This window comes from Schistocerca piceifrons, chromosome 10, assembly GCF_021461385.2.
Source record: "Schistocerca piceifrons isolate TAMUIC-IGC-003096 chromosome 10, iqSchPice1.1, whole genome shotgun sequence".
NCBI classification, from domain to species: domain Eukaryota; kingdom Metazoa; phylum Arthropoda; class Insecta; order Orthoptera; family Acrididae; genus Schistocerca; species Schistocerca piceifrons.
In genome coordinates this window covers 429198-501286 of record NC_060147.1, presented here as the reverse complement: position 1 = coordinate 501286, position 72089 = coordinate 429198, and positions in this window count along the sequence as shown.

The window sequence follows — 72089 nt, the reverse complement described above, 5'->3', positions numbered from 1 at the left end:
TTTAAATGAATTCATTTAACTAGACTCCTATGTGATTTTTTTAGGGTATGTTAAAGATCGGTGACAATTGATTACCTGCTTATTTTAAACATTGTCACTCGACTTTACAGCGATTGCAGCAATTGTTCCAGTTTACAGATATTACAATTTTACAACTTATGGCTCAGGTATATTATACACTAATATGCACGCACCTTTCTACGGCCAAGACGGAATTGCGTTGGCCAAATGTATACCACCAAAGTCTCCCAATATTTTACATGGGACATCCAGTATGTGAGGAGGATAACAGTCAAACTGGGGACCAGATACATTAACACAGAAGGTCAAATCTCCGAAATTAAACGAGAACATTCATTTCCTTACACAATCCGAAGCTGGAAATAAAAGAATTAGTACAAATATTCAAATACCTCTCTTCCATGCGTGATCATTGGGACAGACGCACCGAGGGCACGCCTGCTCACTTACCCTTCTTCTGTAACACTCCTCGAAAATGGCGGGCACCCGGAGGTCTAACTGGGCCCCGGTGGAGGGGGTGGTCGAACCACTTGGCCGTGACCAACTTCTCCACCCCAAATCTTGTGACACTGGAACGTCTTTCACTTTTACCTGCCTGTGATGTCTCTCTGATCCCGTACCCAGGAGTGAGGTTGGCACTACTATTGTACAGAACTACTTCCCAACTAAGATTTGGCCACGCTCTACGGAAAGGTGTGAGGAGGATTAGGAAAGTTCACGTGCAGATTCACATTCACGTACGAGAAATGCATAATACACGTCATGTATAAATACGTGTTATGAAGCCTGACACATTTCTTGCCACCCGTCCACACGGGTTCTGTTACACCCGCGGCCGGCCGCGTCGTGCAATATAATTGGCTGCGGAGCCGCAGAGCCGGCTCTGTTTCTATTTCCCGGTACGAGCGAGCAGCGAAACCTGCTGCTTATTGAGCGGAAACTAGTGTACCGTTTCAAGAGGACGTGCGAGGAGGCGTGCAGCTGGTGAGAGCTGTGGCGAGGGGCTGCCCCGACTGGTCGTTCAGTCAACGTCGACGAAGGCTCCAAGTTGCAACCCAGTGGCGACAGGTGGCGTTTCCAGACGAATCGCGTTTAACGCTCCACTGGAGACACGGTCGTTTTCGTCAGCGGCGTGTGAACGCCGTGCAGCGACCGCCTACAGGGAGCGCTGCGGTCTGGGTGGGGAACGCTTTCGTGCCCTTCCCTTGCTGATCCCGTCATTCTTGAGACCACAGTGGATTAACAAAAGACTGCTTTCATCCTTGGGGAAGATATCCGACCCTATCCGGAGCCTCTTCTTTCTCGGAGCGATGTGCTCTACCAGCAGGACGTATCACAGAGCTCTCAGTGCACGTGCGAGCTTTGAGGACCACCACGACCAGTTCACAGTACTACCCCGGACACGAAACTCCCGGATTTACAGGAATACCTCGATCGGACTGTTCCCGCCACGGATGCTCACCCAGGAGAAATAGAACAGCTGACCCCGGTCGGCACTCCACACTCCACACCACCACTCACACTTTTGCTGCGCCTCTCGGAGCTGTATGACTGCAAGAGGAGGTTACCTAGGCTTTTGACAGCTGTGACTGGATATCGTATGTTTTCAAAGACATGACCACTGAAAACAGAGTACAGATATGAAATAAAAAAATTAAAAAAAGGGATAAGAGTAGGACTCCTGTTGTGAGCTACTGTGCAAATTTAATATGTACACAGATACCAACAATAATAACATGAATAATAAACGTCACTTCGACGATATGCGTCTTCCTAACGTGTCCCAGTTATCCAACTGGGGAAAGAGCATCTACACTGCATCAACGCGAAATCCGAACCCCGTGCTGTTTCTGGCGACTCGTCACATCGCTGAGGGTTGAAGGACTGGTTAAAACAAAGACTGAAAAACCCGTGGACCGACCAAGATTCGACGTCGCGACGTCTCGGTTACGAGGCACGCAACTTTACCCCTAAATCAACAAGCCCGCTCTACACGTGTATATAAATACGAGGGTTGGAACTTAAATAGTGGCAACTACTTATTCACAACCGATACAAAAGAGTTACATGTTCGCACCTGTTGTAGTAGTTGTTGTTGTTGTTGTTGTGGTCTTCAGTCCTGAGACTGGTTTGATGCAGCTCTCCATGCTACTCTATCCTGTGCAAGCTTCTTCACCTCCAAGTACCTACTGCAACCTACATCCTTCTGAATCTGCTTAGTGTATTCATCTCTTGGTCTCCCTCTACCATTTTTACTCTCTACACTGCCCTCCAATGCTAAATTTGTGATCCCTTGATGCCTCAGAACATGTCCTACCAACCAGTCCCTTCTTCTTGTCAAGTTCTGCCACAAACTCCTCTGCTCCCCAATTCTATTCAATACCTCCTCATTAGTTATGTGATCTACCCATCTAATCTTCAGCATTTTTCTGTAGCACCACATTTCGAAAGCATCTACTCTATTCTTGTGCAAACTATTTATCGTCCATGTTTCACTTCCATACATGGCTACACTCCATACAAATACTTTCAGAAACGACTTTCTGACACTTAAATCCACACTCGATGTTAACAAATTTCTCTTCTTCAGAAACGCTTTCCTTTCCATTGCCAGTCTACATTTTATATCCTCTCTACTTCGACCATCCTCAGTTATTTTGCTCCCCAAATAGCAAAACTCCTTTACAACTTTAAGTGTCTCATTTCCTAATCTAATTTCTTCAGCATCATCCGATTTAATTCGATTACATTCCATTATCCTCGTTTTGCTTTTGTTGATGTTCATCTTATACCCTTCTTTCAAGACACTGTCCATTCCGTTCACCTGCTCTTCCAAGTCCTTTGGTGTCTCTGACAGAATTATAATGTCATCGGCGAACCTCAAAGTTTCTATTTCTTCTCCATGTATTTTAATAACTACTCCGACGTATAGTGCATCCATATCGGCTGCATATTCGCGAGGCATTCGTCCTCATGGAGGACAATTCGCGCCTCCATCGTGCACATCTTCTGAACGGCTTCTTTCAGGATAACTACATCGCTCGACTAGAGTCTCCAGCATGTTCTCCAGACAAAAACCGTATCGAACATACCTGGGATACATTGAAAAGGACTGTTTATGGGCGACGTGACCCACCAACCACGCCGGCCGGAGTGGCCGAGCGGTTCTAGGCGCTACAGCCTGGAACTGCGCGACCGCTACGGTCGCAGGTTCGAATCCTGCCTCGGGCATGGATGTGTGTGATGTTCTTAGGTTAGTTAGGTTTAAGTAGTTCTAAGTTCTAGGGGACTGATGACCTTAGAAGTTAAGTCCCATAGTGCTCAGAGCCATTTGAACCATTTTGAACCACGAACCACTTTGAGGGATCTACGCCGAAAGGCCGTTGAGGAGTGGGACAATCTGGATCAACAGTGCTTTGCTGAACTTGTGGATAGTATGCCACGACGAATACAGGGTTGCATCAATGCAAAAGGACAGGCAACTGGGTATTAGACGTACCTGTGGGTTCAGCAATCGGGACCACCACCTCTGAAGGTCTCGCTGTATGGTGCTACAACGTGCAATGTGTGGTTTTCATGAGCAATAAAAAGGGCGGAAATGATGTTTATGTTGATCTCTGTTCCAATTTTCTGTACAGGTTCCGGAACTCTCTGAACCGAGGTGGGTCAAAACCTTTTTTTGATGTATGATTCATCTATCGGTTTCGGTGAAAGAGTTTTGCGACTATCGAAATATTTGACTGCAGCTTTTGACAACAATGACTTAGAAGCTATACAGGGGACTATACAGCTCAGTATGTGACATAAATTTCAAAAAACATTCAGCAAGCAAGATCGCATAAAAACATTTATTTTAATTTAAAATAATTGGTGTGAAGAGACTAAGCTGTCATCTTCAGGTCTTAAAATCTTTTGTTGTCAGACATGTTCATTTTACGCTGACCACACTCACAAGATGTCAAATGGATAAAAATAGCACATCTTGCGTGAGATTAGCTAAAATGAACAAGTGTGACAACAAAAGATTTAAGGACCTGAAGATGACAGTACAGCCTGTTGACACCGTTACTCTTAAATAAATAAATAAAAAAGATTTAATGCCATCTTCTCTGTTGAATGTTTTTAACAATCAAACAGATCGCTCTTCAGTTCTCTCAAAATGAGAAACTCAACGTGCATTTCGACTTCATGCCTCCACCCGTTGCTGTGAAAAACGAGTCTTAAGAAACGGACGACAAGATTCTTAGCGACTGAGTTACGGAGCAGCAGACTGCCTTTCAGTCCGCGAGTTCTCCGGCTCCACCTGGACCTCCTCTCCACATCCAGGCCTCGAGGTGCAGCGGCAGCGACTGTCCGCAACTGCCGGAAGCAGCGACAAGGACTGTTGATATTTTGGACTGTTGATATTTTTAAAAATATCGAGAATCGGATATTTAAAAAAGCAACATTGGCATCTCTCAAAATAACGAAGAACAGTATGGGAAACTCGATATATGGACGCAAAGAAAATATCGAGTACCTGCTTATAAAAATTTCGACTGCACATTGTGTATATACTCCTGGTTTGAGAGCTATATACTTAAGTATTGATATACTACAATTATTAGTATTATATTATTATTAGTGTTATACAGGGTGATTCAAAAAGAATACCACAACTTTAGGAATTTAAAACTCTGCAACAACAAAAGGCAGAGCTAAGCACTATCTGTCGGCGAATTAAGGGAGCTATAAAGTTTCATTTAGTTGTACATTTGTTCGCTTGAGGCGCTGTTGACTAGGCGTCAGCGTCAGTTAATGCTAAGATGGCGACCGCTCAACAGAAAGCTTTTTGTGTTATTGAGTGCGGCAGAAGTGAATCGACGACAGTTGTTCAGCGTGCATTTCGAACGAAGTATGGTGTTAAACCTCCTGATAGGTGGTGTATTAAACGTTGGTATAAACAGTTTACAGAGAATGGGTGTTTGTGCAAAGGGAAAAGTTCTGGAGGCCGAGAACGAGTGATGGAAATGTAGCACGCATCCAGCAAGCATTTGTTCGCAGCCCAGGAAAATCGACTCGCAGAGCTAGCAGAGAGCTGCAAATTCCACAATCAACTGTATGGAGAGTCCTACGAAAAAGGTTAGTTATGAAACCTTATCGTCTGAAATTGGTTCAAGCACTGTCTGCAACTGATAAGATTAAAAGAATCGATTTCTGTGATTTTATCCTTGCTCAAATGGAAACAGATGAATCTTTCGTTTCAAAGATTGTGTTTAGTGATGAAGCAACTTTCCACACTAACGGGAAAGTCAACCGTCACAATGTCTGTATATGGGACACTGAGAATCCGCGGGAAACAACTCAGTCTGAACGTGACTCGCCTAAGGTGAACGTTTTCTGTGCCATTTCAGCCAATAACGTTTTTGGTCCCTTTTTCTTCGAAGGTGCTACTGTAACTGGACTACAGTATCTGGAGATGTTAGAGAATTGGCTGTTCCCTCAGCTCGAACAAGAAGCACAACAATTCATATTTCAGCAGGATGGAGCGCCACCACATTGGCACTTATCTGTCCGTAACTACCTGAACGTCAACTACCCGAGGCGATGGATCGGCCGCCAGGCAGCCCGTGACAGAGCACTTCATCACTGGCTTCCAAGAAGCCCTGATCTTACCCCCTGCGATTTTTTCTTATGGGGGTATGTTAAGGATATGGTGTTTCTGCCACCTCTCCCAGCCACCATTGATGATTTGAAACGAGAAATAACAGCAGCTATCCAAACTGTTACGCCTGATATGCTACAGAGAGTGTGGAACGAGTTGGAGTATCGGGTTGATATTGCTCGAGTGTCTGGAGGGGGTCATATTGAACATCTCTGAACTTGTTTTTGAGTGAAAAAAAACCTTTTTAAATGCTCTTTGTAATGATGTATAACAGAAGGTTATATTATGTTTCTTTCATTAAATACACATTTTTAAAGTTGTGGTATTCTTTTTGAATCACCCTGTATATTCTGTACATCAACAAGTTAGCAGCCTGCCTAACCCCCTTAGAGCAAGAATTGAAAGGAAAACAATGCACGTTCACGCTCGGCGGTAACCAGTTATATAACAACGGTAACTGCACGTTAACTGGCACAATAAAAGGTGTCCGATGGGTCCGTCGTTCAGTTTCGTCACATATCGGATTTGTCCGGAACACTTCGTGTCGATAAAAATATGGCATTTCAGTCTTTGATCGCTATTTTTTATTTTCAATGACCGGTTTCGGGCTAGCTGCCCATCTTCAGATCATATATTGCAGTTACAGAGTAACTTGTCATGAGTTATGACAGCGAACCGATAGTTCTGTACTGACAAGTTACTCTGTAACTGCAATATATGATCTGAAGATGGGCAGCTAGCCCGAAACCGGTCATTGAATATAAAAAATAGCGATCAAAGACTGAAATGCCATATTTTTATTTAATGAACGATCGCGGAAATCCCATTAAGACGATCATGTCTAGTTTTGATAAACTTCGTGTCGACATACCTGTTTTTTTCATTCCTGCCAACGCCAGCAACCTAGCACTTCTGGTGTTAAAATGTCGTGGTGAAGTTCAACATTGCAGTTTCTGTTGGTAGCGCCGAGTGCCCATTACGTCAGCATTTCACCTCACACGTTTCGGCCCACTGCAAAGACCGATCTCGTCATTTAGATTTTTGTTCATCAGTTTCAGCAACTGTTTTTGAAAAATACCGAATGTGATGATATGGCACACTATCTGCGTTAAAATTGTTTCTTAACGCAACTGATGTGCAGTTTCTTAACATCACTACCCTCCCCCCCCCCCCTCCCCCCCTCCTGTGCAATTGGTGTCCTTCTTTTGTGCCGTATATAGTTGCTTCACGCAGTCAAAGCGAAATATTTGACGCAATGAAAGTAGCAAGACTCCTTCACACAGTAAAAGTTAATTTATGTCCTAGTACAATTTCAAAAGAACGACTTCAAATATTTTCCTAAAATTGTGAAAAAGTATAATATAAAATATCGGCACTCAATGTATCGTATATCGGGGTGAAAGTATCGCCGTTATATGTCGATGATGTTGGAAACGTGTCGACATATCGATATTTTATGAACAATGCTTTTATACATATACTTAAACGTTTCAGTGAAAGTATCTCTGGAACCAAATTAGATACTGAAGAACGAGTTTCACTGGAATGAACGTAACGCAGAGAATCACGAAACTAACAACTATGAGACATTGAGATATTCTAAATCGTAAGTTTAGTTTCAACACAAAGTTTTTTTTTTGTTTTTTTTTTTTTTTGTTTTTTTTTTTTTTTTGTTGGACACCTCGTATTACGTCTTACGCAACCAGTAACGTGAAAAATCACAAAAAGAAGATGCAACCAACGCCATTATTCTTGTGGTTCTCCGTGTTATTGATTGCGTAAGAAAATACCGGGTGATCAAAATGTCAGTATAAATTTGAAAACCTCATAAATCACGGAATAATGTAGATAGAGAGGTACAAATTGACACACATGCTTGGAATGACATGGGGTTTTATTAGAACCAAAAAAATACAAAAGTTCAACAAATGTCCGACAGATGGCGCTTCATCTGATCAGAATAGCAATAATTAGCATAACAAAGTAAGACAAAGCAAAGATGATGTTCTTTACAGGAAATGCTCAGTATGTCCACCATCATTCCTCAACAATAGCTTTAGTCGAGGAATAATGTTGTGAACAGCACCGTAAAGCATGTCCGGTGCTATGGTGAGGCATTGGCGTCGGATGTTGTCTTTCAGCATCCCTAGAGATGTCGGTCGATCACGATACACTTGCGACTGCAGGTAACCCCAAAGCCAATAATCGCACGGACTGAGGTCTGGGGACCTGGGAGGCCGAGCATGACGAAAGTGGCGGCTGAGCACACGATCACCACCAAACGACGCACGCAAGAGATCTTTTACGCGTCTAGCAATATGGGGTGGTGCACCATCCTGTATAAACATCGTACGTTCTATCAGGTGTTTATCAGCCAGGCTAGGGATGATGCGATTCTGTAACATATCGGCGTACCTCTCACCCGTCACGGTAGCAGTTACAAAACCAGAATTACGCATTTCCTCGAAGAAAAAAGGCCCGATAACGGTAGATGAGGTAAATCCAACCGATACCGTGACTTTCTCGTCGTGTAATGGAGTTTCCACGACAGTTCTAGAATTTTCGGTAGCCGAAATTCGTTTTGCTGTCCAGTGCCATCTGTCGGACATTTTGTGAATTTGTTTTGTTCTAATAAAACCCCATGTCATTCCAAGCATGTGTGTCAATTTTTACATCTTTTCCTACATTATTCTGTGGTTTATAAGTTTTCAAATTTATATTCACTTTTTGATCACCAGGTATATTTGCTCAACTTTTACAATATCTCGTAGTATCCGCTTTTATGAGCCCATGCCTTGCACTCATATCCTTGAAAGTCGTTTTTCAATAGCTATTGTTGTACCAGGGACACTTGCACTGAAACATTTATGTGGATCACCCTGTATATTATAAAAATGTGTGTACTGAAAGAGTACAACCTTCCCCTTTCACTTTTTCCGCTTTGGACAGGCCTGCATGTGATGATTCGTGCAGGTAATTTTACTGGTTTTCCGTACAATGGTACAACTGAGCTATGGAACAGGGATTGCCAAATTGTGCTATTTTATTTTTCAAGGCACACCTTCACTAACTCTCAAGTGTGTTCATTGTCTCATGGTTGTATTGGTGTGATTCATTTTTGTTTTCTTCAGGTGGCTGCTTTGGGTGATGAATGGAATGGAGTGTGTCATCCGCTCGGATGTTGGAGGTGGCTTCACGCTGCCTGTGCAGTCCACTGCTGTTTGCAACCTGAATTTTCCTACGTTTACAGCAAAGCAGGAATCAGGGGTCAAAGATGTGTGCGGTTGTGTAGGTGTGGTTCGTTTCCTCCCCCCAATCCACCGCCGCCACTTACCGGAAATGAACCGCCATGTTAGGCAGTCAGACGCTGATACTGGAGATGTTTTTGCTGTTCGTGAGACATTTAGGTTAAAGCACACACTAATCCTCTCTTCTTTAGGAAATAATGCTAGTAGGACCATCTCCTTATTTCACTTGCTTAGGAAAATTAAGAAGGTGCGATTTAATCAGCCATGGGCCCAGTATACTTTTTCTGTGTGAAATTTATCTCAACTTTACCTCACACTCTATAAAAGTCTGCGTATAATCAAAACTATGTATTCACAAACTGTTATCGAACTCACATTCGTATGATAACCTAACGGAGCCTAATTGGAACTGAACTGTAACTGATCTGAATGCAGCTTGCCTTTGTATTAAATTCCCATCGGAAGTACAACAATTATCTAGCCCTAACCAAAATTTCCACTTACTTCGCGTCTTAACAGCATTGTTGCAGGTTTCTCGAAAGCACAACAGCAAACAGCAAGCAGGCAGCGGCTAAGATAGATCTCTGTTTCTAAATATAGATTGAAGCTGCTGCATGTCGTAATGTGTAATGATAAACAGTGCTGCGGGGACAGTAACTCTTCCTATGAAATGTTATTCCAAGACAACGATTTTTGAATGAAATATTATATTCAGAAAGACGGAGTAAAACTCAGCGCGGTCGTCACACCTAACACTGGTCTGCTTAAGAAAGTGAACAATGATCTAATGGTAGTTAGGTGGGAAGTTCCTATGGGACCAAACCGCTGAGGTCATCGTTCCCTAGTCTTACACACTATGTAAGACAACACACACACCCAAGCCCGAGGGAGGGCTCGAACCACCGACCGGGGCAGCCGCGCAAACCGTTGCAAGGCGCCCTAGACCGCGCAATTAGCCGGTACAATGTTAACAGAGAATTTCTATAAAAAATCAAACAGCTTAATCAGGTAATATGTTAATCTATGATTCAGGAAAGTGGGGTGGTCTTTCTCTAAGCTCTTAGCAAGTTAAGTAGCTGACAATAATCATTATGACAAATTAGTTGCGCGGTGCTGCAAACTTACCTTCTTCTCTTAAAAAAAAAGGAAAACATATTATTCATAGCTTATATTCCTCTTACAATTCAATGTCTACAACATATTTATCCTTGCTGCCCTAAAAAAAAAGAACACTCAGATTATTCAAAATTTATACTCCTTTTACATTTCATTTTCTACATCATATTCGTCCTTGTCATCTTTTCTTCATCTAACAGATACAATCACTAGTCCACACAACGCTAGTAAATACGTCCACCACCTAACACACCTCATCTAAGACTGCACAAAGATTCTGTCACAAGTCTAAAGATTGTTTAAAAGTAACGTAACTTCCGCTCTCTCTGACCTGCATATCGATGTCATACAAAGATCAAAATGAGGAGACCATCTCACACCTTGTTTGATACAAAGGACTTGCTATGCAACCAGGCTTGCTAGTAATTTTTGCGTGTGCTGGTATGGAGCTGAGGCTACATGCGAGTTGTAATGGTTCTTTATTTACGTGACCATTACGGCACTCCAACCCCAGTTCTCGATACCAGTAATATCGTACTACTTTTCTGCGAAGTGACAGACATATTTTTGTGACAATATTCACATTTGGTTTTATTAATGTATAGGTACTCCGATGTATCGATATATTGCAGTGATATGGTTCTTGTGTGTATTCATTTCTGTGAGACTGTCATAATCTTTGACTTACTTGTAACCGTTTTGGCGCGAATTCACGCAGAGCAGTCTTTGTTTCACCTTGCAGAAGTTAAGTTGTTATTTCGCTTTGTAAAAGAACAGTCAAGTCTTGTGTTTGGTTAAAGTGGAAATTAAATATATGAAGATTGATACAACACTGTTTTCTTGATGACGTGACAATTAAAAAGAAGTATATTGGAATTTACAAGAAGTTTAATAAAAATGTGGATCGTGAACACCGAGTGAAAAATTATTTCTACCATACCATTGTTCTGATATGGGATTGTTTGATCATTAAGGATTTCCTGAAAAACGCATTTGTTAGGTCTTCAAATATTGCTAAAATATAGATCTGGACGTTTTAGCAGTCAAAGTGGAATCACCCTAGAATCAACAAGATGAGCCATAACATCTTCGACGAAATCTACGTGGGAAAATTAGTGACTTTTTTTACAGTGACTTCATTATTTCCATTTTGACGATACCATCCACAGTCAATAACTTTGTTGTTGCCTGATAAAGCGAACATATGCTGCGTGAGCAACATTATTAATCTGATTTCTAACCTACTTTGCAAGTGGTGGTATTTTTAGACAGTGAAGTGTCATATTAAGTTGAAATTAGTTGCGTGTGATTGTTTTGAAAGGACAAGCACGTATATGATGTGAATACTTTCAAACTCCGGGAGATCTCGTGGTCGCTGGCTGCACAGACAATGTGGACAGAGCGTGCTTGGTCCGAATTTAGTCGAGGTTGGGGAAGAGTAAATTTGATTTGTAATACGCGGCGTGTGACTTCATTATCTTGTTCATGAATCACTATTTTGTACGGGAAATATTTGACTGTACTAGAACTAAGAATGTGCATGTGAAAACAACTGCCCCGGTAGGGACTTTGTGAGAGTAATGATATTTTCACGGATTGAGTTATGCTTTAACTAAACCGCAAAATTTGGGATTAGCGTGCTTAAGTATTCCGTGTGGGTCTATTCTTTTCTACTTCGAACTGTGGGGGATGTAGAAGACCTTAGGAAGCTGATGTTTCAATACGTGGGAATGTTCTTAGCGCAGAAAAACATCGCGTAAGAAATCAACCGTTTTCTAGGTAAAGTTTCCCGCCAGGAGTAGGATTTGGCAAAATAATTGTCAGTACTTTAAGATATCTGCAGTTTTAGCAGAAGAAAAATGAGACAGTTGTCTGTTTCCCGGCAAGAGAGGGTTTTGTGAGTAAATAAATGTTGAAAGTGCACAAAGAGCATAGAGTGACGCTCATTTTAATTTGCAAACAGTATGAGGCTGCCACTTCCGCCATTTTGTACCACCATGACCGCCATTATCAGCACGGCAACGTTGCAGCACGCCATGAGCGTGGAATAAGAGGGATTTTGACAATCATACAATGAACTGAGTGGCTCACCTTGCGTAACTCTCATGGATATAAATTCATTGAAGCGTTACCCGTTGTGCGACATAGCCTTTGAATACCAATGGCATGTGATAGGGAATTAACTTACGTCCGGTATTCGACGGTATACGGCGTGTAACAGAAATGTAGGGCACAGATTGCTCGGCACATTTCTCACAAGTATACGAAGAAATTATGTTATACGAACAGGGGTCTAGAAACGATTTCTTTCCATGTTGCAACTAATTTTCTCCTATATGTGCGTGTCACCTTGCGACGTACGTCATTGCTCGTTTACAAATGTGTGGAACCTTATGGGACTTAACTGCTAAGGTCGTCAGTCCCTAAGCTTACACACTACTTGACCTAAATTATCCTAAGGACAAACACACACACCCATGCCCGAGGGAGGACTCGAACCTCCGCCGGGACCAGCCGCACAGTTCATGACTGCAGCGCCTTAGAACGCTTGTTTACAGGTAACATCAACTGCTCGGTACGACCGTTGCAAGCACACGAGTTGCTACGTAGAGTTGATCACAGACTTGGTTCGTGCAATGCAAAGAGGGCAGGCGCCCATTACATGTACGAATTAGCTGACATTGTTGGTGGCTGTTTCGCAGAGCCTAACTTTCTTCCACCGAGGCTCAACGGACAAAGTTATCGTAATGTTCTGCCTGATCTGTTAGCAGATCGGTTCCTGCATAATACATTCGGTGATAGACGGATAAGTAGAGACGGACCTGTTCCCTGGCCTTCACGCTCTCCGGACCTAAACCCACTGGACATTTATTTGTGGGGGCATTTGAACGCTCTTGTGTGTAAAACCCCAGTGCAAGACGTTCGGGGTCTCCTTCCCGCATTATGGAAGGCTTCGGAAGCATACGCAGTACTCCGGGGATATATCAGCGCATCCGAAAGTCATTACGACGGCGGGTTGACGCATGTGTCAACGCCCACGGAGGGCATATTGAACACCTCCTGTGAGAAAGAGTTGGATGTGATACGCTCGTGCATACTGTTCGTGTGTGTTTCCCGTGATTGATGAGTCGGAGAAAATGAGCTCTCACATGGGAATAAAGCGTTTCCACACCCATGTGCACGGAACATAATTTCTTCGTCTATGTGTGAGGAATGTGTCCTGCAACTCGTGCCGTACATTTTCGTTACATCCTGTATATTTATTACAAATTGCGAGGATACGCAACAGCGAGCGGATATCGGTATTCGTGACTAGTCTGCAAACCACATCGAACAGATCAGGTCGAACGGTCGCCGTCTGAGGCATGCCTTAGAAGCACAAAGAGGAAAGGGATTGTAGTACAGAGTGCACTATGTGATCAAAAGTATCCGCACACCCCCCAAAACATACGTTTTTCACATTAGGTGCATTTTGCTGCCACCTACTGCCAGGTACTCCATATCAGTAACCTCAGTGGTCATTAGCCATTGTCAGAGAGCAGAATGCGACGCTCCGCGAAACTCACGGGCTACGAACGTGGTCAGGTTATTGGGTGTCACTTGTGACGTTAAATAAATAAATAAACAACGTAGCGGGTACAGGTTACTGTACCCTGCAGAAACAGCAAATGTGACCGCCGATTGTAACTGATACCTCCCCACACTCCGCGAAGCGCGCAGTGTGACCTGTGTGCAGCCTGCAACAGCCAGCTCGCCAGGTCCACGGCGCATGCGGCTGCGTCCATCACTCTCCCACACACAGAGCCTACGCTCATCAGAGAAGACAACATAACGCCATTCCTCTCCCCGTCAACTCTTTCACAACACCGGATTAGCCGTGCCCGGCTGTGTCGTGGTATCACTTGCTAGAAGCAGATGTTTTCGAATCGCCTTGATGACACAGTAACTGTAAAAAGTGCCGATTTTTTCAGCCCTGCATTATTTTGGGCTGACCATGTCGCTCACGCAGTTGATTGATACTGACGTGCACCTTTGTCTGCTGCACAGATGTGCAGAACCCGTACAACCCTACCACTACTATTGTAATTTAGTATGCTGTTACCTAAATATCATAAAAAACCCTCTATCTATGTTGCCCTCTTACTAAAATTTAGTAGTTTCCAAATAAAGTACATTATGGGAGGATAGTCCTGTTGATAGGAAAAGCTAATTAATGGAGTTAACCTTTTTAAAGGATTTGACAGTGCGTTGTGTCTGATTGTAAAGTTAATCAGACTGATCACTTCTTTTCCTAAGATCTTACCAGCGGTTAGATAGAAACGCAGTACGAATAATATTACACTGAAGCTAGGACAACTCAGTTACAAATTCATTTAGTGGTTTACAATATGTACTAACGCTCGCCAGCCTATCCAGGCAATGATACACTGAAGTATTGGAAAGCAGAAGTATGAATTTTGCCTATTTTCTTGCTGTGGTTTAAGTTGCTTCTTCAGATAAATATTACTCCACGTAAACAATGTGGGACTACAGCGGTATACATTATGTTTTTAAAAGAGAAAAAGCCCAGTAGAGAGCTTCAAAGAAGCTAAAAAAAAAATTGGCCAGGGAGGACCTTTAAAAAAGCGCTTTCCATGATCAACAAACGTATACACTAAAATACTTAGATCCTAAAGCACACACTTTTTATACTGAACATTTCACTTGAAGAAAACCTCTTTCTTACTGGAATTTACTTTCAAAAGCTATTATTCTTTGAATTAACTCTGTATAGTCATTTAACAGATTCTAGTAACTAGGGTACACTCTCATTCAATTTTACGTAAACAAACTTTTATTGTAACACTTTGCAATAGTTAAGAAAACACCAAAGCAATTTAAATGGTGCTTCTTTATGTTAACTTGGCACTTCATAAGTCTGTAGAACAGGATAGTCGGAGTAACAGGATAGTAACAGGATTCAAACACCAGGAAGGGACCCTATATGGCTGTACGATTAGGATGAAATAATAGAGTGAACCAGTTTTTTAAAATCGAAGAATTATTATTAAAACACAGTTTAAATTAACGGTTCACGCTGTACAAGATAGAAAAAACATCTTATGTTTTGGCTGCGGACTTGGGTGTGGCGAACAGTTATGACGGCTACGCTACCCGCAGTACAGCCTGCAAGTATCTCGCTGTGTGGACTCAGTTTCTCCTCGTGGCATCTGGTTGTCTGGGGGAGACCAGACAGCGGGGTCGTCGGTCTCATCGGATTAGGGAAGGAACCAACCCGGCATTTGCTTGGAGCGATGTAGGGAAACCACGGAAAACCTAAATCAGGATGGCCGGACGCGAGATTGAACCATCGTCCTCCCGAATGCTTGGTGTCGTTTGCAGTCTCCATCCGAGGGATTTTTGTGCAAATTTGCAGACAGTGTTTCCCCTGCTCGACTAGGGTGTTGCTGAACCTCTGCTGCCTGCAGGCTGTGTTTCTTACTTCCCGCGCTGCCTCTAGGCGTCGCGCCAACTCGCCCTCGCCACCTTTCCGCTCCCCAGAGCCACTTTCGTTTCAAACAAAAGCACACTGGCTTTTACCCATCAACTATTTTTTACCTCGTTCCTAAGCGTGATCCTTTCTTAAATTGTCAAATTTACATCAACATGAACAGTTTGCACACACAAGTATTTTTAAATACAAAATGCCATCAGAAAATTATTTAACGTAATAAACATGTTACAGTAGAGCGTCGATTATCCGAGGTAATTGGGGGACACGGGTGTTCGAAAAACTGGTTTGTTCGGATAATCGAACTGTATATGTTTATTTGCCAAACAGAAGTACTGTACAGTAAACTTATTCATAAAAACAGGCATCTCTTTTAGTTTTACAAAGTAACATAAAAAGTCAGTAGGAATATATAGTATGTGGCACAGTTTATTAAACAAAAATATATACATATTACATACGCATTTTGCGTGAACAATATACACAGTATACAAAATTAACGTTTAAAAAAATTCTTTGTTTTGGTCTGTCTAAGCAAGCCTACACGCTTACGAGCAGCTAAGTCACGTACTTTTTTCATTACAAATATCTGAAACTGGTCACTTTCATCTTGGGCTTCAAAGCATCGCAAGGCTTGTTGATCCATCAGTAGAATCAATCATAGCTATAAAATTTTCTATGCTCGTCTTTTGTTTTTTTATATCCGTAATTGTCGACTTGGCCACCTTGTACTCATTGGATAAAGTGGTTGCAGATTCACCTTCTTCTAACCTTTTAATAATCTTGTACTTGTCCCTCATAGAAAGGGCAACACGTTTACGTTTAAGCATTTTGTATCAAGTTCACTTATCCCGCAGCAGCACACAAGTGGTCGTAACAGAGAACAGAAGGTGACTGCACCGTGAGAAGCTCTTGCTGGGGGCGCGCAATCCTTCAAACTACGCCTCAACTCTAAGCTGGCGCAGCTGTTGCTGTGAACAGCTTTGGTACTGCCGCTACTTCTACTGCCAGTGCCGAGCCGACAGAAGTGTGCTGATTGTTGAAACAAGGCGACTGGCGGCTCGGCCGGTCAGCAGCGCCTTGCGCCTTGTGAAGGCCCCATTAGAAGCAAAGTTGCGCCAGCGGTGGCCCAGTGCGGCGACTACTGTGGGAAACTTGGTTTGGGAGTGAGGGGGATGATGGACGGTAGGGTGCGAGGCGAGCGAGTGCACAGCTCGGTTAAGCGGTCGTTCGGTTGACCGACGCTTGGATAATCGACGCTCTACTGTACATAGTATTTTACGTACATCACTCGCATACGATTCAAAGAACGTCCAACTCCAGTACAGCACACTTTACTTTACATCTACAGAAAATATAGTAACAATATTTGAAAATTTAAAGCAAAAAAATTATAAAAATTTGAATGAACTATGAACAAATACTGTTATACCTGGTCTAGACGTGTGGCAATGTTCCACAACCATTGTAGAAGCAGTGACAATACCGAGGTTCAAATGGTTCAAATGGCTCTGAGCACTACGGGACTTAACATCCGAGGTCATCAGTGCCCGAGAACTCTGAACTACGTAAACCTAACTAACCTAAGGACACGTCACACATCCCCGTGCCCGAGGTAGGACTCGGACCTGCGGCCGTAGCAGCAGCGCGGCTCCGACAATACCGAGGCACTGTGCCCTGAGTGTGCGGCACTCCGACCATTGCTGCACCCAGATTCCCACAGGGCAACGACGTGACGCTATTCAGATGCCTGAAACTGTTCGACAGGAGTAGGTAGACGAGTCTTTACCTACTGTTTATGTTACTGACCCCGATTTTCGGAATACTGTTTTAAAATGGTGTGAGGACAGTTTAGAAAGTGCTGTTGGATTAGATGGTGACAACGTAATTGAAAGTGGTTAATGGAAGAGCTCGACCCCGTAGAACCAGGGTGTTTGATGTCCTGGAGGAGCAATTTGGCGACCGCATTCTGGCTCTGGTCTACCCACAGGCCACTGGCATGAGCCTCGACTGGCCAACATCTCAAAGATGTTCTGTACGATTCAGATCAGGACAGTCCATTGCAGCGATGTTACTGTCGTGTAGCCACATCTGTATCTGAACACATGCGACTCCTTTTTGTACAGCTATATTAAGGACCAGGTGTACAGCAATAATCCTAAAACCATTGCTGAGCTGAAAACAGCCATTCAGGAGGTCATCGATGCTCCGACAGTTCAGCGGGTCATTCAGAATTCCGCTATTCGTCGGTGCCACATCATCGCCAATGATTGGCAGCAAATCGAAAATGTCATAACCTAAATACGAATGTCTGTAGTTTGTAACTAAATTAAAGTAAACAAAACCTGGATCACGACCTCCGAATAATCAGGTTCCTGGTCCTTGTTTCCATTTTACATTCTTTTCATACAGATCAATATTTGTCACCCTGTATTTATGTACTTCCATAGAAACTGTAAATGTTCCTAATCGCAAACCCCCGAAAGTTTTTGACCGAATGTTTTGAAATTTTGACACAACATTGCACCCATATACGCATGTGGCTAGACAGGGTGGTCCATTGATAGTGTCTGGGCCAAATATCTCACGAAATAAGCATCAAACGAACAAACTACAAAGAACGAAACTCGTCTAGCTTGAAGGGGGAAACCAGATGGCGCTATGGTTGGCCCGCTAGATGGCGCTGCCATACGTCAAACGGATATCATCTGCGTTTTTTAAAAAATAGGATCCCCCATTTTTATTACATATTCGTGTAGTACGTAAAGAAATATGAATGTTTTAGTTGGACCACTTTTTTCGCTTTGTGATAGATGGCGCTGTAATACTCACAAACGTGAAAGTACGTGGTATCACGTAACATTCCGCCAGTGTGGACGGTATTTGTTTGCTTCGTGATACATTACCCCTGTTAAAATGGACCGTTTACCAATTGCGGAAAAGGTCGATGTATGGCTATTGTGATCAAAATGCCCAACGGCCGTGTGCTATGTATGCTGCTCGGTATCCTGGACGAGATCATCCAGTGTCCGGACCGTTCGCCGGATAATTACGTTATTTAAGGAAACAGGAAGTGTTCAGTCCAGCCACATGTGAAACGTCAACCACGACCTGCAACAAATGATGATGCCCAAGTAGGTGTTTTAGCTGCTGTCGCGGCTAATCCGCACATCAGTAGCAGACAAATTGCCCGAGAATCGGGAATCTCAAGAACGTCCGTGTTGAGAATGCTACATCAACATCGATTGCACCCGTACCATACTTCTATGCACCAGGGATTGCATACCGACGACTTTGAACGTCGTGTACAGTTCTGCCACTGGGCACAAGAGAAATTACGGGACGATGACAGACTTTTTGCACGCGTTCTATTTAGCGAAGAAGCGTCATTCACCAACAGCGGTAACGTAAACCGGCATAATATGCACTACTGGGCAACGCAAAATCCACGATGGCTCTGACAAGTGGAACATCAAGGACCTCGGCGGGCTAATGTTTGGTGCGGCATTAAGGGAGGAAGGATAATTGGCCCCCTTTTTTTCTCGATGACAATCTAAAAGGTGCAATGTATGCTCATTTCCTACGTAATGTTCTACCGATGTTACTACAAGATGTTTCACTGCATAACATAACGACGATGTACTTCCAACATGATGGATGTCCGGCACATAGATCGCGTGCGGTTGAAGCGGTAGCATATTTCGTGACATGTGGATTGGTCGTCGAAGCACAATATCGTGTCCCGCACGCTCACCGGATCTGACGTCCCCGGATTCCTTTCTGTGGGGAAAGTTGAAGGACTTTTGCTATCGTGATCCACCGACAACGCCTGCCAATATGCGTCAGCGCATTGTCAATGCATGGGCTAATATTACGGAAGGCGAAGTACTTACTGTTGAGAGGAATGTCGTTACACGTATTGTCAAATGCATTGAGGTTGACGGACATCATTGTGAACATTTATTGCATTAATGTGGTATTTACAGGTAATCACGCTGTAACAGCATGCGTTCTCAGAAATAATAAGTTCACGAAGGTAGATGTATCACATTGGAACAACCGAAATAAAATGAACAAACGTACCTACGTTCTGTATTTTCATTTAAAAAACACCTGTTACCAAGTGTTCGTCTAAAATTATGAGCCATATGTTTGTGACTATTAGAGCGCCATCAGTCACAAAGCGAAAGAAGTGGTCCAACTAAAACATTCATATTTCTTTACGTACTACACGAATATGTAATTAAAAATGGCGGTTCCTATTTTTAAAAAAACGACGTTGATATCAGTTTAACCTATGGCAGCGGCATCTAGTGGGCCAACCATAGCGCCATCTGGTTTCCCCCTTCAAGGTAGACAAGTTTCGATTTCTGTAGTTTTTTCGTTTGACGCTTATTACGTGAGATACTTGGCCCAGTCACGATCAATGAACCACACTGTATAGATTTAGGTTCCATGTGAGGCAACTGACATATTATGCACCACGTCACTGATGCAAGAGGTATACAGTCAACGTTCCAACGCTGATATACCCCAGTATGTTTTAGACCTTACGGAATAACTCCATGTACATCCTTTCACTGGTATGGGTGTACTGCTCCTACCTAGCAATGCATCTGGATTGATTATGAAATGATACAGTGTAGAGATTATCTATAGGTCTTTTATTAAGGTTTGGTGGTACACTGGTCACTTGCACATATGGAATTGATGCAGTTAATAGCAAACATTTAAAAAGAACGACTATAGATATTCTGATGTATTTTGTACAGTATCGCAAATGATATGTTTTTTATATTGAGGAGTCTTTGACTGGTGTACATCTACACCTACATTTATACTCTGCAAGCCACCCAACGGTGTGTGGCGGAGGGCACTTTACGTGGCACTGTCATTACCTCCCTTTCCTGTTCCAGTCGCGTATGGTTCGTGGGAAGAACGACTGCCGGAAAGCCTCCGTGCGCGCTCGAATCTCTCTAATTTTACATTCGTGATCTCCTCGGGAGGTATAAGTAGGGGGAAGCAATATATTCGATACCTCATCCAGAAACGCAACCTCTCGAAACATGGACAGCAAGCTGCACCGCGATGCAGAGCGCCTCTCTTGCAGAGTCTGCCACTTGAGTTTGTTAAACATCTCCGTAACGCTATCACGCTTAGCAAATAACCCTGTGACGAAACGCGCCACACTTCTTTGGGTCTTCTCTATCTCCTCTGTCAACCCGACCTGGTACGGTTCCCACAATGATGAGCAATACTCAAGTATAGGTCGAACGAGAGTTTTGTAAGCCACCTCCTTTGATGATGGACTACATTTTCTAAGGACTCCCCGAATGAATCTCAACCTGGCACCCGCCTTACCAACAACTAATTTTATACGATCATTCCACTTCAAATCGTTCCGACCGCATACTCCCAGATATTTTACATAAGTAACTGCTACCAGTGTTTGTTCCGCTATCATATAATCAGTGTACTGTAACACTGTAATCGAATGCACGTGTTTAAAGCCATTAAATCCATTTGATGGTATGGTCGTTACTACATATGAGAAACAATAACAGCTGTGGTCACAGTATGAGGAGAAGTTGCATGTACACAGATGAAAGTGTCGTGAGCTGGCAGGTCACCTATATGGTGGCGATGGACAGTGGTGGAACAGCAACTGTAGAACAAAGGGACGGTGGCAAATCAGCGACGAGACAGCGGCGGGTCAGTGATGGGACAGTGAAAGGAAAGCGAAAGGACAGGAATGGAACACTGACAGGACAGTGACAGGGAGCGATAGGGTCGGTCAGGTGGTCGATTTGAAGGAAGGGACAAGACAGCGAGGTCATCTGTCCCGTTGGGGTAGGGAAGGTTGGGGGAGGAAGTCTGTCATGACCTTACAAAGGAACCATCCTGGCATTGGCCCAAAGCGATTTACGGAAATCACAGAAACCTAAATTGGGATAGCCGGACGCAGGTTTGAACTGTCGCTCTCCCCAATGAGAGTCCACCTCACTCAGTGGTGATTGGGGACCAATGGTATAGTTGTAAGCTTATCAGTCCGTCGCTGACATAGAAAACCAAACCTTCTTTCCTTCCCGTCTGGGCAAGCTGTGCAGTGACTAGGATACATTTAAAGCTTATTGGGACTGGATAAATGCTAGCTACATTTTAATTTGATATTCCCCACAACTGACAAAATTTACAAAAAATTTGAATCTCTTTGTTGCATGGGGACTTACATAAATAAAATGCAAATTTTTTAGTAGCTGCATGTTCGGCTACGAAGTCTCGTAAATGGTTGGCCCTGACTAGTATTACTCCGCAATCTGACTGCATAGAATAACAACAAAGAATGAAAGGAAATTTCCGTTAACACAATTAATTAATTAAGTCCCCAGCAACTACAAAAGCTACGAAACAACAAAGCAAAAGTGTAACTGTTCTTTGTGTGGAAGTGTGATTCAACGTACACATATGGCACGGTTCTTCCTCAATATGACAAGGTAATTTAAGCACCATTTACACTGAAGTAATTAAAAAAAACAGAAATACTATAATTGCACATAGAAACCAGAATTACACTCTAATACATGAACACAAGCCAGGTGCTTTGTTGACTGAACCTGTGACCAAGAGACATTGTTAGATAGGAAATTTAAAAAAAATAAAAAATGTTTTTTACCTTCATATATATTGACGAAAAATACACTCTGGTCATTACAACATCCCCATTCGAACAGCATCGGCTGTCTAGCCCATCAGAACAACTGCACACGACATGCTCACAACTAGTACTGCTATCGACATCCTCTCAACAAGCACTGACCACGGCAACCTCAGAACTACCACTGCCAGTGGAGGCGGCTGAATAATACCCTTTGGCGCACTCTCTGGCGCTGTGACTCAGTGTACCCACCTTTCATATGCCCCTCCTCCACGGCTAGAATTTGATGGTACTTTTGCGAGCATTGGTGGTGAAAATACCACCAAACACACCAAAAAAAAATACAGCCAAAAAAACGATAATATTAATAAGTAAATATCACTTAACTAACTAAATTTTGGCTTTGCACTGACCCTTCAGTAACCTAATATATAAAATACAGTAAGGAATACAAATGCTTTCATACATGTGATTCTACATAATAGTTTACACAAGTATCATTCAATCAATGGCACCAGCAATGACGAGTAGGTGTAGGTAAGAGCTTCATAAAATTTCATAAACAGTAAATACACATAAAATCAGTTTATACAAATATTCACATAAAATCTATAGTTCAATAAAAAGGTAACACTCATCAAAGTCTTTGACAGTTACACCAGTAGCACCCAGCAATGGTCAACGGATGCAAATAACAGTATCATAACATTTCATCAGCAGTAATTAAACCGCCCTACAGTGGCATTCAGCAATGACGAGCAGGCACCGACACCAACAAGTGACATCATTTCAGTAGAAACAGTTCCATCAGTGGCATCCAGCAATGTTGAACAGGTGGAGACTAAAACAAGTTACATTATTTCAGAAGTAGCAGTTCCACAAGTGGCCCCCAGTAATGTTGAACAGGTGCAGACAGCAAGTGACATTATTTCAGAAGAAGCAGTTCCATCAGTGGCACCCAGTAATGTTGAACAGGTGCAGACAGTAACAAGTGACATTATTTCAGAAGAAGCAGTTCCATCAGTGGCACCCAGCAATGTTGAACAGGTGCAGACACCAAAAAGGGACATTATTTCAGTAGAAGCAGTTCCATCAGAGAAACCCAGCAATGTTGAAAAGGTGCAAACAGCAACAAGTGGCATTATTTCAGAAGAAGCACTTCCATCAGAGGAACTCAGCAATGTTGAACAGGTGCAGACAGCAACAAGTGGCATTATTTCAGAAGAAGCAGTTCCATCAGTGGCACCCAGCTATGTTGAGCAGGTGCAGACACCAACAAGTGACATTATTTCTGTAGAAGCAGTTCCATCAGTGGAACCCACCAATGTTGAACAGGTGCAGAAAGCGACAAGTGACATCATTTCAGTAGAAAGAGATCCATCAGTGGCACCCAGCAATATTAAACAGGTGCAGACAGCAACAAGTGACATTATTTCAGTAAAATCATTTCCAAAAGTGGCATATAACAATGTTAAACAGGTGCAGACAGCAACAACTGACATTATTTCAGTAGAATCAGTTCCAACAGTGGCATTTAACAATGTTGAACAGGTGCAGAACGCAACAAGTGACATCATTTCAGTAGAAGCAGTCCCATCAGTGGCACCCAGCAATGTTGAACAACTGCAAAAAGCAACAAGTGACATTATTTCAGAAGAAGCAGTTCCATCAGAGGAACCCAGCAATGTTGAAAAGGGGCAGACAGCAACAAATGGCATTATTTCAGAAGAAGCAGTTCCATCAGTGGAAACCAGCAAAGTTAAACAGGTGCAGACAGCGACAAGTGACATCATTTCAGTAGAACCAGTGACATCAGTGGCACCCAGCAATATTCAAGAGGTGCAGACAGCAACAAGTGACATTATTTCAGTAGAAGCAGTTCCATCAGTGCCACCCAGTAATGTTGAATAGGTGGAGACAGCAACAGGTGACACTATGTCAGTAGACACAGTTCCATCAGTGGCACCTAGCAATGTTAAACAGGTGCAGACAGCAACAAGTGACATTATTTCTGTAGAAGCAGTTCCTTCAGTGGCACCCAGCAAAGTTAAACATGTACAGACAGCAACAAGTGACATTATTTCAGAAAAAGCAGTACCATCAGTGGCACCCAGCAATGTTGAGCACGTGCAGACACCAAAAAGTGACATTATTCCAGTAGAAGCAGTTCCATCAGTGGCACCCAGCAATGGTGAGCAGGCTCAACACCAACAAGTGATATCATTTCAGTAGAAGCAGCTCAATCAGTGGCACCCAGCAATGCTAAACAGGTGCAGACAGTAACTAATGGCATTATTTCAGTAGAAACAGTACCATCAGTGGCAATCTGCGATGTTAAACAGGTGGAGACAGCAACAAGTGACATTATTTCAGAAGAAGCCGGCCCATTAGTGGCACCCAGTGATGTTGAACAGGTGCAGACAGCAACAAGTGACAATATATCAGAAGAAGCAGTTCCATCAGTGCCGCCCATTAATGTTAAAAAGGTGCAGACAGCAACAAGTGACATTCTGTCAATAGGACCAGTTCCATCAGTGGCACCCAGCAATGTTGAACAGATGCAGACACCAACAAGTGACATTATTTTAGTAGAAGCAGTTAAAGTAGTGGCATACAGCAATGTTAGGCAGGTGCACACAGCAACAAGTGACATGATTTCAGAAGAAGCAATTCCATCAGTGGCACTCAGCAATGTTGAACAGATGCAGACACCAACAAGTGACATTATTTCAGTAGAAGCAGTTCCATCAGTGGCACCCAGTAATATTGAACAGGTGCAGACAGCAACAAGTGACAGTATTTCAGAAGAAGCAGTTCCATCAGTGGCACCCAGCAATGGTGAGCAGGCTCAACACCAACAAGTGATATCATTTCAGTAGAAGCAGCTCAATCAGTGGCACCCAGCAATGCTAAACAGGTGCAGACAGTAAGTAATGGCATTATTTCAGTACCATCAGTGGCAATCTGCGATGTTAAACAGGTGGAGACAGCAACAAGTGACATTATTTCAGAAGAAGCCGGCCCATTAGTGGCACCCAGTGATGTTGAACAGGTGCAGACAGCAACAAGTGACATTATTTCAGAAGAATCGGTTCCATCAGTGCCACCCAGTAATGTTGAACAAGTGCAGACAGCAACAAGTGACATTAATTCAGAAGTAGCAGTTCCACCAATGACACCCAGCAATGTTAAACAGGTGCAGACAGCAACAAGTGACATCATTTCAGTAGGACCAGTTCTATCAGTGCCACCCAGTAACGTTGAACAGGTGCGGTGAGCAACATTATTTCAAAAGAAACATCTCCATCAGTGGCAGCCAGCAACGTTAAACAGGTGCAGATAGCAACAAGTGACACGATTTCAGAAAAAGCAGGTCCAGACAGCTGGTGCAGACAGCAACAAGTGACATTATTTCAGTAGAAGCAGTTCCATCAGTGGCACCCAGCAATGTTAAACAGGTGCAGACTGCAACAAGTGACATTATTCCAGAAGAATCAGTTCCATCAGTGCCACCCAGTAATGGTAAACAGTTGCAGACAGCAAACAAGTGACATTATTTCAGAAGAATCTGAAGAATCAGTTCCATCAGTGGCACCCAGTAATGTTGAACAGGTGCTGACAGCAACAAGTGACATTACTTCAGAAGAAGCAGTTCCATCAGTGCCACCCAGTTATGTTGAAAAGGTGCAGAGAGCAACAAGTGACATTATTTCACAAGAAGCAGTGCCATCAGTGGCACCCAGCAATGTTAAAGAGGTGCAGACAGCAACATGTGACATCATTTCAGTAGGACCAGTTCCATCAGTGGCACCCAGTAATGTTGAACGGGTGCAGACAGCAAGAAGTGACATTTTTTCAGAAGAAGAAGTTCCATCAGTGCCACCCAGTAAGGTTGAACAGGTGCAGACACCAACAAGTGACATTACTTCAGAAGAAGCAGTTCCATCAGTGGCACCCAGTAATGTTAAACAGCCGCAGACAGCAACAAGTGGCATTATTTCAGAAGAAGAAGTTCCATCAGTGCCACCCAGTAATGTTGAACAGGAGCAGACAGAAACAAGTGACAATATTTCAGAAGAGTCAGTTCCATCAGTGCCACCCAGTAATGTTAAACAGGTGCAGACAGCAACAAGTGACATTATTTCAGAAGAATCAGTTCCACCTGTGGCACCTAGCATTGTTAAACAGGTGGAGACAGCACCAAGGGCCATCATTTCAGTAGGACCAGTTGCATCAGTGGCACCCAGTAATGTGGAACAGGTTCAGACAGCAACAAGTGACATTATTTCAGAATTAGCAGTTCCACCAGTGGCACCCAGTATGTTAAACAGGTGCAGACAGCAACAAGTGACATTATTTCAGAAGAAGCAGTTCCATCAGTGCCACCCAGTAATGTTGAACAGGTGCAGACAGAAACAAGTGACATTATTTTAGAAGTAGCAGTTCCACCAGTGGCACCCAGCAATGTTGAACAGGTGCAGACAGCAACAAGTGACATCATTTCAGTAGGACCAGTTCCATCAATGGCACCCAATAATGTTAAACAGGTGCAGACCGTAACAAGTGGCAATATTTCAGTAGAAGCAGTTCCTTCAGTGGCACCCAGCAATGTTAAACAGGTGCAGACAGCAACAAGTGACATTATTTCAGAAGAAGCAGTTCCATCAGTGCCACCCAGTAATGTTGAACAGGTGCAGACAGAAACAAGTGACATTATTTTAGAAGTAGCAGTTCCACCAGTGGCACCCAGCAATGTTGAACAGGTGCAGACCGTAACAAGTGGCAATATTTCAGTAGAAGCAGTTCCTTCAGTGGCACCCAGCAATGTTAAACAGGTGCAGACAGCAACAAGTGACATCATTTCAGTAGGACCAGTTCCATCAATGGCACCCAATAATGTTAAACAGGTGCAGACCGTAACAAGTGGCAATATCTCAGTAGAAGCAGTTCCTTCAGTGGCACCCAGCAATGTTAAACAGGTGCAGACAGCAACAAGTGACATTATTTCAGTAGAAGCAGTCCCATCAGTGGCACCCAGCAATGTTAAACAGGTGCAGACAGCAACATGTGACATCATTTCAGTAGGACCAGTTCCATCAGTGGCACCCAGTAATGTTGAACTGGTGCAGACAGCAAGAAGTGACATTATTTCAGAAGAAGAAGTTCCATCAGTGCCACCCAGTAATGTTGAACAGGTGCAGAGAGAAACAAGTGATATTATTTCAGAAGAATCAGTTCCATCAGTGCCACCCAGTAATGTTAAACAGGTGCAGACAGCAACAAGTGACATTATATCAGAAGAACCAGTTCCATCAGTGGCACCCAGTAATGTTGAACAGTTGCAGACAGCAACAAGTGACATTATTTCAGAAGAAGCAGTTCTTTCAGTGCCACCTAGTAATGTTGAACAGGTGCAGACAGCAAGAAGTGGCATTATTTCAGAAGAAGCAGTTCCATCAGTGGCACCCAGCTATGTTGAGCAGGTGCAGTCACCAACAAGTGACATTATTTCTGTAGAAGCAGTTCCATCAGTGGGACCCACCAATGTTGAACAGGTGCAGAAAGCGACAAGTGACATCATTTCAGTAGAAAGGGTTCCATCAGTGGCACCCAGCAATATTAAACAAGTGCAGACAGAAACAAGTGACATTATTTCAGTAAAATCAGTTCCAACAGTGGTATTAAACAATGTTAAACAGGTGCAGACAGCAACAAGTGACATTATTTCAGTAGAAGCACTTCCATCAGTGGCACCCATCAATGTTAAACAGGTGCAGACAGCAACAAGTGACATTGTCTCAGTAGACGCACTTCCATCATTGGCACCCAGCAATGTTAAACAGGTGCAGACAGCAACAAGTCACATTATTTCAGAAGAAGCAGTTCCATCAGTGCCACCCAGTAATGTTCAACAGGTGCAGACAGCAACAAGTGACATTATTTTAAAAGCAGCAGTTTCACCAGTGGAACCCAGCAATGTTAAACAGGTGCAGACAGCAACAAGTGACATCATTGCAGTAGGACCAGTTCCATCAATGGGACCCAGCAATGTTAAACAGGTGCAGACAGCAACAAGTGACATTATTTCAGAAGAAGCAGTTCCATCAGTGCCACCCAGTAATGTTGAACTGGTGCAGACAGAAACAAGTGACATTATTTTAGAAGTAGCAGTTCCACCAGAGGCACCCAGCAATGTTAAACAGGTGCATACAGCAACAAGTGACATCATTGCAGTAGGACCAGTTCCATCAATGGGACCCAGCAATGTTAAACAGGTGCAGACAGCAAGAAGTGACATTTTTTCAGAAGAAGAAGTTCCATCAGTGGCACCCAGCAATGTTAAACAGGTGCAGACAGCAACAAGTGACATTATTTCAGTAGAAGCACTTCCATCAGTGGCACCCTGCAACGTTAAACAGGTGCAGACAGCAACAAGTGACATTATTTCAGAAGAAGAAGTTCCATCAGTGCCACCCAGTAATGTTGAACAGGTGCAGACAGAAACAAGTCACATTATTTTAGAAGTAGCAGTTCCACCAGTGGCACCCAGCAATGTTGAACAGGTGCAGACAGCCACAAGTGATATCATTTCAGTAGGACCAGTTCCATCAATGGCACCCAGCAATGTTGAACAGGTGCAGACAGCAACAAGTGACATCATTTCAGTAGGACCAGTTCCATCAATGGCACCCAGTTATGTTAAACAGGTGCAGACCATAACAAGTGGCAATATCTCAGTAGAAGCAGTTCCTTCAGTGGCACCCAGCATTGTTAAACAGGTGCAGACAGCAACAAGTGACATTATTTCAGTAGAAGCAGTTCCATCAGTGGCACCCAGCAATGTTAAACAGGTGCAGACAGCAACATTGACATCATTTCAGTAGGACCAGTTCCATCAGTGGCACCCAGTAATGTTGAACTGGTGCAGACAGCAAGAAGTGACATTATTTCAGAAGAAGAAGTTCCATCAGTGCCACCAAGTAATGTTGAACAGGTGCAGAGAGAAACAAGTGATATTATTTCAGAAGGATCAGTTCCATCAGTGCTACCCAGTAATGTTACACAGGTGCAGAGAGCAAGAAGTGACATTATTTCAGAAGAACCAGTTCCATCAGTGGCACCCAGTAATGTTAAACAGGTGCAGACAGCTACAAGTGACATTATTTCAGAAGAAGCAGTTCTTTCAGAGCCACCTAGTAATGTTGAACAGGTGCAGACAGCAAGACGTGGCATTATTTCAGAAGAAGCAGTTCCATCAGTGGCACCCAGCTATGTTGAGGAGCTGCAGTAACCAACAAGTGACATTATTTCTGTAGAAGCAGTTCCATCAGTGGAACCCACCAATGTTGAACAGGTGCAGAAAGCGACAAGTGACATCATTTCAGTAGAAAGGGTTCCATCAGTGGCACCCAGCAATATTAAACAAGTGCAGACAGCAACAAGTGACATTATTTCAGTAAAATCAGTTCCAACAGTGGTATTAAACAATGTTAAACAGGTGCAGACAGCAACAAGTGACATTATTTCAGTAGAAGCACTTCCATCAGTGGCACCCAGCAATGTTAAACAAGTGCAGACAGCAACAAGTGACATTGTCTCAGTAGACGCACTTCCATCATTGGCACCCAGCAATGTTAAACAGGTGCAGACAGCAACAAGTGACATTATTTCACAAGAAGCAGTTCCATCAGTGCCACCCAGTAATGTTGAAGAGGTGCAGACAGCAACAAGTGACATTATTTTAGAAGTAGCAGTTCCACCAGTGGCACCCAGCAATGTTAAACAGGTGCAGACAGCAACAAGTGACATCATTGCAGTAGGACCAGTTCCATCAATGTGACCCAGCAATGTTAAACAGGTGCAGACAGCAACAAGTGACATTATTTCAGAGGAGTCAGTTCCATCAGTGCCACCCAGTAATGTAAAACACGTGCAGACAGCAACAAGTGACATTATTTTAGAAGAATCAGTTCCACCGGTGGCACCTAGCATTGTTAAACAGGTGCAGACAGCAACAAGGGCCATCATTTCAGTAGGACCAGTTGCATCAGTGGCACCCAGTAATGTGGAACAGGTTCAGACAGCAACAAGTGACACTATTTCAGAATTAGCAGTTCCACTAGTGGCACCCAGTATGTTAAACAGATGCAGACAGAAACAAGTGGCAATATTTCAGTAGAAGGAGTTCCTTCAGTGGCACCCAGCAATGTTAAACAGGTGCAGACGGCAACAAGTGACATTATTTCAGAAGAAGCGGTTCCATCAGTGCCACCCAGTAATGTTGAACAGGTGCAGACAGAAACAAGTGACATTATTGTAGAAGTAGCAGTTCTGCCAGTGGCACCCAGCAATGTTGAACAGGTGCAGACAGCAACAAGTGACATCATTTCAGTAGGACCAGTTCCATCAATGGCACCCAGTTATGTTAAACAGGTGCAGACCATAACAAGTGGCAATATCTCAGTAGAAGCAGTTCCTTCAGTGGCACCCAGCATTGTTAAACAGGTGCAGACAGCAACAAGTGACATTATTTCAGTAGAAGCAGTGCCATCAGTGGCACCCAGCAATGTTAAACAGGTGCAGACAGCAACATTGACATCATTTCAGTAGGACCAGTTCCATCAGTGGCACCCAGTAATGTTGAACTGGTGCAGACAGCAAGAAGTGACATTATTTCAGCAGAAGAAGTTCCATCAGTGCCACCCAGTAATGTTGAACAGGTGCAGAGAGAAACAAGTGATATTATTTCAGAAGGATCAGTTCCATCAGTGCTACCCAGTAATGTTAAACAGGTGCAGAGAGCAACAAGTGACAATATTTCAGAAGAACCAGTTCCATCAGTGGCACCCAGTAATGTTAAACAGGTGCAGACAGCTACAAGTGACATTATTTCAGAAGAAGCGGTTCTTTCAGAGCCACCTAGTAATGTTGAACAGGTGCAGACAGCAAGACGTGGCATTATTTCAGAAGAAGCAGTTCCATCAGTGGCACCCAGCTATATTGAGGAGCTGCAGTCACCAACAAGTGACATTATTTCTGTAGAAGCAGTTCCATCAGTGGAACCCACCAATGTTGAACAGGTGCAGACAGCGACAAGTGACATCATTTCAGTAGAACCAGTGACATCAGTGGCACCCAGCAATATTCAAGAGGTGCAGACAGCAACAAGTGACATTATTTCAGTAGAAGCAGTTCCATCAGTGCCACCCAGTAATGTTGAATAGGTGGAGACAGCAACAGGTGACACTATGTCAGTAGACACAGTTCCATCAGTGGCACCTAGCAATGTTAAACAGGTGCAGACAGCAACAAGTGATATCATTTCGGTAGAAACAGTTCCATCAGTGGCACCCAGCAATGTTAAACAGGTGCAGACTGCAACAAGTGACATTATTTCTGTAGAAGCAGTTCCATCAGTGGCACCCAGCAAAGTTAAACATGTACAGACAGCAACAAGTGACATTATTTCAGAAAAAGCAGTACCATCAGTGGCACCCAGCAATGTTGAGCACGTGCAGACACCAAAAAGTGACATTATTCCAGTAGAAGCAGTTCCATCAGTGGCACCCAGCAATGGTGAGCAGGCTCAACACCAACAAGTGATATCATTTCAGTAGAAGCAGCTCAATCAGTGGCACCCAGCAATGCTAAACAGGTGCAGACAGTAACTAATGGCATTATTTCAGTAGAAACAGTACCATCAGTGGCAATCTGCGATGTTAAACAGGTGGAGACAGCAACAAGTGACATTATTTCAGAAGAAGCCGGCCCATTAGTGGCACCCAGTGATGTTGAACAGGTGCAGACAGCAACAAGTGACAATATATCAGAAGAAGCAGTTCCATCAGTGCCGCCCATTAATGTTAAAAAGGTGCAGACAGCAACAAGTGACATTCTGTCAATAGGACCAGTTCCATCAGTGGCACCCAGCAATGTTGAACAGATGCAGACACCAACAAGTGACATTATTTTAGTAGAAGCAGTTAAAGTAGTGGCATACAGCAATGTTAGGCAGGTGCACACAGCAACAAGTGACATGATTTCAGAAGAAGCAATTCCATCAGTGGCACCCAGCATTGTTAAACAGGTGCAGACAGCAACAAGTGACATTATTTCAGTAGAAGCAGTGCCATCAGTGGCACCCAGCAATGTTAAACAGGTGCAGACAGCTACAAGTGACATTATTTCAGAAGAAGCGGTTCTTGCAGAGCCACCTAGTAATGTTGAACAGGTGCAGACAGCAAGACGTGGCATTATTTCAGAAGAAGCAGTTCCATCAGTGGCACCCAGCTATATTGAGGAGCTGCAGTCACCAACAAGTGACATTATTTCTGTAGAAGCAGTTCCATCAGTGGAACCCACCAATGTTGAACAGGTGCAGAAAGCGACAAGTGACATCATTTCAGTAGAAAGGGTTCCATCAGTGGCACCCAGCAATATTAAACAAGTGCAGACAGCAACAAGTGACATTATTTCAGTAAAATCAGTTCCAACAGTGGTATTGAACAATGTTAAACAGGTGCAGACTGCAACAAGTGACATTATTTCAGTAGAAGCACTTCCATCAGTGGCACCCAGCAATGTTAAACAAGTGCAGACAGCAACAAGTGACATTATTTCAGTAGAAGCACTTCCATCAGTGGCACCCAGCAATGTTAGACAGGTGCAGACAGCAACAAGTGACATTATTTCAGAAGAAGCAGTTCCATCAGTGGCACTCAGAAATGTTATACAGGTGCAGACAGCAACAAGTGACATTATTTCAGAAGAAGCAGTTCTTTCAGTGCCACCTAGTAATGTTGAACAGGTGCAGACAGCAAGAAGTGGCATTATTTCAGAAGATGCAGTTCTATCAGTGGCACCCAGCTATGTTGAGCAGGTGCAGACAGCAACATTGACATCATTTCAGTAGGACCAGTTCCATCAGTGGCACCCAGTAATGTTGAACTGGTGCAGACAGCAAGAAGTGACATTATTTCAGCAGAAGAAGTTCCATCAGTGCCACCCAGTAATGTTGAACAGGTGCAGAGAGAAACAAGTGATATTATTTCAGAAGGATCAGTTCCATCAGTGCTACCCAGTAATGTTAAACAGGTGCAGAGAGCAACAAGTGACAATATTTCAGAAGAACCAGTTCCATCAGTGGCACCCAGTAATGTTAAACAGGTGCAGACAGCTACAAGTGACATTATTTCAGAAGAAGCGGTTCTTTCAGAGCCACCTAGTAATGTTGAACAGGTGCAGACAGCAAGACGTGGCATTATTTCAGAAGAAGCAGTTCCATCAGTGGCACCCAGCTATATTGAGGAGCTGCAGTCACCAACAAGTGACATTATTTCTGTAGAAGCAGTTCCATCAGTGGAACCCACCAATGTTGAACAGGTGCAGAAAGCGACAAGTGACATCATTTCAGTAGAAAGGGTTCCATCAGTGGCACCCAGCAATATTAAACAAGTGCAGACAGCAACAAGTGACATTATTTCAGTAAAATCAGTTCCAACAGTGGTATTGAACAATGTTAAACAGGTGCAGACTGCAACAAGTGACATTATTTCAGTAGAAGCACTTCCATCAGTGGCACCCAGCAATGTTAAACAAGTGCAGACAGCAACAAGTGACATTATTTCAGTAGAAGCACTTCCATCAGTGGCACCCAGCAATGTTAGACAGGTGCAGACAGCAACAAGTGACATTATTTCAGAAGAAGCAGTTCCATCAGTGGCACTCAGAAATGTTATACAGGTGCAGACAGCAACAAGTGACATTATTTCAGAAGAAGCAGTTCTTTCAGTGCCACCTAGTAATGTTGAACAGGTGCAGACAGCAAGAAGTGGCATTATTTCAGAAGATGCAGTTCTATCAGTGGCACCCAGCTATGTTGAGCAGGTGCAGACAGCAAGAAGTGACATTATTTCAGAAGAAGAAGTTTCATCAGTGCCACCCAGTAATGTTGAACAGGTGCAGAGAGAAACAAGTGATATTATTTCAGAAGGATCAGTTCCATCAGTGCCACCCAGTAATGTTAAACAGGTGCAGACAGCAACAAGTTACATTATTTCAGAAGAACCAGTTCCATCAGTGACACCCAGTAATGTTAAACAGGTGCAGACAGCAACAAGTGACATTATTTCAGAAGAAGCAGTTCCATCAGTGCCACCCAGTTATGTTGAACAGGTGCAGAGAGAAACAAGTGACATTATTTCACAAGAAGCAGTGCCATCAGTGCCACCCAGCAATGTTAAACAGGTGCAGACAGCAACAAGTGACATTATTTCAGTGGAAGCAGTTCCATCAGTGGCACCCAGCAATGTTAAACAGGTGCAGTGAGCAACATGTGACATCTTTTCAGTAGGACCAGTTCCATCAGTGGCACCCAGTAATGTTGAACGGGTGCAGACAGCAACAAGTGACATTACTTCAGAAGAAGCAGTTCCATCAGTGGCACCCAGTAATATCAAACAGCCGCAGACAGCAACAAGTGACATTATTTCAGAAGAGTCAGTTCCATCAGTGCCACCCAGTAATGTTAAACACGTGCAGACAGCAACAAGTGACATTATTTCTGAGGAGTCAGTTCCATCAGTGCCACCCAGTAATGTTAAACACGTGCAGACAGCAACAAGTGACATTATTTCAGAAGAATCAGTTCCACCGGTGGCACCTAGCATTGTTAAACAGGTGCAGACAGCAACAAGGGCCATCATTTCAGTAGGACCAGTTGCATCAGTGGCACCCAGTAATGTGGAACAGGTTCAGACAGCAACAAGTGACACTATTTCAGAATTAGCAGTTCCACTAGTGGCACCCAGTATGTTAAACAGGTGCAGACAGAAACAAGTGGCAATATTTCAGTAGAAGCAGTTCCTTCAGTGGCACCCAGCAATGTTAAACAGGTGCAGACGGCAACAAGTGACATTATTTCAGAAGAAGCGGTTCCATCAGTGCCACCCAGTAATGTTGAACAGGTGCAGACAGAAACAAGTGACATTATTTTAGAAGTAGCAGTTCCACCAGTGGCACCCAGCAATGTTGAACAGGTGCAGACAGCAACAAGTGACATCATTTCAGTAGGACCAGTTCCATCAATGGCACCCAGTTATGTTAAACAGGTGCAGACCATAACAAGGGGCAATATCTCAGTAGAAGCAGTTCCTTCAGTGGCACCCAGCATTGTTAAACAGGTGCAGACAGCAACAAGTGACATTATTTCAGTAGAAGCAGTGCCATCAGTGGCACCCAGCAATGTTAAACAGGTGCAGACAGCAACATTGACATCATTTCAGTAGGACCAGTTCCATCAGTGGCACCTAGTAATGTTGAACTGGTGCAGACAGCAAGAAGTGACATTATTTCAGAAGAAGAAGTTCCATCAGTGCCACCCAGTAATGTTGAACAGGTGCAGAGAGAAACAAGTGATATTATTTCAGAAGGATCAGTTCCATCAGTGCTACCTAGTAATGTTAAACAGGTGCAGAGAGCAACAAGTGACATTATTTCAGAAGAACCAGTTCCATCAGTGGCACCCAGTAATGTTAAACAGGTGCAGACAGGTACAAGTGACATTATTTAAGAAGAAGCAGTTCTTTCAGAGCCACCTAGTAATGTTGAACAGGTGCAGACAGCAAGACGTGGCATTATTTCAGAAGAAGCAGTTCCATCAGTGGCACCCAGCTATGTTGAGGAGCTGCAGTCACCAACAAGTGACATTATTTCTGTAGAAGCAGTTCCATCAGTGGAACCCACCAATGTTGAACAGGTGCAGAAAGCGACAAGTGACATCATTTCAGTAGAAAGGGTTCCATCAGTGGCACCCAGCAATATTAAACAAGTGCAGACAGCAACAAGTGACATTATTTCAGTAAAATCAGTTCCAACAGTGGTATTAAACAATGTTAAACAGGTGCAGACAGCAACAAGTGACATTATTTCAGTAGAAGCACTTCCATCAGTGGCACCCAGCAATGTTAAACAAGTGCAGACAGCAACAAGTGACATTATTTCAGTAGAAGCACTTCCATCAGTGGCACCCAGCAATGTTAGACAGGTGCAGACAGCAACAAGTGACATCATTGCAGTAGGACCAGTTCCATCAATGGGACCCAGCAATGTTAAACAGGTGCAGACAGCAACAAGTGACATTATTTCAAGAAGCAGTTCCATCAGTGCCACCCAGTAATGTTAATCAGGTGCAGACAGCAACAAGTGACATTATTTCGGCTGAAGCAGTTCCATCAGTGGCACCCAGCAATGTTAAACAGGTGCAGACAGCAACAAGTGACATCATTTCAGTAGGACCAGTTCCATCAATGGCACCCAGTTATGTTAAACAAGTGCAGACCATAACAAGTGGCAATATCTCAGTAGAAGCAGTTCCTTCAGTGGCACCCAGCATTGTTAAACAGGTGCAGACAGCAACAAGTGACATTATTTCAGAAGAAGCAGTTCCATCAGTGCCATCCAGTAACGTTGAACAGGTGCAGACAGAAACAAGTGACATTATTTTAGAAGTAGCAGTTCCACCAGTGGCAACCAGCAATGTTAAACAGGTGCAGACAGCAACAAGTGACATCATTGCAGTAGGACCAGTTCCATCAATGGGACCCAGCAATGTTAAACAGGTGCAGACAGCAACAAGTGACATTATTTCAAGAAGCAGTTCCATCAGTGCCACCCAGTAATGTTAATCAGGTGCAGACAGCAACAAGTGACATTATTTCGGCAGAAGCAGTTCCATCAGTGGCACCCAGCAATGTTAAACAGGTGCAGATAGCAACAACTGACATTATTTCAGAAGAACCAGTTCCATCAGTGGCACTCAGTAATGTTAAACAGGTGCAGACAGCAACAAGTGACATTATTTCGGAAGTAGCAGTTCTTTCAGTGCCACCTAGTAATGTTGAACAGGTGCAGACAGCAAGAAGTGGCATTATTTCAGAAGATGCAGTTCCATCAGTGGCACCCAGCTATGTTGAGCAGGTGCAGTCACCAACAAGTGACATTATTTCTGTAGAAGCAGTTCCATCAGTGGAACCCGCCAATGTTGAACAGGTGCAGAAAGCGACAAGTTACATCATTTCAGTAGAAAGGGTTCCATCAGTGGCACCCAGCAATATTAAACAAGTGCAGACAGCAACAAGTGACATTATTTCAGTAAAATCAGTTCCAACAGTGGTTTTAAACAATGTTAAACAGGTGCAGACAGCAACAAGTGACATTGTCTCAGTAGAAGCACTTCCATCATTGGCACCCAGCAATGTTACACAGGTGCAGACAGCAACAAGTGACATTATTTCAGAAGAAGCAGTTCCATTAGCGCCACCCAGTAATGTTGAACAGGTGCAAACAGCAACAAGTGACATTATTCCAGAAGAATCAGTTCCATCAGTGCCACCCAGTAATGGTATACAGGGGCAGACAGCAACAAGTGACATTATTTCAGAAGAATCTGAAGAATCAGTTCCATCAGTGGCACCCAGTAATGTTGAACAGGTGCTGACAGCAACAAGTGACATTATTTCAGAAGAAGCAGTTCCATCAGTGCCACCCAGTAATGTTAAACAGGTGCAGACAGCAACAAGTGACATTATTTCAGTAGGACCAGTTCCATCAGTGGCACCCAGCAATGTTAAACAGGTGCAGACTGCAACAAATGACATTATTTAAGAAGAAGCAGTTCCATCAGTGTCACCCAGTAATGTTAAACAGGTGCAGACAGCAACAAGTGACATTATTTCAGATGAAGCAGTTCCATCAGTGCCACCCAGCAATGTTAAACAAGTGCAGACAGCAACAAGTGACATTATTTCAGAAGAAGCAGTTCCATCAGTGCTACCCAGTTATGTTGAACAGGTGCAGAGAGCAACAAGTGACATTATTTCACCAGAAGAAGTGCCATCAGTGGCACCCAGCAATGTTAAACAGGTGCAGACAGCAAGAAGTGGCATTATTTCGGAAGATGCAGTTCCATCAGTGGCACCCAGCTATGTTGAACAGGTGCAGTCACCAACAAGTGACATTATTTCTGTAGAAGCATTTCCATCAGTGGAACCCACCAATGTTGAACAGGTGCAGAAAGCGACAAGTGACATCATTTTAGTAGAAAGGGTTCCATCAGTGGCACCCAGCAATATTAAACAAGTGCAGACAGCAACAAGTGACATTATTTCAGTAAAATCAGTTCCAACAGTAGTATTAAACAATGTTAAACAGGTGCAGACAGCAACAAGTGACATTATTTCAGAAGAAGCAGTTACATCAGTGCCACCCAGTAATGTTGAACAGGTGCAGACAGCAACAAGTGACATTATTTTATAAGTAGCAGTTCCATCAGTGGCACCCAGCAATGTGAAACAGGTGCAGACAGCAACAAGTGACATTATTTCAGTAGAAGCACTTCCATCAGTGGCACCCAGCAATGTTAAACAGGTGCAGACAGCAACATGTGACATTATATCAGAAGAAGCAGTTCCATCAGTGCCACCCAGTAATGTTAAACAGGTGCAGTCAGCAACAAGAGACATTATTTCAGATGTGGCAGTTCCATCAGTGGCACCCAGTAATGTTAAACAGGTGCAGACCGTAACAAGTGACATTATTTCAGTAGAAGCAGTTTCTTCAGTGGAACCCAGCAATGTTAAACAGGTGCAGACAGCAACAAGTGACATTATTTCAGTAGAAGCAGTTCCATCAGTGGCACCCAGCAATGTTAAACAGGTGCAGACAACAGCATGTGACATCATTTCAGTAGGACCAGTTCCATCAGTGGCACTCAGTAATGTTGAACAGGTGCAGACAGCAAGGAGTGACATTATTTCAGAAGAAGAAGTTCCATCAGTGCCAAGCTGTAAGGTTGAACAGGTGCAGACAGCAACAAGTGACATTATTTTTAGAAGAAGCAGTTCCATCAGTGGCACGCAGCAATGTTAAACAGCTGCAGACAGCAACAAGTGACAATATTTCAGAAGAAGAAGTTCCATCAATGCCACCCAGTAATGTTGAACAGGTGCAGACAGCAACAAGTGACATTATTTCTGTAGATGCAGTTCCATCAGTGGAACCCACCAATGTTGAACAGGTGCAGAAAGCGACAAGTGACATCATTTCAGTAGAAAGGGTTCCATCAGTGGCACCCAGCAATATTAAACAGGTGCAGACAGCAACAAGTGACATTATTTCAGTAGAAGCACTTCCATCAGTGGCACCCAGCAATGTTGAACATTGCAGGTAACAGTGCATAATATTCAGTATCACTAATTAAACAATTCATTAGAGTTCATCGGCAGAAGTTAAACATTTCCAAGTGGCACCCATCAATGATGATAGGTGCAAGCACAAACAACAGTTTGAATGCATACACAATTGCTTTTACAAAATTATTATCAATGCTCTTACACTAAACATACAAATTATAATAAACACACAAATGATATCAAAATAATTGTCATATTAAATATTACAAACACACAAATATCAGTAAACGTATAATATTTATGGGTGTCAGTGCAAGCCACAACAAACAAGTAAAATAATATTTAGGAGACAGGTCGGTACCAATTATCTGGGTTTAGGAAAGGAAAGCACACAAAACACACTCACTCATCTTTCATCCACATTTAAGTACTACTGTGTAATTGAATAGTGTTAACTGTGTAACTGCAATTCTGTCAAAATTTGATGTTCAACATGTGTATCAAGTAGTAGTGGCAGCAATGTATAACAGTCGATAATAGTTGCCGGCCGAAGTGTCCGCGCGGTTCTGGCGCTGCAGTCTGGAACCGCGAGACTGCTACGGTCGAAGGTTCGAATCCTGCCTCGGGCATGGATGTGTGTGATGTCCTTAGGTTAGTTAGGTTTAACTAGTTCTAAGTTCTGGGGGACTAATGACCTCAGCAGTTGAGTCCCATAGTGCTCAGAGCGATTTGAACCATTTTTTTCGATAATAGTTAGTCAACGTCATAGTCATCATGTCAAGACCAATGTTTGCCAAGCCAAATCAAATGTATGGTTGCTGAACAACTGTCAGTGTGCCAAGACATGCAAATACTTCCTCTCTCCAAAAAAAGTATATACTGCTTATTGATTTAAAAAAGTGTGTGTGTAGACAATCTTCCTTCTACTTGAGTGTTATAGTCTGCCATCTTCATCCTCCTTGTTCCAAAAAAAAAAAAAAAAAAAAAATATTATATATATATATATATATATATATATATATATATATATATATATGCCCCTCACTTACTTTACCTCTTATCCACCAAAACTCCAATAATCATCAGCTTCACACAATCTCAATATCTCAATAATACCTCTTCGATACGTCGATACATATAAACCTTATCGCCAATATCAATTCACTTCCATAACAACTCTTTCCTCTAGTCAGTCTCCTCGAACAAGTACAGATAAAATCATAGTACAAATTTCAATTCATCATCCCATACAATCCAAAGACACAATGTCCACACACAACCTCTGTGTAATCCGTCTTAGCCAAATCTTCTACTCATTATGAATTATAAAATACATTTTGGTTACCTTGTCAATCGTTAAATAAAAGAAATGCATACATGACCTCTAACAGCCTTTAGTTTGAATAACTTTCAGTAAGTAATACGAGTACGGAGTGTGAATGATCGTAATATTTCACAGTGTGTACACCACTTCAAGAATCATGGCAAAACAGAAACAAACATGTGGAGTGTTTCTTGTGTCAAGTGTCACTTGCTATTTCGATTGCTCACGAAGAATGCAATGTAATAACTGTCAATGGTCTAAACCTAATTTTGGTATGTCATGTCGTTAGCTTCCTTCGTATTAGCATAAATTTATACAGCTTCCATAAAACCTCCAGCTCATGTGACTTCAATGAAGTTTCTTGTACCGATGTCGTTCGTAGAATTATAGCAGTTCATTTTCTTATCTTAAAATATGAAGCACTGAGCGTAAGCAAAACATGCAATAGCGAGTAAATATACCAGTAGAGAACAGAATGTCAACAAGTGGATGCAGCACAACACCTGTAACGAGTCTCTGTCAAGCGAACAATCTATAATTAACACCATACTGTGGCCTAAACTCCATGTTCGTACACCTTATATCAGCATTTCTATATACCAATTAGAATATATTTATGACAACAAAACAGAAATGTGTAAATATGCAATCCATACGCAAAGCAGCAAATATATATCTTACATAATAAACAGGTCATTAGCATCATATCAGCATAAGCAAATAAATGTTCATATGTAATCTTAATAAGTAAACATGAAGGCGCAAGCAGATACATCACAAAGTATAACCTACATACATAACCATATCAGCACAACTAATCAGGTTACAATTATAATTTAAATAAATAAGCACAGCAGGCACATAGTAAAAAAAAATGTGACATCAGTGAAGAAGCATAGCAGCCAAGCGATGCATAATATACACAAGTAACAACCCTGTTCATTAATAAAACATTGTCAAAATCAGCAAATGTACGCAAGCACGTCGCTTCACAAGTAAATTCATAGAACATAAAATTTAGCACAAAGTATAAATCACGTAATCGCGAGCAGCAAATTACGTCTAAAGTACGTACGTAAGTGGAAATATGTTACCTGAAAAATAAACTCAATTAATAGTTACCTTTTTAGTTTATTAGTTTCTTCTTCTAAATTACATTCTTCCTGAAAATTTCTCGATAGCAAGTCCTCTTAACGTCGGACACACACAGAATTTACCTGAAGTTCTGAAATATTTTATACAACCGTATCCTGAAAAATACTGAACGTTAATAATTTTTTTTTTACTTTATTGTTATTTTAAAGCCTGTACAACAGGCAGGCTGTCAGCAGCACACTACGCTGCTCTTCAGCCAGAGAATATACAAGCAGCAAAAACAGGAGAAGACACAGAAGTTACAGAACGGTGGGCAATAAAACAGGAGACACATAGAGACAAACACGGAGCTGTTCACACTCGTCGATAATCCACACTGCTAACTGATGAGACGACGCACAAACACTGAAGATGACGATGGCACTGGTGAACGAGGGAGTGTAATAATTTATCAAGTCACTATAGCTTTATACTGAATTTAATCGGAGAAATTAGACTGTGTATTTGTTTACGGCTGTCAGTGCATTCGCACTGAGCGCTCGATCAGCTGTAGGTACGCGTGACGTAGGAAGTAATTGTTTGCGGTCAGCGACTGCCATGTGCGGCGCGCAGACTTGACTGTTGCTTTGAGTATGTGCCGCCGCCGGAACACGGCGCGGTATCCTTGTACTCTCCGTGTGTTTACGTATAACCGTTAGTTTCTCAAAAGTATGTCATTCCACAAAAATTTTGACGTTCGATATCTGATGTATTCCCTTAGAGCGCCGAGATTTAAGAGTTTCTACTTCGACAGTGTTATCATGAATAATTTTGCGAATTCTATATGGACCGTTATAAAGCAGAAAAAATTTGCGACACTAGCCTTTTCCTTTGTGAGACAAACGATGAGACTTAATTAACACTTTTTGACCAACTGACAAAGTTTTTAAACGACCAGGACCTTTAGCTGATTTCTCTCTTCTAGCAGCCGCAGATGCAATATTTTGCAGAGCCAGGTTCACAACTTCATAATGCCGCAGTTTCCGTGTAGGCGGAAAAGGAACGATTCAGAAATGCGATTTGTCGGTGCTCTATTTTTTAATATCAATATAGGCGGTAAAGAAGTTGAATCATTAGGGAGTTCATTCAGAATGTTTTGAAAAATATGAAGATACTAATCCCACATTCTGTGATTCTGATGACAATAAAGTCGACACAATTTATTGATTTCCTTCATCCATCTCTCTGAAGCGTTAGATTGAGGGTGAAAAAGTGAAATGAAAATTGGTTTAATCTTACGACGCCGTAGAGTATGAAGCCAAATTTTAGAGCGAAACTGTGATCCATTATCTGATATAACCTTATCAACATGACCCACTTCTTTAAGAAAATGTTTGATGAAAGCGTTAGATACTGAACGAGCTGTTGCTTTGCGTAAAGGTGTAAAACACACATATTTTGATGTCAATTCCACTGCTACCAAAATATACGCAAAACCATTAGTAGAACGAACCACTGGACCGAACAAATCGACTGCAGCCATCTCCTTTAATTTCGCTGGAATGATAAGAAACAATGGTGCTCTGTGAGAAATAGTTGGCGGCTTAGCCTTTTGACATAATTTGCATTTGGCAAGAACAGATCGAATACGTTTTTCCATGTTACTGAAGTAGCAATTTTCTCGTAATTTATGAAAGCATTTTCTGGGACCAAAGTGTGCATAACTGAAATGTGTATACCAAATCAGTTTATTAACCCACTCATCAGGAATGCAAACTAACCAAACAGAGTTGTCGACCGATTTTCGCTTACAAAGAATGTCATAGCAAACTAAATAATGCTGTCTAATCGCTACGCTTTCCTTTCTCCTCCACTTCTCCTTAATGTCCTTCCAGATTGGATCCTTATTTTGCTCCTTAGCGATGTCCTGGAGCGAAGACGAAATAAAATTCTCAAACGCAACACCTTTAATATACATCAAACAATAATTGTTTTCCTTGCAGTCCTCCCCAGCACTTTGTTTCAAACCCATAGGTGCACGTGATAAAGCATCAGCAATAATATTTGAAGAACCCTGTATGTAAACAATACTAAAATCAAATTCCTGTAGATACAGCGCCCATCGTGACAATCTGCCATGAGTTAATTTTGTTGACATAAGAATTTCCAGAGCTCGATGATCGGTGTAAACCTTAGTATGTCTCCCATACAAAAATGTCCGAAATTTTGTGAAAGCCCAAACAACAGCCAAGGCTTCAAGTTCTGTAATCGAATAATTCTTTTCTGATTTAGACAGAACACGACTTCCAAATGCAATAGTTTTCTGTACTACAACGCCGTTTTCTTCGATCTCTTGAAATAAATGTGCACCTAGGCCTTTGTATGATGAGTCCGTCGCCAAACAAAAATCTTTAGATAAATCCGTATGTGAAAGAAGTGAAGCAGCAACTAAAGCATCACGAAGTTGTTCAAATTCTCATTGAGCTTCCTCATCCCAACACCAATTAGAATTCTTTCCAGATAGTTCACATAAACGAGGTGTGGCCAAATCGTCCAATCTTACAAAGCGTCTCAGAAAATTACAGACACCATGGAAACTACGAACATCACGTTTTGTAGTAGGAACAGCATAATTACGAACAGCGTCTAGTTTCTCTGGATCAGGAAGAATACCCTCTGTAGAAATAATATGACCAAGAAATTTCACCTGAGAACGACCAAATTCAGATTTTTCCAAGTTCACTGTAATGCCAACTCTTGCAAAAATACGTAATAATGAATCCAAAATTTTGTTATGCTCGCTCCAAGAACGTTTAGCAATAAGAATATCGTCAACATATGAAGTAATATTGTCACGACGATAAACAGGTAAAATTTCGTTTAAACTACGAATGAATGCTGCTGAAGATACAGTAAGCCCAAACGGTAACTTCCGAAATTGATAACAGTTACCGAAGGCTTTTAGCAGTGTATTTTCTACAATCAGGGTGAAGTTCTATTTGCCAAAAACTTGCGCGCATATCAATCGTGGATAAAACTTTAATTCCATGGAAATGTTGACGAAGTTCATCTAGATTTTGTGGACGGTCAGTTTCAGGAATGATGATATTATTTATCTGTCTCGAGTCCAGAATCAAACGAATTGACCCATCCTTTTTGAGAACGACGTGTAATGGGCTGGTATAAGGACTGACTGCTGGCTCAATAATGCCTTGATCTAACATGTATTGAAGTTCACTCTTAACCTTGTCTCTGTAAGCCAAAGGAATAGCGTACGTTTTCCCCCGAAATAGTGTGTTCTTTTACTTTAAATAAATATTGTAAGCCTTCTATAGTTCCTGTGTGATGACTAAATACTGTAGCATGTGAAGTCAAAATTTGGTGCAGTTCTTCTCTTGCGACGTCATCTGGCACTTCAGCTTTCTTAATCTTTTCATTAATTAATTCTTCGCTATTAATTATATCATCTATCGCGTCTCTGTATCTATTGTCGTTGTCATGAATGAACACATTTTCGTCATAATGCTCAGCGAAAACATCAGAAGTAAGAAACCTTAAACATTTTGTGTCTGATTCAGATTTTGTTAAACACTCGAAAAATTTCAAACATTTCGGCATTCCGGCAACAGTCAAATTCACACTTCCTTCTTTAAAGTTTAAAATTGCCTTATGTGTGTTAAGAAACTCCATACCTAATATAATTTGTGTACTGAGTAATGGAACAATAATTAAATTAGCAGAAAATTCGTATCCTTGACAAATGAAATTTAGGTTGGTCTGTTGTTTGACTTCCACACTTTTTCCAGAAATAGCTCCTCGAATTGTAGTTCTAGAAACAGGTAACACAGGACAAGCAATAGTTCTTACACATATACGAAAAACTGATTCACTAATAACATTCAATGGGCTCCCAGAATCTAAAACTGCAGTGAACTTATTCTTATCCACACATACTTCAATAAAAGGATGTAAAAATGCGTCTACATTATCTTCCTTTTCGTCTAGCAAAATGTCTCTCATGTCTTCCAGACGTACGTAGTGTAAAGTCGTAGTGTCATTACTTTCTGAACCGTCTATATTGCTGCCAGAAGCCGAATCTACAAGTCATTGTCGATTGTTTGCGTCACGTCTTTGATTAATCGCGTCATTTCGCGGATCAATTTCTACGATTTGCACTTGTCTCTGTGAATTTCTGTCACGTGGAGGATGCCAATTAGGTCCCTCCTGTCTGTTACATGTAAATTCTTGGTTGTGTCTGTTATTAACATTTCTATTTTCCTGTCTATCTGCATGACTACTTCTTGTGTAATTTCGACTGTCACTTCTGAAATTATTGTTATATCTACTACCCTGGTTATTTCTGTAGTAAGAATTTCTATTATTGTATGAATAATTTCTGTCTTGATGATACCGATTACTGTTTCCGTATGATTGATCATTCCGGTAGGAGTTTCCGTTATTATAATCGTATGTGTAATTTCTGTTAGAACGTCTGCTATTGTCATAAGGCTGGTATCTATTATCCTGTCTGTTTCGTCTGTCATTCTCGAAATTACCCATATAACGTCCGTTCCGATCATTATCCCTTCTCTCTGAAAATCTATTGTGATTACCGTTACTGAAAAAATTACAAGAAGTCCTGTCGTCGTTGTCATACTCCTTGTAGCAAAGTCTTAAAAGTCTCATTGTCGTCTTTACATCTTCTGGCTAAAGCAGTTTGTCTTATCGATTGTGGCAGCTTAGTTAAGCAAATGCGAATTAATTCAGTCAGGCTATAAGGGTTGGAAAGTAACTGATTCTTTCGAATGATATCTTCAAAGTATTCTGCCGGCTGCATAATAAGACTATGTTTGACTCTGTCTTGCGTGTTTTCGGACCAATATGCCGATAGAAATGCATGATAAAGATCATTTAAATTATTACAATCTCTAATAAGTGCGCGCATCCGCGTCGCCGGTTCGTGTTCTAAATATCCACACACAAATTCCAGTTTGCGACTTAGTGGCCAATTTGGTTGAGGTGCGTACATAAATTGATCTAACCATGAACATGGATGTATGTCACTCTTAGAATTGCGAAAGATCTTAAATTTCCGAACAGTTAAAAAGTGTTTATAGTCAAAGTTTTCGCCTCGTGGCGACAAAGACCTACCGCGTCTATCCCAGTCCGAATGTCGATTATTGTCAAGTTCGCGCGCCTGGCGCTCTCTTGTTGCATCCCGTAAATGAAATAAATTTTTTCTTCAAAACCCGCTGCTATCGGTGTTTCCAAATTTCTTCTACTGTCTTTTTCTACGATTTCGCTTTCAATTTGTTTGACTTGCTTTCGTAACGCCTCAAATTCCCTTTTAACGCGTTCATTAAATTTTCCCTGATTTTCAACATGTTTATTTATACTCTGGTACTCTTCTGTTTCTGCAAATGGCAATGGAGCTGTATCATCTGAATCTCTGTCCCCATTTAAACTAAGATTTGTCAATTTATCTGAAATCTCCTCAACTCTTTCCGATAAGTCACCTATTTGTTCTTTCTGTTTATTTACGTCTTCCGTAAGTGTCGCGACTCGGGTTTCAGTATTGACACATTCAGTAGTTAACTGTTCATATTGTTGTGTTAGGTTATTTATTCTGTCATTTGGTACGGATTCCTCGATTCTCTCAAATATTTCTTCCTTATCGTGTGCACGTTGTAAATTTAACTCTGAAAATTTTTGTACTATCACGCGATCTCTTTCTTCCTGTTCTCTGTCCTGTTCCTCTTGTCTAATTTCTATTGAAATTAAACTATTATTGTGAGCATTCAAAATCGGTTGTACTTCTTCTCTAATTTCTTTCTTTGATTCTTCTTTCATGTTTTTGAAACATGTCCCTATTCGTGAGTCTAACCGTGTTGCCAGTGTTCCCATCTCTGTTTTTAATTCAGATCTTAACTGTGTTTCCATTGTTCCCATATCAGTTTCTAACCGTGTTGCCACTGTTTTTAATTCAGATGCTAACTGTGATCCCAAATTTAATATTGCACTCATCAACTGCTCCATATTAACTGGTTCGAAACTCTTTTCACACCTAACATTTCCCGCAAAATCAACTTCTTTCGTCATAGCTGTAAAGCTATCTGTGTTCGATACTATTCCAGACTCTTCTGTCGTTAATCTCGTATTCTGAAAATTCTTTGATTGTGAAAAGTTTTGAACTGGTTCCGGACTATTTTCCCTGCTTATTAAATTATTTTCTACTTGATTATTCATCATACTGTTCTCCTATGTTGGCGAGTTCGCCATGTTAACAATTTCGTCATTCTGACTATCCATCATTTTTGCCTTTTTCATCGATCGCGTAATCATTTACAAAACATACAAAACTTGTCACTATACGAAAATTACACACAATGTGATACTTTATCACCAACAATACCATTCACACGAAATGCTTCCCTCAAACACGATTAACGAACAATTGAAATCTTCATAATTGCACAAAATTGTCAAACGCGTATACAAGACATCAAAAATTAAATTCTGCAAAAATACCATTAGAAGAAAGACAAGACAACTAAAAATGTTCATTACCAAATCTACACATGCAATATAGACTACAATTACTAAACTACAAATTACTACAACAATACTACTGTTTGCTATTTTTACTATCAGAAGATTTCCAAGGGACGATCCGAAGCAGCGGTCGCCACGTGCATGGGGGCTTAAATAAATATAATGCAAATATTTTTAGTAGCTGTATGTCCGGCTACGAAGTCTCGTAAACGGTTGGCCCTGACTAATATTACTCCGCAATCTGACTGCATAGAATAACAACAAAGAATGAAAGGAAATTTCCGTTAACACAATTAATTAAGTCCCCAGCAACTATAAAAGCTACGAAACAACAAAGCACAAGTGTAAATGTTCTGTGTGTGGAAGTGTGATTTAACGTACACATCTGGCACGGTTCTTCCTCAATACGTCAAGGTAATTTAAGCACCATTTACACTGAAGTAATTAAAAAGAAACAGAAATACTATAATTGCACATAGAAACCAGAATTACACTCTAATACATGAAGACAAGCCAGATGCTTTGTTGACTGAACCTGTGACCACGAGACATTGTTAGATAGGAAATTTAAAAAAAATAAAAAAATGTTTTTTACCTTCATATATATTGACGAAAAATATACTCTGGTCATTCATTACAACATCCCCAATTCGAACAGCATCGGCTGTCTAGCCCATCAGAACAACTGCACACGACATGCTCACAACTAGTACTGCTATCGACATCCTCTCAACAAGCACTGACCACGGCAACCTCAGAACTACCACTGCCAGTGGAGGCGGCTGAATAATACCGTTTGGCGCACTCTCTGGCGCTGTGACTCAGTGTAGCCACCTTTCATTGTCCACCCACATACTCCTGACAATGGCACATTAACAATTTATAATTACGTGCCCCTATTACCGGCAGCTGCGTTGATAAATACTCGGCACCTCGCAAGGATAACTTCTAGATCGAGAATATTGGGTAAGTTGTTGGATGTGGTTATGTGTAGGTGAAAATCTCGCTTCTGAGTACACAAAGAGCTCTGACCGCAGAACTCTGCACGGAACACGCGTTGGTGCAGTGCTGCGATGCGGACCGTATATCTCCCTTGGAAGACGATGGCCCAGACGCCGTCCCCAAGTCCGCACCGCTCGATGGCTGAAGGCGAAGTCCCTCTACAACTCTCCCGTCTCCCTCGCTTACGAAAACGCGGCGGAAGAATACTCAGTTTCGGCCAATGTCGAATGCTGTATCATCGCCGAAATCCCTCCACTGAGATTCTACCCAATGATCGAGTAGGTCATAACGCCCCTAGGGAAACGAAATTCCCGTCTCGGCCACGTGTTGCCCAGCACAGGTGGCTCCGGATGCCGGGCTACCCCCAAAAGCTCCGTATTGTCCCGCGTTTCCGGAGACCGCTACCTGCCGCCCACGGCGGCCCGGCGAGCTACGGCCATCTGCAGACTCTACATTCCACAATTCTCAACTTGCGACGCTTTTCACCAACGGTTTAAATTAGTGGCTCAATCCTGCAGACATGCAGGGAGTACCGCTAGAGAGTGCTTCATATTTATCATAATTCAGTACAGTCACGATCTGATGCCCTTGCCAGTCCCTTTATTATTAATACTAATGTTGGTAAGCTAACTTGTAAGTGCCCATGTCCTGGGACCTGACATGGTGACAGAACAGTGATGAGGCAGGAATCTGACAGCTACAGAACAGCCACAGGTCAGCAATGATGGGCAGTCAGAGAACAGTGATGGGAGAATAATGGGAAAGAGTTGGGGAAGCACTGAGACAGAGACGGGAGAGCAATGGGACAGTGGCAGAACAATGATGGGACAGAGTTGGGGCAGAAATGGTACAGTGAAAGGACACTGGTAGGTCGGTGACAGACTAATGACTCGACACAGCTGGAACCAGCAATGGGACTGGGATGTAACTGTGACAGAACAGCGACGGGGCAGCAGTGCGCCACTGACGGGACGGCGAGCTGGCCGTCCACGGCGCACCCTCCCGGCCCCGCCCTGCTGCACGGCCGCGCCGCCGCGCCCCATTGGTCGCAGTTGGCGGACGCCGGCATCCGGTGAGGCGGCCGGGGCGCGACCTACGGCTACGGCTGGCCACTGTGCGGCGTGCCGACTCGGCCGCTCCCAGCCCAGCCGCCAGACCCACGCTGTGGCCACGGGGCACACGCTGTGGGCACCGTGTCACTGTTCTGCGCGGGGACAGCTGCACGCTGTCTGTTAGACAGGGTGTCGGTGCTCCTTCCGAGCTGCGATTGTGCGTGACACGGAGTCGACGAGCCCTCGCTAGCTGGCCGGACATGCACACGTCACACAATCCCAGTAAATTACAGCAACTAGGTCTGCAGGTGCAGATATATCTCCTAATAGCATCCCGGAAGTCTTCCGTCAGATTCAGACTGGGGGAATTTCACGGCCGAGACATCAGCGTTAAGCCTTCGGCACACGGACCGTGCATCCGAACGTTGAGCGTTGAGCGTGCCGAGTTTCTGACGTCATAGCGTGGAATAGCACGTTCGGGAGTCTTTCCGAACGTGCAGAGCAGTATCTGGCATGTCAGATATTCCCAGCGTGCGTGTGAACGTTGACCAATGAGATGGCACAACGCCACCTACGTCACACGCACGCCGTCTCCCTTCAGTACAGAGTTGTGGTGCGCCATATTGGCATCCATTTCAAGCCTATATGTATATACGCCGTTTCTGAGCACCAGCAAATTGAGAATCACTGGAAAACCCATTGTTAACTCTCTGATTCGTTCCAATAAAACAATAAGAAACATGATATTCGTGGCAAAAGAATTATTGTAACTTGCGTATTATGAGAGTATTATTTGAAGGCAGCAACACACTGAAGATATCCCCAAAACGCATGGTTCTTGGTACAATTTGTTATAATTAAATTTCAGTTAGTAACATATCTACGATTAAGGTTTCAGCAAACGGTAACACTACATGATCAGGTGGTATGTATGTGTGTGTGTGTGTGTGTGTGTGTGTGTGTTTGTGTGTGTGTGTGTGTGTGTGTGTGTGTGTGTGTGTGTATAGTTGGTTTAGCGCCGGCACGGTAGCTCAGCGTGTTCGGTCAGAGGGTTTGCTGCCCTCTGTAATAAAAAAAAAAAAAATAAATAAAAAACTGTGTCAATCGATCAACAACGAACTTAAAAGGGTGTCTTACGACGTCCGCTCCGAGCAGATCAACGAACAAAGGTGAACAAACTGAGATCTAAAAGAAAAGAAAAAAAAAGCTTAATGAGTAGCGTCACTGTCTTGGAGCGATTTGTTCCTTGGGGCTTTGGTTCGTATCGTAACATTTCCCAAATTTTTTTCCTAACATTCGTGTTGTTATTAGGTTATCATACTTTATTATTAGTTTAATATAAGTATATACCATAATATTTGATGTTATATAAATACAAATTCACCTTGTTGGGGGGGGGGGGGGGGGTTACTTTGTTCGATTGGCTTAATCTACAGGACAGCTTGCGCTACTTGTATAAAGATATTTTACTCCTTTTTCTTTTACGCTTCGTAATTCACATGTTGCAAAGATTCTGCTATTGGGTGGGAACAGTGATCAAGTAAGACTAACCTTGAGGTTTTAGTAAAATGTGGGAATGATGAAATAATGTTTATCTTATGCGTAGAAGTATTTGAAATTTGTACCGCACTGTTTGTAATGGAACTTTTATAAGCCTGTGTCCCTATTGATTGGACATGGTATTTTCCTTTACGTGGACGATGGAGGAAAAGTGCGTTTTAATAGAGCTAACGTGGGAATTTTACGCGCTCCCGTTAGGTAAACAGTGTGGTTTAACGAACCAGAAACATCCCTCAACTGCCGCCGGAATGTGTTGCGATCGCGTATACCACGTTGGGGCCCACGTACCGTATGCACAAGACGCATCGTTCCTGAGCGTTCAGCAGCACGTTGAACTTGGCACGCTCAACGTTGACGTTCGACAGCACGGTCCGTGTGCCGACGGCTTAACGCTGTCTCCGCTGACCTACGTCCGTGGTGCGGTGCGTGTCGCGAGCACACATTCGCCAGGGTGACGGCGTATCTGGACACAACCGCCGATCTGGTGTACGAGGAACGAATTCATCCGACCGGGTGACACGTTTGCAACTGATTCGCGGCCTGGTCGCTTTGATCCTGCGCCCACTTCCACGCTATTCGACAATGGCGCCGGGAACCCGTAGGTGGTCAGCTAGATGCGCTGAACTGTGTGATCCCAGACGCCCGTGGCTGCACCTGCATCTACACCGCACTCTGCCGTCGGATCTCCGCCTGTCCTGCTTTACAGAGTTGTTGTTGTGGTCTTCAGTCCTAAGACTGGTTCAATGCAGCTCTCCATACTACTCTATCCTGTGCAAGCTTCTTCATCTCCCAGTACCTACTGCAGCCTACATCCTTCTGAATCTGCTTAGTGTATTCATCTCTTGGTCTCCCTCTACGATTTTTACCCTCCACGGTGCCCTCCAATACTAAATTGGTGATCCCTTGATGCCTCAGAACATGTCCTACCAACCGATCCCTTCTTCTGGTCAAGTTGTGCCACAAACTACTCTTGTCCTCAAGTCTATTCAATACCTCCTCATTACTTATGTGATCTACCCATCTAATCTTGAGCATTTTCCTGTAGCACCTCATTTCGAAAGCTTCTACTCTATTCTTGTCCAAACTATTTATCGTCCATGTTTCACTTCTATACATGGGTACACTCCATACAAATACTTTCATAAACGACTTCCTGACACTTAAATCTATACTCGATGTTAACAGAGTGGCAGCCTCTAAGTTCTGTGATAAGCTGTGGACAACACTGGGTTGCCTACTCGTGGTGTCACAGTCCCCAAACACTTTCAGCAAATGCTCATGACACCAGCACGACAAGAGCGTACGACCAGCATCGCCGATTCTGAGATGGTCGTTCCCAGGTACCAGACCTTAACAGTCTGCTCTTTATCTATAACTGATGGAAGCTGAATAAGTGAATTGAAATTTATGCATCGGCTGGGACTTGAACCCAGCACTCCTTGCTTACTAGGCGGGAATGCTAGCCAGTACACCACAACAACACTATGGGTAGCAGACCTGCACGGAGTACGTTAGTCCAATGCTATCCCTACGACAAACTTCATTTCACAACTTCAGATTATTATGGTAAATAAAGATGAGACTCAAATGTCTCGATGAAAATTTGATTACAGCAAATATATAAATCTGGCCTTTGTCAGAGTCATTAACATCAGTGGATTTTCCAATACGCGGCCCCGATCGTCCGTAAAATTGTTATCGGTAGCTGTATTTTCGTTGTTCGTGCAGTGATATGCATCATCGTGCACCAAGTTTCAATTTATTACGTCTTTACTGCTGCCTCTATTCGCAACACATTTCACAGATAGTAGCCACGTAGGACACTAGTTGCGCCTGCAAAATTATGTTATTTAACGACACACAGTTCAGCAGATATGATGTCATAAACATTGATCTGTGATAAAAGGAAACTGCAGACGAAACATGTTAAATATATGTGACATGTCCATATGCAGGCATACACATGCGTCAAAAGCTACTCCTAATCGAGTCGACCAATTCCGTCCTAAATTGCTACACATATTATTTACTGTCTGGGAAGGAGTACTCTGGGGAGAAGAACCAACAGTCTTCTACCGGCTGATCAAAAAGTCAGTATAAATTTGAAAACTGAATAAATCATGGAATAATGTAGATAGAGAGGTACAAATTGACACACATGCTTGGAATGACATGGGGTTTCATTAGAACAAAAAAAAAAAAAAAAAAAAAAAGAAAAAGAAAATACAAAAGTTCAAAAAATGTCCGACAGATGGCGCTTCATCTGATGACAATAGCAATAATTAGCATAACAAAGTAAGACAAAGCAAAGATGATGTTCTTTACAGGAAATGCTCAATATGTCCACCATCATTCCTCAACAATAGCTGTAGTCGAGGAATAATGTTGTGAACAGCACTGTAAAGCATGTCTGGACTTATGGTGAGGCATTGGCGTCGGATGTTGTCTTTCAGCATCCCTAGAGATGTCGGTCGATCACGATACGCTTGGGACTTCGGGTAACCCCAAAGCCAACATAGAAGGTATTTCAAACTCAGGCTCGACAAAGTACAACAGACGAGAGTTTGCTCCCCTTGCGAATCAAGTTAAACGGCACACCACGCCACTGCCCACACTATTAACCGTAAAATCACGGTGCGGTCTTGCTATTGGGCCCCACTCGGCGTCCAGACGCAAACAACCCCAGCCGAGCCGAACTGCCTCCACGCCTCCAGCTAAGCTCCGGCCAGCGATCACACACGGAAACAACCGACTGACGCCAAAGCGCCGTCTGAGTGAAAACTCAGCACTAAGATCGATACGGACTTGGAAATAAGCGAGCACCGTAACAGTTTCCATTTGTTGTGCGGTCTCCCTCTACTTCTGTATCCATCCACTGGTTTTCACAATACTGCAGGTTCTTGCACCTTTCACCAGCAGAACATGCCCCGCAAGCTTCGGCCTTGTTTCAGCAACGATTTTGTGCAGTAAATAGCCATCGGAAGGACGATAGAGGATAGAGCGTTGATAAGGGAATAAAATACAGTCGGATAACCGAAATAGTTACGCTACGCCAAGAGACACTTTCACCGACTGACGTATATAAAAAAAAAGAAAAAAAATTGTTCAAATGGCTCTGAGCACTATGGGACTTAACATCTGAGGTCATCAGTCACCTAGAACTTAGAACTACTTAAACTTAACTAACCCAAGAACATCAAACACATCCGTGACCGAGGCACGATTCGAGCCTGCGACCGTAGCAACAGCGCGGTTCCAGACTGAAGCGCCTAGAACCGCTCGGCCACACCGGCCGAGGACTGACGTATCCACGAGTGTTGGGTATTTCTGTTTTTTATTTTTCCTTCAGTGCCGCAGCGCCGCGCCGCGCCGCGCCGCGCCGGTCTGAGTCGTTATCGCCCACCCTGGCCAGTTACTGCGGGCCCATTCACGTCACACCACACCACTGGTGGCAGCGCACGTATGTTGTCTGGCTGAGCAGATTATGAGGGCCAGCGCCCAACGACCAATAAAGCGACGGCTGGGTGGGGGTGGAGTGTGTGTGGGCGACACTCCAGCAGAATGACATGGAGCGGGCAGGGGGCAAGAGGCTGGGCTCCAACCACTGTGCTTGAGCTCTCTGCAAGCTACCGGTAGCTCTCTACTTGCTGTGACTATAAGAGGATCACATCTACCAACATTTTATTTAATATGGCACTAATGCGGGGCCCTGATAACGCTCAATCCCAAAGCCACAACTCTCGTGGGTATACACTAGCTAATGTAACGCCCCAACGACCACCTTAAAGTCTACTAAGAAAGAACATGAAGTAGGGAAAGTTATCTTGGCAGTTACGACATCTTTGGCTATGAGCTAACACGAAAGAGTTTTGTCAACAACTACATTGTACACCACCGAGCATATTTGTTAGCGAAAGAGAAAGAAGAAACATCGTATTTCAGCAATGGACAAATATCCATGCGACAAATGTGAAATTAATATCTCAAAAGCTAAGTCCAAAGTCATGTCATAAGAGATAACTTTTATGTGGAAGAGGGTTGTAAGCGCGACGAAGGAATTCAACGCGCCTACGATGCTCTTCCACAGAAGAAGTCGCTTGCTGGAACTCGCCCAGTGCAGACGTACGAGAGCAGTTCTGATCTGAATTATTCAGAGTGTGAATCGTGACGAGATTGTTTTCGAGTTTAGAAGTGTTTGTTGCGTGACGGGATTCACGGCTTAAGAAACTGATTTAATGAACTGAAACAGGAACAGATAGACTCATTTAACCGTGCACTACGGGTTAATTGAAATCTAATAACGGAATTAGTGAACATTGGACTTGACTTTAAATTAGTTGGACCTTAAAGGAGAAGTGAACATTCTATGAAAGAATACACGCATTTAGTCTCGAGTAGGACCCAAGTACACGACATCATGAAGATAAAACAATTACGCTGAAGTGTTGAGTTGTGGTAATTGCCAACTCAATCGGACTGACTTAACTAAACTACTCCGTGTGCGTGTGGTGCGGGAGTTTTAAGTATTTAGTGACAAAATAACAATAAACTGTTCGTTACCAGTTAAATACCCGGTGTGGACTACATCATTAAATAGTTTGATAAATGACTAAATCAACGACTACTCATGAAAGACTATTTCACTGAGGTGCAAATATTCACGTCATTAGTTGAGAAGTGAACTTTAAAATATTTTCGTATTACGACGCAATCTTACAAAGACGGAATCAAAGAGTATCTCTGGATCTCGCTGCATACCAGCACAACAATTCCACAGCAACGAGACAACAGCGTAAGAAAAAACTGTTAACTTAAATATTTTCTTGCAATCAGTGGTGTGCGCTATGCGAACGAGAGAAGAATTGATAACTACTGCAAATCCGGGCAATTAACAATACAATAGTAATAATAAAAAGCATCAATTATACGAGTTCGCATAAGTGGAAACGCTGCGGACTTGTAATTGAGATACAACGACTACGCGAGGAACGCCTTTTCGGGAGCTTTTCAGGTTCTTTCTCCCGTTAATCTACGGGGACTGACGTTATATCGTATCGTCTATACTCTGCCGCGGAGCCGTGGCAGTAGCAGCTCTACGGCGTCGACTACATCAACACGCGGTTGGAGTCCGGGGGCACGCGCCACACACTAAGTAACTTTAAAAAAAATAAACAGTTACTTTCAAATTTCATTACTCACTCATCAATACAGGGTGACACAGAAGAACGGGAACATTTCAACAATCCAATAAAACCAGAAGTGACGAAGGAAAGAAATTGCATTCATAGTAATTGAAACCTTACAACTTTGCCACTTACGAAACATTATTGCATTTATCATTTTTTAAAAATTATGTCCTTTAGATGGCGTCCTCCTGTACGAATACATTAGTGAAATCTGCTGTTGAGATTCCTCATTGACCACTGCCACACCTCAGCTGGGATACTGTGAATTGGATCCAGAATTATCTGTTTTCAATCATCCACAGTTCTTGTCGCGTAAACTTTGTGATTTTTTCTTGTTGGGCTACCTCAAGAGCAAACGGATAAATCTGGCGATCTAGGGGGCCAGGGAATGTTACCGAATCGTGACGTCACTCACACGGTTGCCAAACAGTTCCCACACACATGCCATCGATTGCCGTGCAGTGTGTGATGTCGCTCCGTCCTGTTGAAACCAGGCCTCTTGAACGTTCGGAAAGTTGTTCAATGCAGGTATAACGAAAGTTCGTAACATCTCCACGTAACGATCGACATTGACAGTTATTGTGTTTCCCCGTTCATCTGCGGAAAAAAAAGGTCGGATAATCAAAAATGGCTCAAATGGTTCTGAGCACTATGCGACTTAACTTCTGAGGTCATCAGTCGCCTAGAACTTGGAACTAATTGAACCTAACCAACCTAAGGACATCACACACATCCTTGCCCGAGGCAGGATTCGAACCTGCGACCGTAGCGGTCACGCGGTTCCAGACTGAAGCGCCTTTAACCGCACGGCCACACCGGCCGGCCGGTCGGATAATCCCATGTGATGAAACACCAAAACATACTGTCACTTTACTAGCGTGTAAAGGCGTTATTAGGATTTGTGTAACGGTAGTTCTATTTATTCGCATAACCTGCGAGATGAAAGTGTGCCTCAAAAATGGTTCAAATGGCTCTGAGCACTATGGGACTTAACATCTATGGTCATCAGTCCCCTAGAACTTAGAACTACTTAAACCTAACTAACCTAAGGACAGCACACAACACCCAGCCATCACGAGGCAGAGAAAATCCCTGACCCCGCCGGGAATCGAACCCGGGAACCCGGGCGTGGGAAGCGAGAACGCTACCGCACGACCACGAGATGTGGGCTAAAGTGTGCCTCATCTGACATCCACAAATTGTTTAGAAATTCATCGTCATTGTTTATTTTTGCTATCATTTGTTGAGAGAATCGTAATCGCAACCGGTAATCGTTGTCTTTCAATTGTTGCACCATCTGTAGTTTGTTCGGATGAAGTTTTAAATCAAGATGAAGAATTCTGCGAACACTCTCCCCGGACATTCCAACCACTGCTGCTCTCTTACGAATTGAACGCCGTGGTCTCCGTAAGACAGACCCGGGTACAACATCAGTGTTTGCTGGAGAAAGCACACTTCTCGGTTGTCCTGTTGGTTTCTTCTTGAGGACAGATCCGTCTCCTCAAAGTTATTAATCGAACATTTTATCGCGTGTTTCGACGGACCGGCATCATGACGTCCTAAATTATAAAAACGTCAAAACTCCCTCCGCGGCGCTACCAAACTATCATTGTTTTTACAAAACATTTCTATGGCTAAGGCACACTGTTGTCCATTCCACTGATCCACGACTACTGAAATGGCGGACTGTTTACTCGCAAACTGTCACGGACCCGCAGTGCTGCCACCTGTCCAGGGTTGCCATTACTGATTTCAAACATTCCCGTTACTCTGCGTCACCCTGTACTATACGTAGTGAGAGATTACCATTACTTTTATTTAGCTGTAACAGTGAAAACCTACACGAAGCTGGAACGCGCCGTATCTTCAGTTCATAAATTACACTACTGGCCATTAAAACTGCTACACCACGAAGACCACGTGCTACGGACGCGAAATTTAACCGACAGGAGGAAGCTGCTGTGATATGCAAATGATTAGCTTTTAAGAGCATTCACACAAGGTTGGCGTCGGTGGCGACACCTACAACGTGCTGACATGAGGAGAGTTTCCAACCGATTTCTCATACACAAACAGCAGTTGACCGGCGTTGCCTGGTGAAACGTTGTTGTGATGCCTCGTGTAAGGAGAAGAAATGCGTACCATCACGTTTACGACTTTGATAAAGGTCGCATTGTAGCCTATCGCGATTGCGGTTTATCGTATCGCGACACTGCTGCTCGCGTTGGTCGAGATCCGATGACTGTTAGCAGAATATGGAATCGGTGGGTTCAGGAGGGTAATACGGAACGCCGTGCTGGATCCCAACGGCCTCGTATCACTAGCAGTCGAGATGACAGGCATCTTATCCGCACGGCTGTAACGGATGGTGCAGACACGTCTCGATCCCTGAGTCAACAGATGCCGACGTTTGCAAGACGACAACCATATGCGCGAACAGTTCGACGACGTTTGCAGCAGCACGGACTATCAGGTCGGAGACCGTGGCTGCGGTTACCCTTGACGCTGTGTCACAGACAGGAGCGCCTGCGATGGTGTACTCAATGACGAACCTGGGTGCACGAATGGCAAAACGTCATTTTTTCGGATGAATCCAGGTTCTGTTTACAGCATCGTGATGATCGCATCCGTGTTTGGCGACATCGTGGTGAACGCGCATTGGAAGCGTGTATTCGTCATCGCCGTACTGGCGTAACACCCGGCGACATGGTATGGGGTGCCATTGGTTACACGTCTTAGTCACGTCTTGTTCGCATTGACGGCACTTTGAGCAGTGGACGTTACATTTCAGATGTGTTACGACCCGTGGCTCTACCCTTCATTCGACCCGTGCGAAACCCTACATTTCAGGAGGATACTGCACGACCGCATGTTGCGGGCCCTTCTGGATACAGAAAATGTTCGACTACTGCCCTGGCCATCACATTCTCCAGATCTGTCACCAATTGCAAACGTCTGGTCAATGGTGGCCGAGCAACTGGCTCGTCACAATACGCCAGTCACTACTCTTGATGAACTGTGGTATCGTGTTGAAGCTGCATGGGCAGCTGTACCTGTACGCCTCATCCAAACTCTGTTTCACTCAATGCCCAGTCGTATAAAGGCCGTTATTACGGCCAGAGGTGGTTCTTCTGAGTACTGATTTCTCGGGATCTATGCACCCAAACTGCGTGAAAATTAATCACATGTCAATTCTAGCATAATATGTTTGTCCAATGAATACCCGTTTATCATCTGCATTTCTTCTTGATGTATCAATTTTAATGGCCAGTACTGTATTATCAAGAAAATTTTATTTCGTACGAAATACACTGCTGAACAAATGTCTGGAGTACTACCGCTAATTGTTGTCTACGATACAAGAGTTCGCATTGACCTAGGCACATCATGCGTTATCCAGGTAGCGCCCATACACTGGACGCCTTTTAGTGCTGGCGCGCTTCGTGGCCCTTCCCCATTCACGTAAACACACCGCGAGCACTACAGTACGAACGACAGCCTCGTTCAGATTGTGTTCGGCACTGCGGTATCGTGCCACGCAGAGGCGTACAACAGTTGGACAGAGCCAGGTTGGTTGGTCGATTCGGGGGAAGGGACCACACAGCGAGGTCATCGGCCCCATCGGGTTAGGGAAGGAAGTCGGCCGCACGCTCTCGAAGGAACCATCCCGGCATTTGCCTGAAGCAATTGAGGGAAATCATAGAATCAGGATGGCCGGAGGCGGGACTGAACCGTCACCATCCCGAATGCGAGTCCAGTGTGCCACCTAGGTCGGTGACGGAGCCACGGTACTGGCTTTACTTTCAGCATGAGATACGCAGCAAGGCGTGCCGATCTGCTATGTGTCATTCAGAGCGGCGTGTCTAAGGTGTGGACAAAGTACAGAGAGACGGGAAATGTGAACGACAGACCTCGCAGTCGTCGTCCTCGTATGACAACACCAATGCAGGAATTTTTTCCTCCATCTACATCTACATCTACATACATACTCCGCAATCCACCATACGGTGCGTGGCGGAGGGTACTTCGTACCACAACTAGCATCTTCTCTCCCTGTTCCACTCCCAAACAGAACGAGGGAAAAATGACTGCCTATATGCCTCTGTACGAGTTCTAATCTTTCTTATCTTATCTCTGTGGTCTTTCCGCGAAATGTAAGTTGGCGGCAGTAAAATTGTACTGCAGTCAGCCTCAAATGCTAGTTCTCTAAATTTCCGCAGTAGCGATTCACTAAAACAATGCCTCCTTTCCTCCAGAGACTCCCACGCAAGTTCCTGAAGCATTTCTGTAACACTCGCGTGATCATCAAACCTACCAGTAACAAATCTAATACCCCGCCTCTGAATTGCTTCTGTGTCCTCTCTCAATCCGACCTGATAGGGATCCTAAACGCAGTACTCAAGAATAGGTCGTATTAGTGTTTTATAAGCGGTGTCCTTTACAGATGAACCACATGTTCCTAAAACTCTACCAATGAACGGAAGACGACTTTCCACCTTCCCCACAACTGCCATTACATTCTTGTCCCACTTCATATCGCTCTGCAGTGTCACGCCCAAATATTTAATCGACGTGACTGTGTCAAGCGCTACACTACTAATGGAGTTTTCAAACATTACGGGATTCTTTTTCCTATTCATCTCCATTAATTTACATTTATCTATATTTAGAGTTAGCTGCCATTCTATACACCAATCACAAATCCTGTCCAAGTCATCTCGTATCCTCCTACAGTCATTCAACGACGACACCTTCCCGTATACCACAGCATCATCAGCAAACAGCCGCACATTGCTATCCACCCTATCCAAAAGGTCATTTATATAGATAGAAAACAACAGCGGACCTACCACACTTCCCTGGGGTACTCCAGATGATACCCTCACCTCCGATGAACACTCACCATCGAGGACAACGTACTGGGTTCTATTACTTAAGAAGTCTTCGAGCCACTCATATACTTGGGAAACAATCCCATATGCTCGTACCTTAGTTAGGAGTCTGCAGTGGGGCACCGAGTCAAACGCTTTCCGGAAGTCTAGGAATATGGCATCCGTCTGATACCCTTCATCCATGGTTCGCAAGATGTGAAATAAAGGGCGAGTTGCGTTTCGCAGGAGCGATGCTTTCTAAAGCCGTGCTGATGCATGGACAGTAACTTCTCTCTCTCAAGGAAATTCATTGTATTCGAACTGAGAATTTGTTGGAGAATCCTGCAACAAACCGATGTTAGGGATACTGGTCTGTAATTTTGAGGGTCCGTCTTTCTACCCTTCTTATATACAGGCGTCACCTGCGTTTTTTTCCAGTCGCTCGGGAGTTTACGTTGGGCAAGAGATTCGCGATAAATGCAAGCTAAATAAGGAGCCAATGCAGTAAAGTACTCTGTGTAAAACCGAATTGGAATCCCATCAGGACCTGGCGATTTATTTATTTTCAACCCATTCTGTTGGCTCGCAGGTGCCCACAACATCAGCTGCCAGAAATATTGGAAATGACTTCTCCCAGGCAACGGGGATTCGTGTCTCAGACCAAACAATGCGTAGAGGACTGTATCAGGATGGTCTCCATTCCAGAAGACCAAGTTTTGTACTGAGCCAACGCCACCGACGCAACATCGGACCGTTGGCAAGTCTGCTGAGGAGGCCAGGATTCGCTTACGAGTGAACACTAGATGTGTCAGGGTTTAGAGAAGCGTTAAACGACACCAGGAAGTCCATAAATTTGCAGGTGACGGTGTAATGCTCTGGCCGGCAATAATGCTAGGACAGCGGACCCCTCTATTTCCCATCTACGGCATGGCTGGTCCCCAATACCTCCAACAGCTCCTACAAACTACTGTAAAGCCCTACAGACGTGAAGTCGGTGACAACTTCATCCCAGTCGATGACAATGGGAGACCGCACCAAACTCTAGCAGTGTCTCGGTATCTTCAGAGATGCAACATCGACCGAATGGTCAACACAGTCCCCCAAGTGTGAACGCAACTGAGCTTGCATGGGGCCACTGCACAGCATCCGAATCCACCTGACCATCTTCACGACCTCACCGAAGCTGCAGTTGTGGAGAGGGACCTCGTACCCAGAGGTAAACTTGAAGGTCTCATCCAGAGCATGCCTCGCACTCTCAGAGTGGAAGAACTCACCCACACGAGGGGAGGACATACTAAAGACTGGTAATTATCGTCATGAGATAAAGATTTTCAATTTTTTTGTTATCAAGATGTATCATATGAGAGAACCTGCTTTGTTTTCTAACGAGTTTTTGTTGCTAGCCAAAACCGTTCTTCTTCGCAGAAGGAAGTACGCATATGTTGCTAATAAGGTATTGTACAAACGTCAGTGGGTGTTCATAAGAAGTCACTGTAGTAAACTCTATGATATTCCAAACTTTTGTTGAGGTGTAGTAATGAGATAAAACATTGTAATGTCCCATAATTTATGTTAATTGTAAAAGAGGTCCATTTCAAGCCAAAGTTGTCTGCGGTTTCTGGAATTTGAATAAGATCACTGAAAATATTTGACCGTGACGCCTCTGAGGAAAATCATCGAACCTCCTCAACGTATTGTCGTAAAATGCAGATTGCTCTTTCAGATATACAGTGTGGTTCAATGTCAGTGAAGCCGACTCCACACTCTTCCACAAAAACCTTGTCTTCAAAATGTGCCACTTGTCAGAAGATATTTTCGAAATTAAGTTGTGGACTGTATAAATAATACTACGACTTTGAATGACACTTTCCTGTCAGATTACGTTTTCACCATACATTTACATTAATTCATCAGTAAACAGCAATCAGAATCAAATAAGGAATGCAAAGCGAGTCAGAATGAGAAGGCGAATGCTAATGAAAGAATCTACAATGTTTCATCACTTATACAACAATTGCGTAAAAACATTCTCGTCGCGTTATCACGTAGTTTGTATTAACGCTCTGTGATTTAGGTTCTCTTTGTTCTTATACACTGAAGAGCGAAAGAAACTGGTACAGCTGCCTGATATCGTGTAGGGTCCCCGCGAGCACGCAGAAGTACCGCAACACGACCTAGCACAGACTCGACTAATGTCTGAAGTAATGCTGGAGGGAACACTGACACCATGAGTACTGGAGGGCTGTCTATAAATCTGTAAGAGTACGAGGTGGTGGAGATCTCTTCTGAACAGCACGTTACAAGGCATCGCAGATATGCTCAGTAACATTCATGTCTGGGGAGTATGGTAGCCAGCGGAAGTGTTAAAGCTCAGAGTGTTCCTGGAGCCACTCTGTAGCAATTCTGGAACTGTGGGGCGTCGCATTGCCCTTCTGGAATTGCCAAAGTCCGTCGAAATGCACAACGCACACGAATCAAAAATGGTTCAAATGCCTCTGAGCACTATGGGACTTAACTGCTGAGGTCATCAGTCCCCGAGAACTTAGAAATACTAAAACCCAACTAACCTAAGGACATCACACACATCCATGCCCGAGGCAGGATTCGAATCTGCGGCACACGAATCGATGCAGGTGATCAGACAGGATGCTTACGTACGTGTCACCTGTCATAGTCGTATCTAGACGTATCAGGGGTCCCATATCACTCCAACTGCACACGATACACACCATTACAGGGCCTCCATCAGCTTTAACAGCCCCTGTTGACATGCTGGTCCATGGATTTACGAAGTTGTCTCCATACCCGTACACATCCGTCCGCTCGATACAATTGAAATGAGATTCGTCCGACCAGGCAACATGTCGTAAGTAGGCTGTTTAGGTTTTTATGTTGGTAACGCCACGTAGCGCTCTGTACGAAAATCACTGGCTGTGCTGTGTGCAGTCTGTGGCTGGTTGGCATTGTTGTAATATTCGCTATTGTAGTGTTGGGCAGTTGGATGTGAACAGCGCGTAGCGTTGCGCAGTTGGAGGTGAGCCGCCAGCAGTGGTGGATGTGGGGAGAGTGACTTTTGAACACTATTAAGGTAAATACATTGTTTGTTCTCTATCAAAATCTTTCATTTGCTATGCCTATCAGTAGTTAGTGCCTTCAGTAGTTTGAATCTTTTATTTAGCTGGCAGTATTGGCGCTCGCTGTATTGATGTAGTTCGAGTAACGAAGATTTTTGTGAGGTAAGTGATTAATGTTAGTCAGGGCCATTCTTTTGTAGGGATTATTGAAAGTCAGATTGCGTTGCGCTAAATATATTGTGTGTCAGTTTAGTGATGAACAGAATAAGTAAAGAGAGAAATGTCTGAGTACGTTCAGTTTTGCTCAGCTGTTTGAAAATCAAATAACGTAAGCGGTTTATCAGCACAATCATTCACAAATTTTTCTAAGGGAAGGTTTCATGGTTTCAATGTTTACAGTCATCGACCGTCCAATGTCGGTGTTGACGGGCCCAGACGAATCGTAAAGCTCTGTGTCGTGCGCTCATCAAGGGTACACGAGTGGATCTTCGGCACCGAAAGTCCATATCGATGATGTTTCCTTAACACTTGTTGATGGCCCAGCATTGAAATATGCAGCAATTTGCGGGAGGGTTGCACTTCTGTCACGTTGAGAGATTATCTTCAGTCGTCGTTGGTCCCGTTCTTACAGGATCTTTTTCTGGCCTCAGCTGCAGACAATATCGCCGTATTCTGCCTGTTTACAAGTCCCTAAATTTGAATAGCCATGCCTATACCTTTAATCAATTGATGAAAGGAGAAAATACAAAAATGCAGTAAGTGAAGCAGGCAAAAAGGAATACAAACGTCTCAAAAATGAGATCGACAGGAAGTGCAAAATAGCTAAGCAGGGATGACTAGAGGACAAATGTAAGACGGTAGCTGGTGGCCGAGCGGTTCTGGCGCTACAGTCTGGAACCGCGCGACCGCTACAGTCGCAGGTTCGAATCCTGCCTCGGGCATGGATGTGTGTGTTGTCCTTAGGTTAGTTAGGTTTAAGTAGTTCTAAGTTCTGAGGGACTTATGACCTCAGCAAATGAGTCCCATAGTGCTCAGAGCCATTTGAACAAATGTAAGGATGTAGAGGCTTATCTCACGAGGGGTAAGATAGATACTGCCTACAGTAATATAAAAGAGACTTTTGGAGAAAAGAGAACCACTGGCATGAATATGAAGAGTTCAGATGGAAACCCAGTTCTAAGCAAAGAAGGGAAAGCAGAAAGGTGGAAGGAGTATATAGAGGGTCTATACAGGGGCGATGTTCTTGAGGAATGATGTAGATGAAGATGAAATGGGAGATACGATACTGCGTGAAGAGTTTAACAGAGCACTGAAAGACCTCAGTCGAAACAAGGCCCCATGAGTAGACAACATTCCATTAGAACTACTGACGGCCTTGGGAGAGCCAGTCATGACAAAACTCTACCATCTGGTGAGCAAAATGCATGAGACAGGCGAAATACAAGAAGAATATATATATAATTCCAATCCCAAAGAAAGCAGGTGTTGACAGATGTGAAAATTACCGAACTATCAGTTTAATAAGTCACAGCTGCGAAATACTAACGCGAATTCTTTACAGACGAATGGAAAAAACGGAAGAAGCCGACCTCGGGGAAGATCAGTTTGGATTCCGTAGAAATGTTGGAACACGTGTGGCAATACTGACCCTACGACTTAGAAGAAAGATTAAGGAAAGGCAAACCTACGTTTCTAGTATTTGTACACTTAGAGAAAGCTTTTGTCAATGTTGACTGGAATACTCTCTTCCAAATGGTGGCGGGGGTAAAATACAGGGAGCGAAAGGCTATTTACAATTTGTATAGAAACCAGATGTCAGTTATAACAGTCGAGGGACATGAAAGGGAAGCAGTGGTTGGGAAGCGAGTGAGACAGGGTTGTAGCCTCTCTCCAATGCTATTCAATCTGTATAGGAGCAAGCAGTAAAGGAAACAAAAGAAAAGTTGGGAGTAGGTATTAAAATCCATGGAGAAGAAATAAAAAGTTTGAGGTTCGCCGATGACATTCTAATTCTGTCAGAGACAGCAAAGGACATGGAAGAGCAGTCGAACGGAATGGACAGTGTCTTGAAAGCAGGGTACAAGATGAACATCAACAAAAGCAAAAGGAGGATAATGGAATGTAGTGGAATTAAGTCGGGTGATGCTGAGGGAATTAGATTAGGAAATGAGACACTTAAAGTAGTACACAAGTTTTGCTATCTGGGAAGCAAAATAACAGATGATGGTCGAAGTAGAGAGGCTATAAAATGTAGACTGGAAAGGAAAGCATTTCTGAAGAAGAGAATTTTGTTAACATCGACTATTGATTTAAGTGTCAGGAAGTCGTTTCTGAAAGTATTTGTATGGAGTGTAGCCATGTATGGAAGTGAAACATGGACGATCACCAGCTTGGTATTGGAGGGCAGCGTGGAGAGTAAAAATCGTAGAGGGAGACCAAGAGATGAATACACTAAGCAGATTCAGAAGGATGTAGGCTGCAGTAAGTACTGGGAGATGAAGAAGCTTGCACAGGATAGAGTAGCGTGGAGAGCTGCATCAAACCAGTCTTAGGACTGAAGACCACAACAACAACAACACAACATGCCTATACGAGTTTCTTTGGCGCTTCAGTGTATAATCTTAGCGACTGAACTTGAGCATTAACTATTATTACTTGTAAGTAACTCTGTCTCCATCTGAACAGGCCTCAGAACGCCCAATGGTACCGATGGACCGCTGTCTCGTTGGCAGCTGATAGGCGTTGCATCCGTTATATTCTGCGAAGGGAATGGGCTTGCTCTGAACTTTGGAAAAACGCAGTACATCCACTTTCCTCCTGCAAGGAGTACAGTTCCTTCAATAAATATAACGCATGACCAGAAGTCAGTAGCCAGGTTAGAGCACACCAAGTTGAATATTAATTGGAAAATTCATATTTTGGATATCCTAAAGCGCCTAGGTTCAGCAAGTCTTACAATCAGAATAATTGCCAATTTTGGGGCAATAGAAATTTGTAAGCTAATATACTTTGCACAGTTTCGCTCTCTGATGACATATGGGATAATATTTTGGGGTATCTCAACACTTTGGCAAAAAGCATTCACTGCTCAAAAGAAAGTGTTTAGAATAATGTGTGGGGCACATCTTGTAGGAATCTGTTTAAAAGGTTAGGTATTCTTACAACAGCCTCACAGTACATTTACTCAGTAATGAAATTTGTTCTGAAGAACATGGACCAATTTAAAAAAGACAGTGACATTCATGAAAGAAAGACTTTACACTATCCTCTACTGTATCTATTTTTGGCAGAGAAAGGGTGTGGTGTCACCGCCAGACACCACACTTGCTAGGTGATAGCCTTTGAATCGGCCGCGGTCTACTAATATACGCCGGACCCGCGTGTCGCCACTATTAGTGATTGCAGACCGAGCGCCACCACACGGCAGGTCTAGAGAGACTTCCTAGCACTCGCCCCAGTTGTACAGCCGACTTTGCTAGGAAAGGTTCACTGACAAATATGCTCTCATTTGCCGAGACGATAGTTAGCATAGCCTTCAGCTACGTCATTTGCTACGACCTAGCAAGGCGCTATTATCAATAGATATTTAACTTGTGATGCCTGTACCGTTAGACCGATGTACACCACTTATGGATTAAGTATTCTACCAGTTACCTCCTGTTTTGCTACTCTTATTTCTCTGACCTGTTCCAGACCCCACGCCAGACTGCGTGAGCTTTAAGCGCGTGCCTTTCGGTTTCACCTCATAGTGACTTGGCTGTCTTGCCAAGTCACAACAAAGGGGTCAAATATGTTGCTGTAAAACTTTCCGAAAAATACATAAAATAAAATGTCTGACAGACAGCAGTTATAGTTCCAAAAATAAATTGAAGTCCTATCTCCTTGACAAAGCCTGCTATACCATGCATCAATTCTTGAACGGGAATAAATAAATCTATATGTATAATACATGCATCTTGTGCTGTTTAAGGGAGTGAGCGAGGTAATAAAGAGAACCACCTTTATTCGTGTGTGCATTTCTTATGCCATTAACACGTTCCACATCGGACTGCATTTTCTTAGGATTCTTCCAATGAATCTCAGTCAGGCATCTGCTTTATCGACTATTAATTTTGTATGGTCATTCCATTTTAAATCACTCCTAATGCCTACTCCCAGATAATTTATGGGATTAACTGCTTCCAGTTACTGACCTGCTATATTGTAGCTAAATGTTAAAGGATGTTTCTTTCTATGTATTCGCAGCACATTACACTTGTCTACATTGAGATTCAATTGCCATTCCCTGCACCATACGTCAATTCGCTGCAGATCCTCCTGCATTTCAGTACAATTTTCCATTGTTACAACCTCTCGATATACCACAGCATCATCCGCAAAAAGCCTCAGTGAACTTCCGATGTCATCCACAAGGTCATTTATGTATATTGTGAATAGCAACGGTCCTCGGCACTCCCCTGTGGCACACCTGAAACCACTCTTACTTCGGAAGACTTCTCTCCATTGAGAATGACATGCTGCGTTCTGTTATGTAGGAACTCCTCAATCCAATCACACAGTTGGTCTGATAGTGCATATGCTCTTACTTTGTTCATTAAACAACTGTGGGGAACTGTATCGAACGCCTTGCGGAAGTCAAGAAACACGGCATCTACCTGGGAACCCGTGTCTATGGCCCTCTGACTCTCGTGGACGAATAGCGCGAGCTGGGTTGCACATGACAGTCTTTTTCGAAACCAGTGCTGATTCCTACAGAGTAGATTTCTAGTCTCCAGAAAAGTCATTATACTCGAACATAATACGTGTTCCAAAATTCTACAGCTGATCGACGTTGGAGATATAGGTCTATAGTTCTGCACATCTGTTCGACGTCCCTTCTTGAAAACGGGGATGACCTGTGCTCTTTTCCAATCTTTTGGAACGCTTTCTGGAGGATGCAACCATCAATGCTGCGTGGTACAGTGCCACTCTGTCGAAACTGAAAGAGGGGATTCGCAAAAAGCGGCCTGGCCTTCTCAGACCCGGCGTTCTGCTGTTGGATGACAACCCGAGACCACACACGGCGACGGCGATGCAAAACCATATTGCAACTCTTGGTTGGGAGCGCCTGCATCATCCGCCTTACAGTCCGGATCTCGCACCAAGTCACTTACATCTGTTGCCTGCTTTGAAGAAGACTCTCTGCGGAAGGCGCTTTGGCAGCAATGCTGACGTCAAACAAGCCGTTCAACGCTTGTTCCGTATGCAACGCCCTGATTTTTTCCTGGAAGGCTTTTTGAACCTTATAAACCGGTATGACAAATGTCTCAATGTACTTGTAAATTATGTAGAAAAATAAAGATATGTCTCATCTTTAATGTCTCATTCTCTTTTTTTTTTTTTCCTTTTACGCACAACTCTGACCACAGTCGACAGGGGAAATTTATTTTCCAACTCCTCCACGCAATTTTAATTCCTAGGTATTTAGTTGAGTTTATGGCCTTTATATTTGACAGATTCATCGTGTAACGGAAGTTTAACGGATCTCTTTTAATATTCATGTGGATCACCTCACCAACTGCCAGTTTTCGCACCATACAGTTAGTTGTGTTTTCTTAGTTGTGCCTGGAGACATTGCGAAGACGTTTTTAATTAATGTAATACTGGCAAAAGTCATATCTGGTGGAAAGACAGCCCCCGCTGTAAAATCGTCTGGTATTGCTGCCACACTTTTAGAAGGCGGCTAAACTGCTTATGGTACATTCAAACTTCCCCTGATATAGTGATGGCACCTAAAGCATCTATAATGTTTCTATGCCAAGTACACTATTTGATCAAAAGTATCCGGACACCCCCAAAAACATCCGTTTTTCATATTAGGTGCATTGTGCTACGTACTCCATATCAGCGATCTCAGTAGTCATTAGACATCGTGAGAGAGCAGAATGGGGCGCTCCGCGGAACTCACGGACTTGGAACGTTGTCAGATGATTGGGTGTTACTTGTGTCATGCGTCTGTACACGAGATTTCCACACTCCTAAATATCCCTAGGTCCACTTTTTCCGATGTGATAGTGAAGTGGAAACGTGAAGGGACACGTACAGCGTAAAAGCGTACGGGCCGACCTCGTCTGTTGACTGACAGAGACCGCCGACAGTTGAAGAGCATCGTAATGTGTAGCTGGCAGACATTTGTCCAGACCATCCCACAGGAATTTCAAACTGCATCAGGATCCACTGCAAGTACTACGACAGTTAGGCGGGAGGTGAGAAAGCTTGGATTTCATGGTCGAGCGGCAGCTCATAAGACACACATCACGCCAATAAATTCCAAACGACGCCTCTCTTGGTTTAAAGAGCGTAAACATTCGAAGACTGAACTGTGGCAAGACATTGTGTGGAGTGACGAATCGCGGTACACAATGTCGCGATCCGATGGCAGGGTGTGGGTACGGCGAATGCCCGGCGAACGTCATCTGCCAGCGTGTGTAGTGTGAAATTCGGAGGCAGTGGTGTTACGGTGTGGTCGTGTTTTTCATGGAGGGGGCTTGCACCACTTGTTGTTTTGCGTGGCACTGTCACAGCACGTTTCAACCACCGTCTTGCTTCCCACTGCTGAGGAGCAGTTCGGGGGCGGTGACTGCATCTTTCAACACGATCAAGCACCTGTTCGTAATGCGCGGGTAAGGTTCTAGGCGCTTCAGTCCGGAAACGCGCAGCTGCTACGATCGCAGGTTCGAATCCTTCCTTGTGCGTGATGTCCTTAGGTTTAAGTAGTTCAAAGTCTAGGGGACTGATGACCTCAGATGTCTTGCTTCGTGACGAAAATTATCGTACGCAGCTAGTATTGTGAGAATATATTACGGTATAACTTTCGTGCCGTTTATTCCAGCAAAGCTTGATATTGGTCACTGAGCGAAGCTAGCAGCGAATCGTGCAAAATAAATGACAGCTGAAGGTTTCACCACGAATTTTAACAGTTATTTGGCGGCCTACTATCCCCACCTGCAGACATACATAAACGTGTTTCTACAATACACCAGCGTAATTT